The sequence below is a fragment of the Lactuca saligna genome, chromosome 2 (genome assembly GCF_052625555.1).
Source record: "Lactuca saligna cultivar CGN05327 chromosome 2, ASM5262555v1, whole genome shotgun sequence".
Lineage (NCBI taxonomy): Eukaryota > Viridiplantae > Streptophyta > Magnoliopsida > Asterales > Asteraceae > Lactuca > Lactuca saligna.
The window spans coordinates 191219529-191287725 of NC_136418.1; the positions used below are offsets into that span (position 1 = coordinate 191219529).

Below are 68197 nucleotides of genomic sequence, written 5' to 3' on the forward strand. Positions count from 1 at the left end.
CTCTTAAAGCCTCCTCTTGCATATTGGTGTTTGTGAACCATTAGAGGCATCACACTTGAGGTGCCCAAGCTTTCAAAGGTCAAGAACTCTACCCTACTCAAGAGCTATGCATCCAAACAAAGTTTTGTTATATAGCTTCAACTGTATGCTAGCTAGGGTGAATGTTTTGGAAAAACAAAATGCATGTATAATTAGAGAAAAGATAGATCCAAATCATTTAGGGTTGCATGTGCACCATAGGAGTGTTATAGTGCTCAAAACCCAATAGTGGTATTAGAGCCTAGGATTGTTTTCTATTATATTTGATGCTTACTAGTTTTTCAAAGCTGAAAAAGGTCAAAATTTTGCCTCTGACTGGTGAACTCGCCGAGTACATAAACAGACTCGACGAGTCCACTCAGTAAACAGGGCAACTCAGCGATTTGAAGGCCATGTTTGCAGAATTTTGATTTTGTTGGCCTGGTTTTGATTAGGAACACTACCACAAACTGTCTTGGATCATTAAAAATGTTTTTTTATGATATAGTAGTGCTTGTACTCATTCAACCACAAGATAATTGTCAAAGTTTTTAAAATGATTGTTATTTTATATGATAAACCAAACTGGTTTTGAAATTGTTGATTTAGAATTGTATTTGTTTATGTGTTTAGTTAGATCATGAATTATGTGATAATTTAGTTGTTAAAAATGATCTAATTAACATTTAATGACCTCCTTAACATTTCCTCAAGGCTCAAGTTATAGAAAATGAAAGGTCTCATCATTAAAATCAAATTAAACTCATAGGTTATGAATGTGAAGATTTTTGACAAGTTTCAAAATTTCCCTCAAGTTTTGGAATTTGCGAAGTCTCATTAAATGAAACTTTAATTCCAAACCCTAGAGTTTTAAAAGTTAAAATTCAACCCTTATACTTTATAGTATTATAAGTTTAATAATATATATATATATATATATATATATATATATATATATATATATATATATGTGTGTGTGTGTGTAAGGCAAGTCAGTCTTACCGTTAGTAGGCCTTATTCACGAACTCGTTCTATATGGGGAATATAAGGTTATTGCATATAAAATTGTGGTTTAATGGGTGTCCACTCTCACCTACCGCTTCCTTGACTGGTGGAGGGTGGTTAGTCAAACGGTTATGAAAGGACATTAATTCTCACTCATTAAAATTATAATGATAAATATAAAGTAACTAAAATTTTATTAAATTCCCTATCTTAGTTACTTTAGGAAAAATGTGAAAATGGTGCTAATCCATGAAATTGCACCTTACACATTGTTAAGTTGTTAGTGGAGCGTGTGTGGTTAACCGACACACTAATCTGGGAGTGAAAATGTGTGGCAAAGGGTAACTTGATGTTAATCATAGATCAATGGAGCGTGTGTGGTTAACCGGCACATTGATTAGGTGATTTGTAACATTGGGTAGCACATTAATTTGCCAGGTTATTTACACCTTTTTTGTGATCCTCGGCATCCCAGTCACAAACTTGAAGGACACAATCGAGATTTAAACATACCATTGAAAATTTCAATGAATCTCAAAGATCTAGGAATTTCAAACCAATTAAAACTTAATAAACTATTTCATTTTTCATGGTGGAAATTGGTAAATCGTCATTTACCTACCTTCAAATATTTTACAATTGGATTACGAAATCCTTCTTCGTAATTGTAGAATATTGTGTTGGGTCCTAGCCTTAATATTTCATGTTGGGTGTAATATTAAGGATTCTCATCTAATCTAAACTTTGTTCTTCTTCTTTTTCAGATGTCTATCCCAAACAATGCTTCAACACCAATTCCTTCAGGCTCTTTCTCCCTCATGAACATATGTGGGAGGGTCATTTTTGATGGGTCGAATTTCAATGACTGGATTCGTAACAACAGAATGGCTATTCATTATGAGGACAAAGAATATGTCCTTAATAAAGAGCTAAAGGAGATTGATGTGACCACTGCTACTCCTGAACAAATCAATGAACACACTACTCATGAGAGGTATGCGACAAAGGTGTCGTGTCTTATGATTGCAACCATGACTGCAGAGCTACAGAAGTACTATGATGACTACTATCCTTATGAAATGTATCATGATTTGATTGAAAGATACCATAAAAGTGCTTGACAGTAGAGGTATGAGATCATTTCCTCCATGATCACAACCAAAATGAAGGATGGTGAACCCATCACGGCCTACTTGCAAAAGATGCAGAGATTCGTGGACCGCTTGCTTAAATTGAATGTCAATTTTGATGAAGAGTTGGTCATAGATATAATTCTACACTCTTTACCCTCTTGTTATGATCAGTTTTGTATGAATTATCATAGGAAAAAGGAGGAGGTCACTCATAGCAAGCTTCAAGGCCTTTTAAGGACCGCAGAAAGCAACCTTAAAGGCAAGTCAGTTGTGTCTACTCCTCCTACTACTTCTGCCCCTGTTCTAGAAATCGGACATGGAAAGGGAAAGAAGATTAATGCTACCTTCAAGAGTCGCGAGGGAAAGTCTCTTATGGATCTTCTTCTAGTGGGAACAAAGTTGGTTCTTCTAATCCCTCCTCCGATCTGAAGGATGTTGATTGCTTCCATTGCCATGAAAAAGGGCACTAGAAACGAAGCTGCCCCAAGTACTTGCAGGATATAAAGGATGGGAAGATCAAACCTTCCTTTTAAGGTATATACACTATTCAATCTAATAACTCACCACATGCTAATTCTTTGGTCCTTAATACAGGTTGTGGATTTCACATTTGTTCTGATTTGCAGGGACTAAATAGAAGTAAGGATGTACAGCATGGGAAGATAAACTGAATCATGGGAAATAGGAAAATGTCGCCTGTGACCAAGATTGGAGTTTACTCTTTATTTCTTATTAATGGTTTAGTTTTATATTTGAATAATTGTTGTTACTCGGACGATATGGCGAGAAATATTATTTCCTTTCATAGTTTGTACAAACAAGGTTTTACCTTTTCGTTTAATAATGAAGTTGGTACTATTAATGCTTACTGTAATGGTGTATTTTATTTTGAAGCATTACCTTGCAATCGTGTATATGAAACTGTGAATGTTGTAGAGAACCTAGGAAATAACGTGTTACACATTGATTATTCCAATGATTTGGATAAAGCATGCGTGTGGCATTGTTGTCTTGGACATGTCAACAAGAAGTGCCTAGCCTAACTCTAAAAGGACAGAGTTTTGGAGTCATTCGACTTAAAATCGGATGATACCTGTGAATCTTGCTTACTTGGAAGGATGACCAAGTCACCCTTCACTGGTACTTGTGAAAGGGGTGAAGGCTTATTGGACCTCATACACACTGATGTGTGTGGATCATTTAGAATTGCCACAAGGGATGCTAATCACTTCTATGTGACTTTTATTGATGATTACAACAGATATGGCTATATCTACTTAATCAAGCATAAGTTGGAAACCTTTGAAAAGTTCAAAGAATTCAAGAAAGAAGTGTAGAATCAATTGGGCAAGAAGATAAAGATTTTTCGATCCGATCGAGGAGGAGAGTATCTTAGTATCGAGTTCCTTGAATATCTTAAGGAATGTGGAATTTTTTCACAATTGACGCCACCTAGGACATCACAACTTAATGGTGTGGCCGAGAGGCGCAATAGAACCTTGCTAGACATGTTTCGTTCCATGATGAGTCAAGCTTCATTAACTATCTCACTCTAGGGGTATTCCTTAGAGACTGCCACCCATATCCTTAATCTAGTCCCTACCAAAAAGGTTTCCAAAACACCTCACGAGATTGGAAAAGGAAGGTTCCCTCGTTAGAACACATCATAGTTTGGGGTTGTGAGGCTTTCGTGAGACGCGAGACTCACGAAAAGCTCGAACCTAGGAGTGAGCAATGTATTTTAATCGGCTACTCACAGAAGTCCTTTAGATATCTCTTCTATAGACCAAGTGACAATGTTGTCTTCGTTGCAAGGAGAGGAGTCTTTCATGAGAGAGAACTCATATACCAAGAGGATAGTGGGAGGCAAATTGACCATGAAGAGCTTCAAGAGTTAAGTGATGAAGGAACCTCAAACACTAGCACTCAACCCGAAGGGGAAACTCTGGTTGAACCAATTGACAAGACCGTACCTCCGAGGCGTTCCAGTAGAGTTAGTGTTCCACCTGTATTATATGGATTTCATATAACATCCGAGGGTGACACATTTATCAGTGATAGCACACTGATAGATTTGGATGAACCTAATAACTACAAGGAAGCCATGGCAGGCCCCAAGTTTGCTAAATGGAAAGAGGCTATGGACAAAGAGATTCGTTCCATGTATGACAATCAAGTTTGGAACTTGGTTGACAATGTACCTGGTCGTAAGAAAGCAGGGTACAAATGGATCTACAAAAGAAGACCGACATGGATAGGAATGTACACACATATAAGGCGCGACTGGTTGCAAAGGGATTTACTCAAACTCTGGGAGTTGACTATGATGAGACCTTCTCACCAGTAGCGAAGATTAAATCTATAAGGGTTATGCTAGCCATAGTTGCATTTCATGATTATGAAATATGGCAAATGGATTTCAAAACCGCTTTCCTTAACAGAAAGTTGGCTAAAGATGTTTACATGAGTCAGCTAGAGGGTTTTGTCAATGCAAAGTGCCCTAATAGAGTGTGTAAGCTTGAGAAATCCATTTATGGATTGAAATAAGCATCTCGCAGATGGAATATTTGTTTCGATGACAAAGTCAAAGAGTTCAGATTTTCAAGAAGAGAGGATGAGTCCTGTGTATATGTCAAAGCTAGTGGGAGTATAGTTAGCTTTCAGTGTTGTATGTAAATGACATACTCCTCATAGGAAATGACATCCCAACCTTACAGGAAGTCAAGTCCTGGCTTGGGAAGTGTTTTGCTTTGAAGGACCTCGGAGTAGCTGCTTATATCCTAGGGATAAGGATATTAAGAAACAGAAGTGAAAGAATAATAGGACTTAATCAAAGTACCTACTTGGACAAGGTGTTGAAACGTTTCAGCATGGAGAACTCCAAGGAAGGTGACTTACCAATCCAAGGCAATACCAAGCTGAGTAAGACTCAAAGTCCGAGTACAGAGGCTGAGATAGCAGAAATGAGTTAAATACCATATGCTTCCGCAGTTGGTTCGATCATGTATGCTATGACTTGCACTCGCCTTGATGTGGCCTTTGCTTTGAGCATGGTCAGCAGATATCAAGGGAACCCTGGTAAAGCTCATTGGACGGCGGTTAAGAATATTCTTAAGTACTTGCGGAGGACTAAGGACTGGGTCCTTACCCTCGCTTGGAGTGATGACTTGAGAGTAACATGATATAGCGATGCGAGCTTTCAGATCAACAGAGATAATTTGCGCTCTCAGTCGAGCTGAATATTTACCCTGAATAGAGGAGCAGTGACATGGAAAAGTTCCAAGCAGGAGAATGTAGCTGATTCAACGTGTGAATCAGAATACATATCCGTAAGCAAATCAGCTAAAGAGGCAATATGGTTGGAAAAATTCATCGGAGACATTGGAGTTATTCCATCCACAAAGGAGCCTTTGGAAATTTTCTGCGATAATGAAGAGGCGATTGCCTTAACCAAGGAACCGAGAGATCATGGAAGATCCAGGATTATCGACAGAAAGTACCACTTTATAAGACATCAAGAAGAAGAAGAAGGGCATCTCGTTGTGAAGAGGATATCGGATAACCCAATAGATCCCCTTACAAAGGAACTAACTAGGGTTAAGCACTTGCAGCAGGCGATGGGCATTGGGCTAAAGGACGATATTAGATTTAGTGATTAGATCAATCGAAACTTGTAATTAACATTTGATATTTAATAATAGAAGTTTTAATTACAACTAAAGTTACCGTCTTGTGTCAATTATTTATTATGGTTTCACTTTGCATGTTTTGACTTCCAGAATATAAGATTTATTCAAACTATCCACAGTTGATCATACTTTAGAAGTTGGTATGAAAGAAGAATTTCATGAGTTGGGTTTTAGGATTGTCTAAGGAGTTAGGCATAGGAATAGGTTTGCTACACCATTCATGAGTACTCCCGAAATAAGATTTAAGTATTGGATCAACCCGCGCTCACTTGAATCACTTCATGGAATTTATCACGAGTGATCGTGAGACGATAATATCATATAAGTCTTCAAACCAAGATATATGAGTTGTTGACTATGAGTTAGTTGTGCATTAATGGCACAAAAACGCATCAGTAACTTGATGTTATAAAACGTGTCGTTATGCATGATTTAATGAGTAGTTAGTACAAGCATATAACGTCAAAGTTTATATGTTCCCTTTTATCCTAAGAGGATTAAAAGCGATATCTTGGGCCCCTCAATGATTCTGTTTTAACTTATGTGGCGGGCCCAGTCAAAACTATATTGATGTGTTCAGTTATGTTCTATGTCAGATGAATCCGAAATCTGGAAACAAACTGTTGTACAATAAGTATGACATTGTTCCATGTATTTATCCAGTTGATATCTTGAGAATAGAGGATTATATGATCCCTTATCTAAAGGATGCATCACTAACTGGGTAATAGTTGACAACGGCTTTTGAAAGCTTACAATTGCTAAGTCGGACCCTAAAGTCACATTGGCAGCTATAGTTATTAGACTTATCCAAGTGGTAGACTGTTGGATTTAGTGTCTAAACCCATAACTATAACTGGGATGTACTTGACCCGATAGTAGCATGGTCCTTTTAGGTTGCCTTCACCATTGCAATTTGATAAGATGGATTTTTTTAGAATAAGGCTATTTCTGATTTATTAATATATTAATAGTTTAAAATATTAATATTATTTAGTTAGTATTGATCAAGAATTAATTTGGAATTAATTTTGTGATTAAAAGAGACTAATTAAATATATGGGGATTGATTATGTAAATAAATGATTCTTGTAATGTGGGCTATTGATCCATGACTTTATAGTTGGGCTAAACTAATCCATGGATAGTCCATGGAGGTTAAACCCATGGAGCATGAGAATGTGGAAAGTCATAGGTTATTAAGGTTTACAAACTGTAACCCTAGCATTTGCCACATTATAAATAGAACACCCCTAAGCCAAAATCGGTTACACCCTCTTTGGATTCAAGTAACATATTCTCTTAAAGCCTCCTCATGCATATTGGTGTTTGTGAACCATTAGAGGCATCACACTTGAGGTGCTCAAGCTTTCAAAGGTCAAAAACTCTACCCTACTCAAGAGGTGTACATCCAAATTAAGTTTTCTTCTATAGCTTCAATTGTATGCTACCTAGGGTAAATGCTTTGGAAAAACAAAATGCATGTATAATTAGAGAAAACATAGATACAAAGCATTTAGGGTTGCATGTGCACCATAGGAGTGTTATAGTGCTCAAAACCCAACACTTAGCTCATCGGGTAAGCTTTTTCTTTGTCAGATTTTGGTACTCTGTTCTGGGCACCGAGGATGAGAGGGTTGACAATGAAAAAAAAGGCTATTTTCATGATTTTATTAACCCAAAATAGCCATGTCTTCATGTTTACCCTATGGAATCTTTCGTAAAGCGTGTGGGGATGATATGGAGTGTTAGGAAGGGTAAAATATGGTAGAGGAGGAAGGAGGGTGGAGAAGAGTTACAGTCGAGGAGGGGTATTGAGGAGTAAAGGTAGTCTGTGGGTTGAAAGAGGTAAGGAAGATGGCTACCGAGGAGTGGTACGGAGAGGGGTCTTCGAGTGAGAAGGTCTTTGGGTATGAGAGGTTTACGGGTATGAGAGGGTATCCGGGTGTGAGAGGTTTGCGGGTATGATAGGATTTTTGGGTATGATAGGTCTACGGGTATGAGATGTTTTGCAAGTATAAGAGGCTTGCGTGTATGAGAGGGTCTCCAGGCATGAGGATCTGCAGGTATGAGAGGGTTTTTGGGTATGAGAGGTTTGCGGGTATGAGAGGGTGTTCGGGTGTGAGAGGTCTACAAGTATGAGAGCTTTTCCCGGTATGAGAGTGTTGAGTTTTGAGCACTATAATGCTTCTATGGTGCACATGCATCCCTAAATGCTTTGGATCTATGTTTTCTCTAATTATACATGCATTTTCAGTTTTTTCAAAGCATTTTCCCTAACTAGCATATAATTATTAAATGAACAATACAACTAGTTAGATAACTTACCTCTTAGAAGGACTTGTAGTTTTTTTCCTTTGAAAGCTTGAGCACCCCAAGTGTGATGCCTCTAATGGTTCACAAAAACCAATATGCGAGAGGAGGCTTGAGATAATAAGTTAGTTAGCTCAAAATCAATTATGGCTCTCTTAGAATCAATGGTGCAACCGATTTTGGTCATGACGGGTTCTATTTATAGTGCTAGTGTTACCTCTTTGCAAACCCTAATGACCTTTCATATTACTTAGGCTCCATGGGTTAAAAACCTCCATGGACTATCCATGGACTATTACATTGGTTTAGCTCATCCTAAATAACCATGGATCATTGGCCCGCACTATAAGAATCTTTGATTTATATAATCAATCCCCATATATTTAATTAGTCTCTTTTGATCACAAAATTAATTCCAAATTAATTCTTGATCAATACTAATTAAATAATATGATTTCATATTAATATATTATACTTGTAATATATTAATAAATCATAAATAACCTTATTCTCAAAAGTCCATCCTATAAAATTACACTAGTGATGGCAACCCAAAAGGATCATGCTACAATCGGGTCAAGTACATCCGAGTTATAGTTATGGGCTTAGACACCAGATCCAACGATCTCCCACTTGGATAAGTCTAATAACTATAGCTGCCAATGTGAATTTAGGATCCGACTTAGCAATCATAAGCTTTCAAAAGCTGTTGTCGAACTCTGACCTAGTCAATGACATGTCCTTCAGATAAGGGATCATATATTCCTCTGTTCTCAAGATATCTATGCAGAAAAACACATGGAACATTGTCATACTTTTTGTTTCTTGATTTCTGATTTGTCTGACATTAACATAACTAAACACATCAATTTACTTTTGACTGAGCTCGGCACATAGTAAAAAAAGAATCATCGAGGAGCCCAAGATATCGATTTTAATCATTTTAGGATAAAAGGAACAGATAAACTTCGACGTTATATGCTTGAACTAACTACTCATTAATTCATGCACAACGATACGTTTTATAACATCAAGTTACTAATGCGTTTTTGTATAATCAACGCACAACCAACTTGGTGGTTGTCGAGGCCAAAACAAATACCCTAAATATTACACACTAAAATAGTGTATAGTGGTAAAGAGATCGAATCCACAGAGATTGGTTCAATTTGATAACTCTATGAAAAATCTCTTTGTAAAAATACTTGGAATATGACAATAAATAAAAAATGGGGATTTTGATGTTTTGAAATACTTGAAACAAACTAGAATTAACTATGATTTAAATAGACAATTGCAACAAAAATAAGAGTTTGATGTAAAATCAATTAGAGAAGGATGGTTGACTTAAGGTTTCCTCACTTTGACTTTTGGTGAACATATCATTAGAATTCAATGGTGCAATACTTGTTTTAAATCCTCAATTTGGCTATAGTAATCCAAGGAGCTTGAGATTACCTAGACTTTTCTTAATTGTTGAAATGGATAGAGAAGCTCATAACAATTTCCTTAGTCAAAGTCACTAATTCCAAATAGCATGTAATTAGTGAAAGTCAACTAGCATTAAGAACCAAAAAGTCACCAAATCCAAGAGGGGTCAAATGCTTTCACCACCATGTTGGAGGAAATGTTTTTATGATTGTGTGAAGCAAAAACAACACAAAAATCATTTGTTGCTTGCTAATCTGAGGATCCTTTACTTAATCAAGAAATTAGCCAACTAATCACCACAAACACATTTAAACTCATGAACTAAAACATACAAGTAATGATAAGATGTTAAAACACAAAACATTCCCATAAAGATTCAAGAACATGTTCATGGATTCTTCATCATTCAACAAAAGTTCAAAGGATTAACCAAAAGTCAACCAAGATTTGCTTAGCCAAGCATGGCTAAACCCAAAGAAACAAAGTTAGAGAAATTTGTACCAAACATTAAGCAAGAATCAAGAGGTAAAAATATGATGTTCTTCAAGGGTTCTTGGCCTTCAAAAGTCTTCAAAACTCCAGAGAGAATCTTCAAAAATCGGATGTCCAAGAGTCTGCAAAAGATGGGCACCAACCTTCCTCAAATAGCTCAAAAGAAGAATTTCCGAAATTGCCCCTGCAGGAGGTTGCGCGACCCGCGTGCTCTTGCGCGGGTGGGTTGCGCGGGTGGTCCCTGGATGTAGCATCTTTGAGGTTTTGGGCCTCCATAGCTTAGCCCACTTGGCCCAGATCGAATCCAATCACCTCCTAGCCCATTTTCTTCAAGTTTTTCTTCATTTTAAGCCCAATTTGACCTCTCCAAATCCTCCAAAGCTCGTGAACTCGCCCGATTAATAATTTACGTACACTTGAATATTCCCCCGCATCTTGCAAATTTAAAGTTTATTTCTCTCCAAGTCTTCAAATAATCATCAAGATCACTCCATGAATCATCTCCACTACCCATCAAGCCCAACGTCATTTTTGTCTACCAAATCTCATCGCCTCCTATACGTCCCGAACACTCCCGCTCCGCTAGACCCGAAAACCTGCAATTATGCTCACAAGATTCGAGAGTACCCGAAATAGTCATAAAATAACAAAAAGGAAAATATGCATGGAAATTATCTAAATTATGAATGAAATATGCTAAAATAAACTATAAAAAGAAGTAAACAAAACTAACTATCAAATCACCCCAAGCTTAAACCTTACTTGTCCTCAAGTAAGACAAGACTAAAATGAACTCGGGATGAACTATCCTAAGAAAATAAAAAGAATTGATAGAACCGTAGAACCTGATCCCCGCTAGTCAACATGGTCATAATTGATCTTGCTATTACCTCACGAATTTTTCATCCGATGACAATGGAACCATAAGCCACACCCAGGACAACTCCTTTAGGTGAGTAAGGAGGGATGAGCAGTCGCAGCCTCAATGGAACATACATACAATGAAGAATATCTGTAGTAGGGAGAAAGCAGCTGGATGGGCTCGGGTGGAGCTCTTCTTTAAGTGTACACTCTGATCTCACATTTTCCGGTTTCTCTCATGTGTAACTAGGTTTAATCGCTCGGGCACCGTTGTAGGAATCGATTCACTTGGTGTTGGCCCAAACCTCCCGTAGTATCCGGCTCGACAGTCTCCCTAACATCACCAATTTGCGAAAAACAACTCGATCTATATACAATAAAACATACCTAAATAAATGAATATCAAACGTCGGGTGACCAAAATGTTAGAAAATTTAGTTCAATAATTGAACCGGTCACCCTTCTCAGATTTCTGTGGCTGGGAATTTGTCAGCACACCATTTTTTTTTTTCATTTTTTTTAAATGTTACCATACTTGAAGGTAATGTAATAACAACCCTTTGACTCAACATTTGGTTCCTAAAGTGTGTAAGTGGAACCGAAAGGGTAGTAATATAATCCGAATGGTCTAAGCGAGAAAATGACCATGTGTGGAGCATAAAGATATAATGTAAGCTCCTCTTCCAATTTGTGAATATTTTTTTTTCTAAAATAATGAAATTGTCCACATGCGGACTAAAAGACTTCTCTAAAATCCTAAGAAAATCGCAAAAAGATATGGTGATGTAAAAAGACTGGATATGGATTCTACTCGGGGACAAGCACTAGTGCTTCATCCTAACGGTTCAAACATGATCAAGTGTGATCCTCTCGGCGGTAGTGACCGCAAGGCTAAGACATCCATTGCTATAGTATATCCTACAGTCATTAGTATTGTATGCATAATTCTTCATGAAAACTACCTGTCCATGATCACTTACCCCTTTAAGCTACCAGCATCTGATCCCAAGTATGAGGTCCCAAACTGCAGCTAATGGTCCCAGTTCGATGGGTGAGATAGCAACAAGATCCTGGACCAATAATGATACAATAACTATGAACCTGTTCTATGGCATCCAAGGAGGTGAGAATAAACAAACAATAAAAATGCATGAATGTTAATGCCCTAAGCAAAATGTTATGCAAAAATATAAAAGGTGAAAAAGAAGAAAATAAAATCTTTTTGGAATTAAAAAAAAATGAATGAAAATTAGCTTAAAACTAAAATGTTATGCAACCTAATTAAAAATGCATTAAAAAATAAAAGGAAAATGAAATGCCCCACCCCAAGCTTAAGAATAAGCATTGTCCTCAAAGCTTAAGGTAAGGGCAAAAATGACCAAAATCGGAGGATTGGATGACGGGAGATGTCTGTGGCGGTGGTTTCGTGAAATTACGACCAATAGAACTCCGACAATCTTGAATTTTCCGGCGAGGTGGGTGCTGGAAGGTTATATGAGAGGAATGGAGTGGGAGGTCAAGATGATTAAATGAAGAAGAAGGGCAGCTGAACATTTTACTGTATGGGTCAACAAGGGTCAATTTTGGTCAATGTTGGTCAAGAAAAGTCAAAAGGTCAACTCATTAAAACCTTTGGTCAACACCTGGTCAAATAATAGCCAAAAATAGCCCAAATTGCCCAGCACAGCGTGCGGGTCGCGCAGTGTAGCACGCGGGTCGCGTAGACCTTGCAATTAAGTCTTGGGCCAATGTTGCTTCATCACACCTGGCCGCGCAACCCACCCGCGCAACAGCACGCGGGTCGCGCAACCCCTGATCCTGATCTTCATTTTTGCTTCATTTTTCTTCGTTTTTCACCCATTCTTGCTTTGGAAGGCCCCAAACACCTAGAAACTCTTGATTTCTTCAAAAACAACTCTTTTGAATCCCAAAAATATCTTCCAAACTCATTTATTCAAATTAAAAACATGAAAATAGAGTATAGTGGTAAAATTTTGGTGGTTGTCGAGGCCAACACAAATAATAACCCTAAATATTACACACTAAAATGGTGTATAGTGGTAAAGGGATCAAATCCACGGAGATTGGTTCAATTTGATAACTCTATGAAAAATCTCTTTGTAAAAATACTTGGAATATGACAATAAATAAAAAATGGGGATTTTGATGTTTTGAAATACTTGAAACAAACTAGAATTAACTATGATTTAAATAGACAATTGCAACAAAAATAAGAGTTTGATGTAAAATCAATTAGAGAAGGATGGTTGACTTAAGGTTTCCTCACTTTGACTTTTGGTGAACATATCATTAAAATTCAATGGTGCAATACTTGTTTTAAATCCTCAATTTGGCTATAGTAATCCAAGGAGCTTGAGATTACCTAGACTTTTCTTAATTGTTAAAATGGCTAGAGAAGCTCATAACAATTTCCTTAGTCAAAGTCACTAATTCCAAATAGCATGTAATTAGTGAAAGTCAACTAGCATTAAGAACCAAAAAGTCACCAAATCCAAGAGGGGTCAAATGCTTTCACCACCATGTTGGAGGAAATGTTTTTATGATTGTGTGAAGCAAAAACAACACAAAAATCATTTGTTGCTTGCTAATCTGAGGATCCTTTACTTAATCAAGAAATTAGCCAACTAATCACCACAAACACATTTAAACTCATGAACTAAAACATACAAGTAATGATAAGATGTTAAAACACAAAACATTCCCATAAAGATTCAAGAACATGTTCATGGATTCTTCATCATTCAACAAAAGTTCAAAGGATTAACCAAAAGTCAACCAAGATTTGCTTAGCCAAGCATGGCTAAACCCAAAGAAACAAAGTTAGAGAAATTTGTACCAAACATTAAGCAAGAATCAAGAGGTAAAAATATGATGTTCTTCAAGGGTTCTTGGCCTTCAAAAGTCTTCAAAACTCCAGAGAGAATCTTCAAAAATCGGATGTCCAAGAGTCTGCAAAAGATGGGCACCAACCTTCCTCAAATAGCTCAAAAGAAGAATTTCCGAAATTGCCCCTGCAGGAGGTTGCGCGACCCGCGTGCTCTTGCGCGGGTGGGTTGCGCGGGTGGTCCCTGGATGTAGCATCTTTGAGGTTTTGGGCCTCCATAGCTTAGCCCACTTGGCCCAGATCGAATCCAATCACCTCCTAGCCCATTTTCTTCAAGTTTTTCTTCATTTTAAGCCCAATTTGACCTCTCCAAATCCTCCAAAGCTCGTGAACTCGCCCGATTAATAATTTACGTACACTTGAATATTCCCCCGCATCTTGCAAATTTAAAGTTTATTTCTCTCCAAGTCTTCAAATAATCATCAAGATCACTCCATGAATCATCTCCACTACCCATCAAGCCCAACGTCATTTTTGTCTACCAAATCTCATCGCCTCCTATACGTCCCGAACACTCCCGCTCCGCTAGACCCGAAAACCTGCAATTATGCTCACAAGATTCGAGAGTACCCGAAATAGTCATAAAATAACAAAAAGGAAAATATGCATGGAAATTATCTAAATTATGAATGAAATATGCTAAAATAAACTATAAAAAGAAGTAAACAAAACTAACTATCACAACTCGTAGTCAACAACTCATATATCTTAGTTTAAATATTATATTATATTATCGTCTTACAGTTACTCGTGATAAATTCCATGAAGTAATTCTGGTGAGCGCGGGTTGAATCCAATAGTCAAATCATATTTCAGGAGTACTCATGAATGGTGTAGCAAAAATTTTGCTATGTTTGACACCTTAGACAATCTACAAACCAACTCATGATAGTCTAGCTTCATACCTACTTCCAAAGTATGATCGATTGTGGATGGTTTGAATAATCTTATTATTCGTGAAGTCAAAACATGAAAAGTGAAACACAAGAATAATACTAATCCTAAATGGCCCCAAAACTTTTGAGTATAAATAAAATTCTTTTTATTTAGTCACCCTATTGATTACACATTATTCATTGTATATTGTTTCGATTTATCAACTAATAGTTGAATTAAAACAATAGCTATCCCATGATCCAAGCATGCACACTATGTTTAACTATGGTCCTTACTTTGTGAAATAGATCAATTATAAACATTTCCAACGATACTCATATCACAATTACAAATCCTTATCGTAAGTGTAAGAACACCAAGTTCTTGCCACTTACTTTAATTTGTTAGATTCTAAACTTATATGCAGTGATCCTTTTATAATGATTAAGTACACAAGTCACATAGACTTTGTCAATTAAAAAAATTTCCATTGGAGATTGTTATAAGACAATTCCATAGATCCAAATTCTCATATTCAAAGCACATTCCTTTGAACATCCTTCTTGCATAAAAGTTTCTAACTTTCTCATAGATTCCTGATATCCAACTCCCATTATGGAAACGTTTCCATATTTGTCATATGACAACTCGTTGTTAATAGAATCTTATCTATTCATAATAATGTCAATATGGTCCATCCATTACTATAATTCCAAAAATCCATAAGCAACCAATCTTTGGTGAACCTTGGATTGCTCTTAGAAGTTGTTTAATAACTTTAATCATATCCAGTTCTAGTCATTTTCCCCCTTAATGTCCTAGCCATTTGGAAAATTAGAACACATGAATAGTATAGCATATGCAATCGATCTGATCCTATACCCAAATCATATGGGATACGATTCGTAATGTCTTACATAAAGACCTGATACTTTACCAGCCTCTTGCTATAACATTTCCATATATAGAATTTGCATATGTCGAATATTTTCAACATAACATTCATATATTTCCTTGACTAAATTTGATTAAATTCTCAATCTAAACTTTTATAATTGAAATAATTATAAGTTCCTCTCCCTTAATTATAGAAAAACAACTTTTTCAAACCCTGCAACTTTGAAAATTGAAACCTTTGTTTTCTATAACTAACATTGCTAATTGGCAACAATTACCATAATTCTTATGCTCCCACTAGCATAACAATTAATATATTACTAGAATAACACTTATGCTCCCACTAGGTTTGACATGCACCCAGAAATAAGTTGGACTTCTAGAAATCAATACTTGTTGACTTCCTTACTAAAGTTCATATTTTGGATACAAGACGTTTCGATAAGACTTTATCTAGGCTTCTCAAACTCATACACCTTTCCTAAGATAGCTCACATGTGTATCCAAACAATTTTAGAACTTACAGAAATAAGTTGAAAATGTTTAGACCTTTTTCTATTTCTCACAATTCGAACTATAAATTGGGATACCGTAATCATAATCGAATTTGAGAATGCAAATATCACAAATGTTATCTCCTTAAAATCTACATAGTGAAAGCGTTTCCTCACAATCACTTTCATGAATTAGGGAGAAACCTTATGACACTTAGATTTCTTTGGTGTATGTGTTCCTATCCATGTGATTTTTTCATAACCAAAATCACAATACAAGGTTAGCAACAATCCCAAAATCATATGGACTAAGCTTGTTCAATCTTAATTTCTTGCCACCTTGTAGCTCAAAGGCCTACAATTGCTTCCAAGTTGTTATGTAAACAATTGAGCACTCATAGAACTCACATTCATAGTCAACTTTAATTGGAGTGGGCACAGAAACAAGAATATGTCAACACGATAGGTTAAAAACCTCAAGTCGTGGGCTAGTGATTAACAATAGATTTGTTCTTGATTAGTTCTTGAAGCTTTTCAAGATCTTTAAGACTCCCACTGACCACTTGACATATAAGATTCTCTTATCAAGAAACATCACCTGACAAACAAATATTCAAGAGTTAGTGCAGTTTCTTATTAAGACAAACACTTTTGACAATCGGTCTTAGTTAATCTTTGTTTTATCCAAAACATTACAACTTACCAGTTTCAAATGTACAATAGTAGAAAACATTTTACTCTACATTTGCTAATATATCACTCAATATACAATCTTGGAACATGACTCTAAGATTTGATTTTGGAACGAAGCATGACTTTAAGAAGAGGTTCTTAGCCAAACAAATGCACTAAGGCATCCTTAGATGATCAAATTATGATATGGTTTTCATAATCATTAAGATGATCATAAAACATGATACTCAAGTACTCTCCCATCTTTTCAGATTGGAGAAACTTTTATCTTTCTATCGACTTTGATTATTCTTATTCGTTCTGCTATACATTGAGACTTTTCAATGACTCAGAATTATACTTAATCTTGTAAGTATAACCATATTTACTAACTTTAATAAACCATAACGAATAGTCTTATCGTTCTTTGTGGTGGACCTGACCAGCACACAACCAAGTGTACCCGACCCCCTCGTCTATCACTTAACTCAGCTCTGTATGTGAACAAGAAATTAGTCATAATTTCCCAAAGATGAAGGTTCTCATTCATCATACAATACAAGTTGCATGATCCCAAGTTTCTGTCCAATTGAAACTTGGGTTATGAGAATCTGTCCTTATTTGGTAAATTTATACACTACCACAAAAGAAAGAATCAAATCCATATTGCTAAAAAAATACAAACATCAATTTTCACATATGTCAATCCAACGAAATATAAAACAATATAAAATCAAAAATTTTCTTTATTTATGAAAAATGAGTGGAAAAACTTTTCCTTACAATGCAATTACAAATGAAAACTATGTTAACACAAATTTCTAAGCAATCTATCATAACTTGTAACACCTGGTTCCTGGTATGTATTTAATCTATGTATTTTTAGCATTTTAGTTGGGACTCGGCGAGTTGTAGGCCCGACTCGCCAAGTAGAGACGAGATTGTGAGCACATTTAATTTGGCAACTCGGCGAGTCCATACCCTGGACTAGGCGAGTCCGCCAGTCTGGAAGAAACCCTAGATCCACGGGTTTTGTGTAACGACCAAAAATTTCAACAAAATTTTAAACTTTTCAAAGCATCCCAATTTCTTTAAGTTTTTACAAAAAGGTTTTCAATACATTTATTATCAGAGTATTCCTAGAACCATAACATAAATCATAAACACGAGGAGCGGTATGATCACGCCTTTGCCTTGCCACGGTCTGCAGGTATGGAGAGGGTAAAGAGGCTGGGGAGAGGTTATAATGTCCTTTATATAGGGATCATCCCCCCGAAATTAGGGTTTTCTTCATTCAGCGCCTACTCGCCGAGTTAGCCACTTAACACGCGACCTGAGTCGCAACCCTACTCGCCGAGTCCACCCATGGACTCGCCGATTGCCCTTTCATATTTACACTTTGAGCCCTGAACTTGCACTCCTGGACTCGGGATGTTACAATTCTCCCCCACTTAAATTAGGCTTCGTCCTCGAAGCCTGCGGCAACACAACTTCAGAACTACTCTCGCAATGCACCTCCGAGAATTAACCAGACCAGATTCCTCAAAACACAGCCATCGAAACCCGAAACCCAACTTTCTCTCTTCTTGCGGTATTCTGACCCCCGCTTCAAGCCGGCCACCGGCCTCATCCTCTGATAACCACACCTAACCACCGATTACCACTCCCTGATACTTCGCTCGCTTCAAATCACAAAAATCATTTGGCTCATATGAGCTAGAAATAATTCCCCAAACCACCAGAATCTCGATCTGAGTCCAACTTTATCCACTCCAGGTTGACAGAAGCACACGTCCTTCAGTCTTAGAGCAACTCCCATGAGTTCTCCTCCGCAATCTCTTACCTATGCTGAACTGGCTCTAACATCCTCGGGTTGGGAAAACCCGATACACTGACGACACCTCCAAACATCCCCTAGGATGAATTACCACTACATACCCAAATCCTTGGTCAAAATCAAGCTGAGAATCTAAGACTCCATCCCCGCATCCCTTCCGAGCCTCTTGGTTCTAAACCCTCGGAATTCCTTTCGTGACCTCGACAGACATCCAAACCGGATGTGATTCCATATCACCGCCGCACACACTGTGCAATAACCATAATTGAAACACTCCAATCATAACTTCACACTACTGTTTTCAATTCCATGAACTTACACTCCCTCTCGGAGCTACATTCCTTTCCTTTTTCCTTACCAAGGAGATCCACTTGGCTGCCTTGACACTACCACAAGTGCCACGGTGCTCACCCAATACTACACCATTTCCTTATGGCATAACCACTATCCCATGCACCACTCATACTCTGAATCCACTCGCAGGGACTCTCGAGTCCATGCACTACCTCTACTAATCGTGATCAATATCCTGAGCCAAACCTTCTAACGCTAACATATCACGACATACTCAATCCATTTCCTCGCACCAATCTAACGACGCATGCAAAGTCTTCAACATGACTGGACCGCCTTACCAGGCCTTCATCTAAACTGGACCACTCTCAGAACCTTCAACAGACCTGGACCGCCCTCCAGGGCCTTCAGTCTGGCTGGACCATTCTCCGAGCCTTCGGCCTGACTGATATGCCTACCGGCCTTCAGTCTATCCGGACCGTTGAACTAGCAATCAACATTCCGAGTTACTCCTTTGGGAAACTCCTCCCATGCATATTGTTCTAGCCATCTAGGGGTTCCGAACTCTACTTCCATCCTACATGCTCAGTCCCGGCCCGATCCCAGGCCTTCCTCAATCAATCACCCTTGGTCTGTATCCCGCTCCACACAACTGCCACTTACTCATACCAGCCTACGCTTATGGCTGACCGAAACACTGCTGAGTCCCAACAGCTAAACAATCTCTCATGCTTATCGATCTTCCGGGGGATTTTCCAATTCTCCCCCACTTAGAACACTGACTATCAACCACCGGTCGCCATCACCGACCTCCATCAACAACCCTTCACGACACAAACACTTACACGCGAACTGATTTCCACTGATACAAGCCACCTCCGCAATCACATATCAACGTTGATCATCTCGGGCTCGAAAGAAACTCGATCTTCAGCTAACCACTCCTCAGACTGCAGATGCTACCCGATATTCAGACCAAACACCCGATTCCCACTATTAACCCTCATGAATGATAACCAACGAAATTACCAACACTAAACCCATAACCATGCCATAACCCTCAAAATCAACGAAACTAGCAGATAAACAATACTCCACAATAATCATAAAATAATAAGACATCAAGAAGAAACATACCCGCAGCTACATTCAGCACTGCCCTGACCTCCTCCGCTGTAAGCTGAAAGGCACGACCCTGAGCCCTTGGGGGATCTGCTCCACCCTGACCTCTACCCGTGATACTCAATGTGGCCGGTGCTGGAGCCTGCACCGGTCCCGCAGCAAGCTGTGGACAATTGAGCCTCAAGTGCCCAACTTGATGACAATAATAACAGATCCTCAAATCCTGACCAGGGGCTGCCTGCCGACAATCCCTCACGTAGTGCCCCTCCTTTCTGCACTTTCGGCATGCACCATCGGTCCTACAAACTCCGGTGTGACCCTTCCCACACTTCCCACAATTGTGGCTGCTCTGATCTCCCAATCTAGAATCGACGGTCTTAGGCCGTTTCGACGCCGGCTCCGACTGCACCGGAGCCTGCCTCTGCTCTCGTAACTGCAACTCAATCTCCAACTCATGCCGCCTGGCAGCCTCCTGTAATTCTAACAAGGTCTCACACCTCTGCGTAGACATGAACTGCTTGATATCCCTCTTGAGCATACTCAGATATCGGGACGTCTGAGCCTATTCCGAAGCAAATTCGGGGCAAAACATCGCCCTCTCAGTGAACATCTTGGTGATCTCCGTCACCGACTCCGAATCCTGCTTTAGCTCAAGGAACTCCTGAGCCAATCTCTCCTTCTCAACCCGCGGAACATAACGGGTGCTAAACATATCTCGGAACTGATCCCATGAAACCGCAGCCCTCTGTGCATCCGAATATGACCCCGTGGTCAATCTCCACCAATCCTTCTCCCCAATCCTCAACAGGTTTAGAGCACACCTCACCCTCTGATCAGCAGGGCATGAACACGTGAAGAAACACCCTTCCACGTCTGACAACCATCTCATAGCAACAATCGGGTCCTGAACTCCATCAAAAGTAAGGGGCTTCGTATTATCGAAGTCCCGATACTAGAAACCTCTACCAGCTCCTCCTCTTGCTGCTGCTACAGCCGCTGTAGCTGCCACGACAGTCGTCTCTGTGAGATCCGCATAACGCTCATCAAAATACTCAACCATGGCGGTCTTGATCGACCCAAACAGTTCCGGCAGCTCGGCTCGGAACAACGCAACAACCTCATCATGCAGGATCTCACGAATCCTAGCATCCAACTCGCCTGTGCTCATCTGACCAACAACCTCGGGCGGTACTGACCCGCCCTGACCTCCCTCTCCTGCTCCCGATCCCGACCCGGATCCGCTCCCAGCATGCGTCGTGACCACCATACTGAAAAACACCACAAAATCTCAGATACTTCCCACTAACCTGGTAAGCAACTCCCAACTCAACCCTAGAGGTCATGGTTTCCCTGATACGCGTATGGGTCTTGTGCTTTCGGTAGTACGGGCCCATACTACCTTCCACACCTACCCATATTTGTATGAAGTACTACCACAACACCCTAGTGACAAATATACACAACAAGCGCTCAATCCTCACTCCTAGAGGAACACTGGATATCTCATACAGAGGGAAACCCTAGGCTAGCAGGCATCATAAAACAGGCAACATTATCATGAAATCCTAAAGATCCCTAGCGTAGTACTAGCATGCTGTTCTATCAAAGCTCGAAAACAAATATCATGTATGGTATTTTGGGGTTACTTACTAGCTCCGGCTAATCGTACCTCCGCGTCCTCCTTTTACTTAATTTGAAAACCATTTTAAATTCTCTTTTAAAAACTCTCCCTGATTTGAGACTGGATTCACACGAATGTTTCTCCAATTCACTCAAACCAAGGCTCTGATACCAACTTGTAACGACCAAAAATTTCAACAAAATTTTAAACTTTTCAAAGCATCCCAATTTATTTAAGTTTTTACAAAAAGGTTTTCAATACATTTATTATCAGAGTATTCCCAGAACCATAACATAAATCATAAACACGAGGAGCGGTACGATCACGCCTTTGCCTTGCCACGGTCTCCTGAAGAACCTGAAAAACATTAAACCACAACTGTAAGCCCGAAAGCTTAGTGAGATACCCCTAAAATACCAACCACATATACCATACACATGTAACAAGCTATATCATAACAAATCACAGAACAACCATGCATATCGGGTCTACTGTGTGACTGGTCTGCCGTGACGGGCCTTCAGTCCACCTGGTCCACCCTCCAAGTCTAGTCATGTCCCTTGAGTCTACAGTCTGGTTGGTCCGCCCGCACCGGGCCTTCAACCCACCTGGTCCACTCTCTGAGTCTACAGTATGACTAGTCCGCCCGCATCGGGCCTTCAGTCGGCCTGGTCCACTCTCCGAGCCTCGGCACATTTGGTCCCCCTTCGTGGGGCCTACAGCCTATCCGGACCGCTCGCTGGGCCTTCGGAATAACCGGTCCGCCCTGGGTATGTTGGCCTACAACACAAAGCAGGTCCCGCCTCAACCCAACCCCATTCAAAAACCATGTGCACATAAACATACAATCATATAACCATTCACATTCAAACAAAACCGATCAAGCAGATCACGTAACATGACATACTCTAAGCAGGATACCGACCTAACCGATCACTAGCATAGCATCACCCTATATACCAGGATACCGACCTTAACCAGGTCTCTAACATATACCATCCTAACTACCAGGATGCAACATAGTAAAACAGCAACATAACAACAATACACGGATTACAATCCGATAAAGGGCCGGCCTTAGTGCCTTAGACCCTGTTGATATAGTGAGGATAACTCACCTTGCAACTGCTGACTAAAAAGATAAGATCACGCTGCTCCAACCTCCAACACAAACTCCACCCCTGATAAAGCCGAAAGACTAAACCCAATAAATACCACAAAATACCAAAATGCCCTTAGAAGTCAACTGATCAACTCTTGATCAAAGTCAAAGTCATAGTCAACCTTCTGGCTGACTCTACTCGCCGAGTCAGCCCGCTGACTCGCCGAGTCCCCCAACACTAAAAAGGTCCATCTCAACTCACTGAGTCATTCCTTGGCTCACCGATTCTTAGCTTAACCAAGAAAGGCTAAGACCTCAAGACCAGACTCACCGAGTCCAAGAACAGACTCGCTGAGTCCAAGTCTATCTTCAACCAACTCGTCGAGTTGTTCTTCCAACTCGTTGAGTTCCTGCCCACCTTCAAGCAACTCACCGAGTACACCCTTGTGACTCGCCGAGTACCACTAGCTCTTAACCCATTCAGAAGCCTTCCACGCCATGCAGTCGATCCAAAACGTAGATCTACCCTTCTATAACCCATCCATCACGTAAAGTGGCAAACTTTACGTGAATCCGAAGAGATCTAGGCATTTTACACTCTAAGGATAGGGTTTAGGACAAGATGGCTTCACCAAACACTCAATAACAGGGAGTTTAATGCACTCTAGACCTTCTCAATACCAGATATGAGGTAGCAACCTCAGATCTAACCTTCAAACTCAAAATACCACAAGCTAAACTTTCCACACATTCCAAGATGATGAATCTAGATGAATAACAGCCCAAGAAACGAAGTAATACCTCAAAAGGAAGCCCCAACAGGAGAGAAATCTGATTCTTAGCAAAGCCCCTTGCTCCAAGCCTCCTATCTCTCCAAGATCTCCTCCAAAATCTTTTCTCCAAGGTTCAAATGCCCTCAAATCACTCACAAACACACCTTAGGGTTTTCTAGACTTCAAGAGAGGGTAAAGAGGATGGGGATAGGGTATAATGTCCTTTATATAGGGCTCATCCCCCGAAATTAGGGTTTTCTTCACTCAGCGCCTACTCACCGAGTCCAGCCTCCAACTCACCGAGTTGGCCACTTAACACGCGACCTGATTCGTAACCCTACTCGCCGAGTCCACCCATGGACTCGCCGAGTTGCCCTTTCATATTTACACTTTGAACCCTGAACTTGCACTCCTGGACTCGGGATGTTAGATTTTGCATCTTATTTAACCATGTTATGAGCCCCAAACTCGCCACCTTCACTCTCAGAGCATCCTTTAACAAACCCTAACCCTCCCCTTTGTGATTTGAGTGTTTGTGTGCTTTTCCTTGAAGTTTGAAGAAGAGAAGGAAGGAAGGACCGAGGAGAAGGAGAAGAGCAAGGATCTAGAACTCAATCCAAAGTCCATTGAGGTATATTTTGGATCTTTTCTGTTGCCATGATGATTTCTCTTTTTGAAACCCCATTTAAGTCATATTTATCCATTTCCTAGCTTGATTGTAATATAGAGATCATATTGAATGGAATGGCCTTTGAATCTAGCTAGGTTTGAGCTTCAAGAGCCCAGATCTACTACCTTTATGGAGCCATTTTGCATGAAAGCCCTATATCTACTCTTTTAAGTGTCTTTTGAGCCTTTAAATCCCTTTTCATGCATATGTACACGTAAAGCTGGAAACTTTACGTGGTAAACAAGCCTTAGGAACCAAGATCTATAAATTGTATGTAGTGATTTTGAGCAGAATCGATTGTATAGAAGTTGCATGCAACCGACTTGGCGAGTCGTTCTTCAGACTCGACGATTCGGGTCGCGAGTCCTCGAGTTTTCCCCTTCTATGTATTATGCCGAGTGGAACTTGTGAGTTTTAGGGGGCTCAATGAGTCGGTGATCGGACTCATCCATGGAAGGACTCGACGAGTCAATGCCCTGACTCGGCGAGTCCAAGGCAATCTTCGTATCTCAAGAACAAACTCGATGAGTTGTTCATACAACTCGACGAGTCCTAGTTGGAGTGTTCAGATGATGAAGGAGCACTCGACGAGTTGTTCGTACAACTCGGCAAGTCGGATGCAGATGGACTAAGTGTTTGTATCAAAGAGGAACTCGTCGAGTCTATGCCAAACTCGGCGAGTAGTAGCGAGCAGAATTGAGAAATGAGAGTAAGGACTCCACGAGTTGGTGGCCCAACTCGACGAGTCAGGTCAACTATATGTTGACGTTAACCAGGGGTAAAATAGTCATTTTACCCTCAATATAGTTATTAGTATTTGATTGAGTGTACTTATGAAAATTGTAGTCGGGGTGAAACCGGAGCAGTAGCAGATAGATTCTGAGCAGTTCATTCAACAACTAGACTACGAGGTGAGTTTTTCTTCCAGTAGGAACGGGTGTACGGCCACAATGCCGACCCGTTTAGTTAGCAGTAGTTACGGACCGCGGTCCAATGTAGTAGTTAGATTGTTTGATGTCTTTGTGATTCAAGCATGTTTGTGTTATGTGTTCCGGACTTTGGTCCAATGCAGTATGCAGTATATGTGCTTATGCTAGTTGATATGTTTATGCTATGCTATGTTATGCTCAGTCAATTTCTGGAATTCGGTCCGATGTAGGGGACAAGGTCCTAGTCAGTTCCGGATTTCGATCCGATGCAGTAAGTTCCGGACTTTGGTCCGATGCAGGGGATAAGGTCCCAGTTAGTTTCGGACTTCGGTCCGATGTAGTTTCCGGACTTCGACCCGATGCAGAGGGCAAGGTCGTGGTTAGTTCCGGACTTCGGTCCAATACAGTTTTCGGACTTCGGTCAGATGCAGTGGGCAAGGCCAGTATGTGTTTATATGTTATTGTATGGTATGTGGTAGTTTGGGGAGCTCACTAAGCTTCGTGCTTACGGTTTTAGTTTTGGTTTCAGGTACTTCCACAAGTAAAGGGAAGAGCTCGGGATGATGGCATCGCACACACCACAACTTCAGTTTTTGTCCTGGGAGTTGATTTAGCTTTTCATAAGATATGATTGATACAGTCTTGATATAGTTTTCTCGTGATACTTTGTTATGGTTTTGAAATATTGATGTATGGGTTTTTATTTTATGGTATTGATCTAATGATTTTAGTAATGATTAAACAAAAAATTTTGGGTCATGTTTTGGGATTTTACATAACTCTTAAGCAACATCTCAAAAATCTGATCATCGAACCATGCGATCGAAATCCATCTCTTCGCGGTCAGACTCAACATGATTTTCCTTTAAGCTTCCTTTGATCCTACAAAACATAAAAATATAATCTTATCACATCATCTATTAAGAATCTACCAATAGGAACTTAATAAAGTTAGATAGTTAACTTACCTAAAGCAGAGTCAAGCTTTTTGACTTTACCATCCTTATGATCCTTCAGGTAGGTACGATAGTTTCACAACTAATGCCCTTTCTCTTGGCTATAGAAACATATGGACTCTTTGGGAATGATTCACGGGACAATCTCAAACTTAGCCTTAGCCCTTGGAAAGACAAATCTTTTCTATACTTCCAATGTTTCTATTTTCATTGTCCATGGAAGCTTGGGAAGTAGATCTTCCAATCAACTTTGCATTACCAGTTTGCCAAATCATTGCTGATTCAGCAGCAATTAGCAAATATGTAAGATCGATAAGGGAAATGTCGTGGTCTTTCATATAGTAGTCTTTAATGAAATGAATATACGACTCGGGAAGTGACTGAAGAACAAATTCAACATCCAATTTCCTTGACACAATGACTGCAAACATTCCCAGCCTGTCAATGTGTGACTTTATCTCCAAGATATGTGCACACACGAAGCTTCCTTCATGGTGTTTTCTAGCCAATAGGGATTAAGTGACCTTGAACTTTTCAATTCTTCGAACATCTGGATCAGAGAGAATAATTGGAGGAGGTGGAGGAAGTGAAGTATGATAGTATGGAATATCATCTTCGTGTGGAAAGCCTTTTCCAATAAATTCGGGAAGACCATACTTGTCTGACCTAGACATCTATAAAGGGAGAAATTCAAGTTAGTTGATTTAAGTCCTTTATATAACACCCAAAACGAAATATAAAGGCTAGGACCCAACACAATATGTTACAATTGCAAAGAGGGATATCGTAATCTAATTGTAAAATATTTGAAGGTAGGTAAATGATGATTTACCAATTCCCACCATCAAAAACTAAATGGATTATTAAGTTTTAATTGGATTGAAATTCCTAGATCCTTTGAGATTCATTAAACTTTTCAATGGAATGTTTTAAATCTCGATTGTTCCTTCAAGTTTGTGACTGGGATGACGAGGATCACAAACAAGGTGTAAATAACCATGCAAATTAGCTTGGTACACTCAATGTTACATATCACCTAATCAATGTGTCGGTTAACCGCACACGCTCCATTGAACTATGATTAACATCAAGCTACCTTTTTCCACATATTGTCAGTCCCAGATTAGTGTGCCGGTTAACCACACACACTCCACTAACGACTTAACAAGGGTGAAAAGTGTAATTTCATGGATTAGCACCATTTTCACATTTTCCTAAAGTAACTAAGATTGGGTATTTAATAAAAGTTTAGTTACTTTATATTTATCATTATACTTTTAATGAGGGAGAATTAATGTCCTATCCTACCCGTTCGGCTAACGACCCTCCACTAATCAAGGAAGCGGTGGGTGAGAGTGGACACCCATTAAACCACTATTTTACAGGTAGTAACCTTATACCCCCTTATACACCGGCTTCGTGAATGAGGCCTACTAACGGTAAGACTGACTTGCCTTATACATATATACATTATTAAACTTATAATATTATAAAGTATAAGGGTTGAATTTTAACTTTTAAAACTCTAGGGTTTGGAATTAAAGTTTCATTAGTTAGACTTTACAAATTCCAAAACTTGAGGGAAAGTTTTGAAACTTGTCAAAACTCTTCATATCCATAAATTATGAGTTAATGTTGGGTTTTATGAAAAGACTCTTGATTTCCCAGAACTTGAGAACAAGTTATTGAGTTCATAAAAAAAACATTTATGAAAAGACTTTTCATGTTCCATAACTTGAGGATAAGTTATGGAACTCATTAAGAACATTTAGATCAATTCTAACACAGAAAGTTATGACATAATTTTAATCATGATCTAAACTAACTCATAAGGCAAAATAGTTTCAAATCAAATGATACAAGTAATTGGCTAAACATATAAACTAACAATTATCATAAGAATTTTGACAACTATTTTTTCAAGGCTCTTGGAATTCATAACTTATGAGTTTAATGTTATTTTAATGGATGAGACTTTTCATTTTCAATAACTTGAAGACAAGTTATAGAAGTCAATAAAATCATTTAGATCAATTTCAACAAATAAATTAATCATATAATTCATGATTGATTTAACTAAATTCATAAACAAGATAATATCAAGTCAACAATTTTCAAGCAACTTTGTTTATGATATAAATCAACAATTTCTTTGACAATTATCTTGTGATTGGATGAACATAATCACTAGTATATCATAAAAACAGATTTAATGATGTAAAACAGTTTGTAGTAGTGATTGCAATCTAATCTAGGCCAAGAAAACTCAAAATTCTACACCCAGAGCCAGGGACTCGACGAGTGCATGAATTGACTCGTTGAGTTTCCCTTGTTAATAAGTGGACTCATCAAGTCAGTCAGAGGACTCTGCGAGTTCACCTGTCAGAGGCCAAAAAATTGAATTTTTTCAACTTTGAAAATGAACAAGCATCAAGTATAACAGAAAACGATCCTAGGATCTGATACTACTGTTGGGTTTTGAGCTCTATAACATTTCTATAATGCACATGCAACCCTAAATGCTTTGGATCTATGTTTTCTCTAATTATACATGCATATTTTCATGTTTCAAAGCATATATCCTAACTAGCGTACAAACTGTCAAATGAACAATACAACTAGTTAGACAACTTACCTCTTAGAAGTTCTTGTAGTTCTTGACCTTTGAAAGCTTAAGCACCCCAAGTGTGATGCCTCAAATGGTTCACAAACACCAATATGCAAGAGGAGGCTTGAGAGAAAAAGTTACTTATCAAAAAATCAATATCACTCTCTTAGAATGAATATGGTAACTGATTTTGCCATGAGGGGTTCCTTTTATAGTGTTGAAAATGCTAGGGTTACATCCATGCAAACCCTAATGCTCCATGACTTTTCACATTCTTATGTTGCATGGGTTAAACCTCCATGGACTATCCATGGATTATCTCATTGGTTTAGCATTAGCCCATACTATAAGAATCATTGATTTACATAATCAATCCCCATATATTAAATTAGTCTTTTTTTTATCAAAAAAATTAATTCCAAATTAATTCTTGACCAATACTAATTAAATAATATGATTTCATATTAATATATTATACTTGTAATACTAATATGTAAAGCCTACAGATTCGGGCTAGTTAATTTAGAGATAATAAGCATCAAAAATGACTTTTTAATAGAATATTATTTAGAATAAATAATCTTAACCAAGTTATAGTATATGTCACAAGGGTTCCGTACATATAAAGAACGCCGAAATCCGAGTTATAACGAAGAAGTTATGACCCGTCGAAGTTTTACGGAAAAACCGGCACGACACTGGGAATCATAAAAAGTGAATTTACGATTAAATACTTTCTAGCCTTTTTCTCACACACACTTTGACTTTTGGTAAGGAAAAGAATGACTAGTAGACAAAAAACAAAAGTAGCTTCCCACACATACCCTCGGATCTAATTGCCATTAAAAAAGTTTGTTTCAGTTGCCTATTTTCAATCGTTAAAATAAAGAACAAATTCTTTTCTTTAATCAGCATACAAAAAGTATCAATTATAAAGAGGTGATACATATAAACTTGACAAATAATGTTGTTTCACCTGCTAATGGTAATATATGAACATATTTAACAAGTTAATTTGTCAAATATGTACAAAAAAAAATTTATTTAAATGTGAACATTTTTTTACGAATTTCTTAAAATCTTTTATAATTTCTTACAATATTTTTATGATATTTTTTTCCTACAGGATTTTCTAATACAATATTTTTATTCTTTGTTTATAATTTTTTTTAACTTATTTTATTGTTTCATATAATTTTAATACAAGTGTTTTTAAACCAAATATTTTATAAATGTTTTAAATTTTTCTTACAAGTATTTAACTTGTTTTTTTTTTTTTTTTATATTTTCATATAATTTTTTTTATAACTTTCATACATGTATTTCTAAACTTTCTTTTACAACATTTTTAAAGTGTTTCATAGATTTTGTATGATAGTTTATTATTTTTTATACAATTTTAAAAATATTTTCGTTAAATATTAGTTTAAAAGTTGGACTAATTTTATAAAGCATTAAAAAGTTGTAATAATTAAAAGTTTATAAACTTCTAATTAAAAAACATTAAAAAGTTGGAATAATTTTAAAATATTTACATTATATACATTTTTTTGTTTTTATATTTGCTAAGTAATATTTTCTTCTTTTTTTTAAAAGACTTTCATACTTATTGTTATATATTTAATTTATTTAATTTTATTGTTAGATACTGTTTACTTTAAAAATATTGTATATGCTTAAAAACAAAAGAAAAAAAAAATATAAAAGGCTATATAAAATATTTCATAAAACAAAACCATATTTATTAATTAAAAAGTAATATTTAAAATTGAACAATATTTAATTAATATTTAGGAATTATGTATATTTTAAAAATAACGTTTGAAAATAATAATACAAACAATTATAAAAAATAAAATCATTATTAATAGTGGGGAAAATGATTTATCATAGTAATTTTTCATTTTGTTCACATTTAGATAACTTTCTTTTTGCGTACACATTTAACCAATTAATTTGTTACTTTGTTCACATATTACCACTATCACCTGCTATAACCGGTGACATTGACAATATATAAAAAGTTAAATTGTCAAATGTATACAAAAATAAAATAGTTATTTAAATGTGAACAAAACAATAAAAATTATTATCCTGATAAGTTTTTTTTTTTTAAATATCAAGTTTGTTTTTTTTTTTATAATTTTTATTTATTTATTTTTAATTAGTTTATTTCTTCACAAATCAAATTTAAGAAAACATATATAATATTAATAAGGTTATTATGTTTAGATTTCAACGAATAAATTTATGTTCGAGTCCATGTGAACATTTTAAAAATAATATATGGCTCGCATTTCTAAATCTGTTAACAAAAACAATATGTAAACTTTTTATATATAAAAAGTTCTAATGCATTTAGATCCGATAACTATACGTATTTGCTATTGGACAAATTCGGATATTATTTGTTTTACATTTTGTTAACTTCAACTAAAAAAAGACCGTATATTTGTTGATTCCTGAATATTGAAGAGAATTACAGAGAGAAAGATGAATTGTTTGAATGTTATTTCTGAATTCATTGAATGGAAAGATTACAACTATCAAACGTATATACATGAACAACTCTCTAAACAGAAAAACTAACCGACTAACTGTCTAACTGAATAACTAACTTAGGTGACGTGTACTAGTCTGATGTGGCAATCCGTGTGTAGCTTTCATAATTAACAACATCCCCCCTCAAGTTGGAGGGTGAGAAACTCCCAACTTGCTTAAAAGTCTGTAATGATCTTTACTTGACAAATTTTTAGTAAACAGATCAGCTAATTGCATTTGAGTTGGCACATATTGTAAAGAAATTAATCCATCTTGAAGCTTCTCCCTCACAAAATGACAATCTAACTCCACGTGTTTAGTTCGCTCATGAAAGACGGGATTTTTAGCAATGTAAATAGCCGCTTGGTTATCACATTTGATTGGAATTGGAGTGACATTGGGAACATTCATTTCATGCAGAATTCTTGATAACCATGCCAACTCAGCAGTAACCCTTCTCATACTTCGGTACTCTGCTTCAGCAGATGACAATGACACTGTAATTTGCTTCTTTGACTTCCAAGAGATTGGGCTTCCACCAAGTAAAATAAAAAAACCACTAATACTCCTTCTTGATTGGGGACAAGCAGCCCAATCAGAATCACAAAAAGCTTGTAGATTGAAATCGTCCTTATTATTAAAAAATAGACCTTGATTAGGATCATTGTTGATGTATTTGAGAGTATGCATTGCAGCCTCAAAATGTGGTAATCTGGGATTCGACATGAACTGACTAAGATGTTGCACAGTAAAGGCTAAATCAGGTCGTGTATGAGTGAGGAAATTGAGTTTACCCACAAGACGACGATAAACTTCAGGATTAGGTAAAGGTTCCCCCTCATTTATTAAGAGTTTGAGATTTGATGGAAGAGGACAAATAGATTTCCCAGAACATTTGAACTCCTTCAAAACATCACTAGCAAATTTTCTCTGTGTCAAAATTACTCCTGAAGAAGAATAAAGAACCTCAATTCCTAAAAAAAAATTAAGATGTCCCAAGTCTTTGATCTTGAATTGAGAATCAAGGAAAGCTTTTAAACGACTTATTTCTTCTTCGTTATTTCCTGTAACCATGATGTCGTCAACATATATAGCTACAAATGTGACATAGGATCCCATTGTTTTGTGAAACAAAGAATAATCGTCTTTGGAGTGTTGATACCCTTTATCTTTTAAAGCTGATGACAATTTAGAGTACCATTGACGTGAGGCTTGCTTGAGACCATATAACGACTTTTGCAACTTACAAACTTGATTTTTGTTCTGTAAAATAAGACCAGGTGGAGGTTTCATGTAAATTTCTTCTTCCAAATCCCCGTGCAGGAAGGCGTTATTAACATCCAATTGATGCATGTTCCAACCCTTTTTGACAGCAGTGGCAATAAGAGCACGAATTGTTGTCATTTTAACAACAGGTGAATATGTTTCTGTGTAGTCAATTCCAGCCTTTTGGGTATAACCCTTTACAACTAATCTCCCTTTGCATCGTTCCACTTGCCCATCTGCTTTATATTTGACCTTATAAACCCATTTACAACTAATGGGTTTCTTTCCTTTTGGTAAATCTGTGATGATCCAGGTATTATTTGCAATTAAAGCCTCAAATTCTTTATCCATGGCTTCTTTCCATTCTGGAATATTAACAGCCTCTTCATAAGATGAAGGTTCATGTAATTGATCAAGATTCTTCATTAACTGCTTACTTTGATCAGACAAGGTTGAAAAACAAACATGATTATTGGAGGGCATTGAAGTCATAGTATGCATACATGAGGATAAATTTGCACAATGATAATCTTGTAAATATGCAGGAGGTTTAGGAATTCTTGATGTTCTTCTAAGATTAGATTGCTGTTGTTGTGATGAAGTGGGCAATGGGACAAAATTTGGATCAGGGGCAAAATTGGTAAATGGGACAGAATTATGTGAAGTTGTACTTGGTGGTAAATGAGGTGAAGGATTATTTTGTGAAGAAGGAAAAGAAGAAGGGAAAGGTGAGGATTGATTATCATTGAAATCCAATATTTCTTGAACAGGAAACACTGGAATGGAATTGGGTTGCATAGATTGGAATGGAAAGATGTTTTCATGGAAATATACATCTCTGTAAATGACAACCTTTTTAGTGTCTAAATTGTAGAGTTTGTATGCCTTCTTTCCAAATGGGTAGCCTATAAAGACACAAGGAGAGGCACGAGGGGTAAATTTGTCCCGATTTTCTTTAAGGGTATTCATGAAGCATAAACACCCGAATGCTTTCAGATGAGAGTATGATAATTCCACACCATTTAATCGAAAAAATGGTGTTTCACCATTTAACAATTTTGTTGGGAATCTATTTATAAGGTATGTTGCTGTTAGAACACATTCTCCCCAGAAAATGATAGGAAGATTTGATTGAAACAACAAGGCTCGAGAAGTTTCCAGTAGATGTTTATGTTTGCGTTCAACCACCCCATTTTGTTGGGGTGTACTTCTACAGCTGGTTTGATGCATGATTCCCTTTTGTTGAAGAAAGATTGTTGCTTCTTTGCTGGATCCAAGTTCGAATGCATTATCAGACCGAATAGTTTGAATTCTTTTACCAAATTGAGTCTCAATCATGGCGATGAAACCTTTTAAGACTTGAAAGGCATTACTCTTTGTGCTTAGAAGATGTGTCCACGTGGAACGAGTAAAATCGTCAACGGTTGTTAGAAAATAAGAGTAACCATCATATGTTTTGGTGTTGTAAGGACCCCAAGTGTCAATGTGAATGAGCTCAAATGGAGATTTGGTATGAATACTACTTTGATGAAAAGGCAGCTTATGTTGTCTAGCTTTGGGACAAACTTCACAAAAGAAATCAAGATTAATATCATCGTTGTTCAACACATTCAAAGTTTTCAGTTTATACATTGGTAAGTGACCAAGCCTTTTATGCCACAAAGAAACAGATGTATCATTTGATACAGAGTTACAAAGAGAATTAGAAAAAACGACAAATGAATCTAAAGGAGTCTTAGTAGTTACAGACATAGTAAGACTCTTATTTGCTTCTTGTTTGGAATGAACAAAATACAAGCCAGCATGATGTTTACCAAGAATCAGAGGCCTCTTCAGAGAAGGGCCCTGCAACAAGAAACAATAATTTTCTGAGAAAAGAATGAAAGACTTAAGATCTCTGCAAATCTTACCAATGGAAAGAAGATTATATCGAAATAGAGGAACATATAGAACATCATGTAAGACAACATCTTTGGTAATGTGAGTGCTTCCAATTTCAAATGAAATTGTCTTTTCACCATTAGGAAGAGTAATATGATGTGGTACAGTGAGTTTACGAGTGTGAAATAAAATAGACTTATCAAAACACATATGATCACTTGCACCAGAATCAAGGATCCAAGTAGAAGTATCATTGGTAATGTAGTGACACTTTGTTGAATCAAAAGGAGAGTGAGTATTACCAGCAAAATTAACATTGGAATGATTTTGTCCCTGAATATGTTGACTATTGGGATCTTGAGGAATTTGATCAGCATGATTGGTTTCATTTGGCGATTTGAAACAGTTGAGCATTGAGATGAACTGTTGGTACTGATCATTAGTCAATTCAGGAAGAACTGCTCGTTTTGGTGATGAATAACCTTCATTTGTCTGTGGATGGTTAGTAACATTAGCAACAACACTTCGTCCCTTTGTAAACTTGAAATCCTTTGGGAATCCAACCAAACGATAGCATTTGTTGACCGTGTGCCCTGTTTTCTTACAGTGGGTGCAAACTATATTCTTCTTATTCTCATAATTTGTTTTGGATTGAAAATTTCCCATTCTTACATTCATTGAAGCAGAGTCGGTCATAAAAACAGATGAAGATTGAACTTCTCTCTGTTTTTCGTCTCGAATCAGTAATGCATAAGCTTGTGCAACAGAAGGAAGAGGTTTCATCATTAAGATGCTACCTCGAATTGAACTATAATCACTATTAAGTCCCATAAGAAACTTAATAAGTCTTTGATTTTGTTCTAATTCATGAAGTTTTTGTGCAGCTCCACAGGTACATGAAGGAATCGAAGATAGGGCACTTAACTCGTCCCAATTTTTCTTGAGTTTTGTAAAATAGGTAGCCAAATCACTAGTACCTTGAGATAAATCTGAGATCTCTTTTTGAAGTTGATAAAGTGTTGCTCCATTTGATTGACCAAAACGCTCATCTAAATTCTTCCAGATCTCGAGAGCAGAACAGGAATATAATACCGATTCAGCGATGTCACTTGTAAGAACATTGAGAATCCAAGAGGTCACCATATTCAGGGACAAAATCATTCCAATGTTAATTTGTTAGTTTTTATATACGATGTGAACACACTTTCATTATCGTAAATATCAAGGAACAAGAAACCGTGCAAGACACATTATTTAGTTTAATTACTAATATACTTAATCAATTAAATTTATATATGAAAGGATGTCGTACGGGTATTTCAATCCGGTCCTACTTTTTGTGTTTTTATATAACAATGACCAAACCAAACCTAAAAAAAGAAAATAAAAAAAAATAATAATAATAAAATAAAATTAAAAAATTAAAAAAAAAAAATTAAACAGAAAATTTAAACAGGTGATTTTTCATATACCCGTCTCTACATACATCATTATATTATCAATTATTGAATTCTAAAGAGATACGTTTTTTGTTTTTGTGATGGGTCCCGGTGGCAAATGCAAGGTGCTAGTAGTGGGGGCACAATACCCCCAAATGGCTAAAAGTTTTACATGTAGATACTTCAAATATTTAAAATTTTACATTAAAAACCTTAGTGTTTTTGGAAAAAAAAAAATTACCCAAAAAAAAGTGCTGGAATCACTTCTGGGCCCATCCTCTTGCTGTTTCCATTTCGTTGGGGCCTCTTCCCATCTCGAAGACCAAAACTTCGTTGCTGAATAACACTCAAGTGGAGTTTTGATCCTTGGTGTTTTTTTTTGTGATATTCATTTGTCTCCCTTGCTTTGTTTTACAATAATCCGGTGTGCGGTGTATTTATTTATCATTTTTGTACCCTAGTAAGCTACCCAACGGTAGCTTTTTAAAATTTATAAAGTTCCTCATCGTTTTAGAAATATTTTTAATAATATAAGCATTTCATTCTACCAATCTAATATTTGACAAAAGATTAAGAAATAATTTCTATAAATAACTTTTTACAATGATCTTATTCAAACATTTCTATTACGATTTGAATTTAAAATCTCAAACCGTAGTTGGATTTATTAAATAAAAGGTAAATTTGATATTATTAAGAATAAGACTCGATTAATATAGACTTGTATATTCTAAAAAATATATAATTCAAATTAAATGCAGCTTACAGTGTATTCTTAAAAAGAACCATATTCAGTGTGAGAAATCACATGTAATAATTGCAAAAAGAAATACGTTACATATTTTCAATATACCATAAATAAAATATATCTATAAAATTTTGTTTGTTTTAAAGAAGCATCGGGTTTAAATTTTGGGAATTATTGGGGTGTGGGGGCAGACACGGAGAAACCGTGGTGTGAAGGGGCATTGAAGCTTCTTTCCATTCATTTCATTTGCAGATTTGTTGTGATCAGACAAGTTGCAGACTACCCCTCAGTACATATGCCCACCCTCGTATTATATACTTTTGCCTATCAACTTAAAATCCACAGTTAATTTCTCTCTCTCTCTCTCTCACACACACACACACACACATATATATATATATATATATATATATATATATATATATATATATATATATATATATATATATATATATATAAAGATCATGTTATGATTTTCTTTTTCGGTGATAACTTGTGAGGACACCTTTAAAAAATTAAATAAAAACTACAAAATCATAAAATCGAGCATAATATTGTATTACAAACACAAAAAAATTTTAAAAAAAAAAATTTGGATCATTAAAATTGAATCATGAATCATTTTTATGATCCATGATTCAATTTTTATGATCTAAAAAAAATTCTAATTTTTTTTTCTCTACAATATAGTACCATGCTCGATTTTATTATTTGTATTTTTTTTTAAATGTTTACAATTTTTTAAGGTGTCCTCATTGGAACCGGATATATATATATATATATATATATATATATATATATATATATATATATATATATAATACTTAAAGTTCACAAATCGTTTTTTTAGATTATATTCATAAAAATTACAGGCTTTATTATAAATTCGTTGAAAAAAAATTAAATCAATTTTTTTTTTTGATTTTTAAATTTTTTTTAACGAATTTACAATAAAAATTGCGATTTTTAAGAATATAAAGTAAAAAAAAATGTGATCTCTAAATATTTTTTTATGCATTTTTATGATTTTTAGCATTTTTTTAGGATTTTTTTATTTTCCATATAACTTGTTAAAATGCGATTTTTGGTTTGATACAACTTGTTAAACGAATATGTTGTAAGGTTTGATACATTACAACTCATTAAAATGAATAATTTTTTGGTTTGATACGTTACAACTTGTAAAACTAAATTCGCTTCCGTTTCTTGTGCTATTTAGACCGGTCAAATTTTCATTATTTATATTTTATATCATTTATTTGAAAGATTGTAATTCATTGAATATAACACCAAAAACAATAAAATTATAATCTAAATTCATTTAGAAACTCTAAATTACACGTTGAAAAAACCGCATGTCAGTCCGAGTTAAAACGATTGAGATATATTTGTTTAAAGAATTTCACAAAATAAAAAAGTTTAAATTTTCTGCTGAATAGCTGGAATATTTCAACTTTGATATCTTATATTTGAAAGATTGTAGCTCATCGAATATAATACCAAAAACAAGAAAATTATAGTGTAAAATTATCTACAAATAGGAATTCTACCAGCCAAATATTCCATAATAAGCAGAAAAGATAGCATCAAATATCAACTTTTTCCTAGGATAATTTCCCCGTGAAGACGCATGATCAATAATATATGTGTGACATTGCAGAAATGTTTGTTTTGTATCCCAATCTATTTGATCACCCGATCGTGAGCCTTCTTTTTTTGAAATTGCATTGAACAAGAATGTGATCCACTAATTATGGTTTTTTGTTGCATAATGGACAGAATGGATTTTGGACTATTATACCCCTAGTTGCTAACAAGAATTCTACCCATTGATCTCGTCAGATAAAGCAACACACTTCATAATCAGGCCAATAAAGGTAGCGGCACAGGGTCCCGAAAAAAATAGGGCCCAAATTTTAATTAAATTACATATTTAATAAGAATTTATTCAATATATTGTACAAAGTTTGGGTAGCCAAGTTGGTAAAGGTGGCTCCTTTATTCAAAATCAACATGGGTTCAATGTTTTTTCACAACATTTTTGGATGTTTTAAATTTCAAGTTACAAATTTGGTCATTTTTTTATACTATATATTTCATAATCAACCATTTCTTCCAATATGTTTAACAAATCAGTTTTCAAAAGTTACAGAATTAGCTCTTGAACTTTTTATAAAATTTCATATGTTCATTTTTAATTAATTTATTTACTTTTAAGTTTCCCTTAACGATAGTTCAGTGTCTTAAATTTGTTTTCCTTATATATTAAAAAATGGTATTTATGGCCCTATTTTTTTTTCTTAGCACATAGCCCTTAAAATCAACGAACCGGTCCTACCCATCAGGATTTAGATTAAAGCGAAACCCGAAAGAAGTGGTAATATTAGGCTCCATGCTACCATTGGATGAGTATTATCGTAGCAGTTCATTTAGTAATCTTATAGCAGTCGGCTCTTGTTTCTAGACCTACAGGACGATACCACTGTCAAAAACTCGATATTCCAAAAAAAATCCTTGTATAAAATTGGACAACGAGATTAAAAGGAAGAGATACCACACTAGGCATCTTTCCAGAACATGATTGGAATGTCAAATCCACAAGACCAATGTAAAAATTTCATTACAGTCTATCTTGAGATTCGAGAGGCTGTTAACGACCTTTGACACGTTGCACCAAGCACCAAATGAAGCCTTTTTTTGCAATGTAGGTGGCTAGTTTCTTTCTTAGATCATGTATGCTCACAATTACACCCTTCCACAAACTATTTTGATCGTTTAATAGTCTAGTCTCCACCGCCTTTTTGTTAAAAGTGCCATATTTTGAGCTTTTAATGTTTGATCCCTAATCCACCGTCCTTTTTTTTTTAAATTGAAAATCTAATATACTGCTAAACTATCCCTGAATTTCACATATGTCTACGATGGGATTTGAACCCTCAATCTCAAAAAGAGATGACAATACCAGATATCATGGGTTAGAAGCCATTTGGTTCCACCGTTCATTTAGATACGATTACTTACACCAATCCACCCAATGTATTTTAGATTTTAGAACATCCCCACTCCATAAGAATTTTCATCTCATCCATTCTAGTGTATCAATAATGCCTTGTTGGGCTTTGAAAAAGGAACATATAATAGGTAGGAAGACTATCTTGATTAGAGTAAGCCGGCCTTCGAAAGATAAGGATTTGACTTTTCATACCGGGAGTTTAGACGGGAAATTCTTTATAATGGGTGACTAGTGTTTTTTTAATGCTTCAAACGTCTTGACTGCTACATTTAGCACCTCCATTAAAAAAATAAACTATTTTTTTAGTTAATTCGATATTTGAATCTAGGTTAACATTTACCATAATATTATTAATTTAATTATTTAAAAATATATTTTTTGGATATTTTTCTTAAATATAATCTTTTTGACATTTTGATTATGTTTTATAAAATGAGATAAATATATTAGTCTAAAAGAGTTAGATGAAATAAATTGAATAACATACCATAAAGATTCAAACAATATAATAAAACAATATCTTATTTTAGAAAAAAAAAATGAAATTAACAAAGATCTGGATATTTTTAAACACCAGTGTTATTAAATTATAAAAATAAATAGATTAAATAATTCGAATACCATATTTCTATTCCATGAATAAATTAAAAAAATCCACTCCACAATGAAATATATTAATGTCACCCGAAAAAAATCCCAATACGTAGCGCGTAACGAATACTGGATTCCATTTTGATTTGACAATGCAAACAAACAAAACTTTTTTACTCTATCATAATATACAATATTGTATTTTATATTAGTTACTACGTACGTACGTACCCAATTAAAATCTAGAAGCGTATCCGTTTACCCCCATCATCTATATCACGCGCTTTTCTTTTTGACGTTTAAATCAATCGCCCCTTTTTTTTTATTTCTTTCACATATAAAATAAAATCTTTATTTTACACTTTTGGTCCCTTTACTTTTGGAACTTTTCTTTTTGGCGTTTAAATCAATCGCCCCCTTTTTTTTTCATTCACATACAAAATCTATATTTTACACTTATAGTCCCTTTACTTTTGAAACTTATAGCATTTAAACTTGTGTTTGTATGGGAAATAATTATTTTTTAATGATTAAATATGTATAATAATAATAATTTTTTTGGTTTTATTGTTTGACAATTTAATTGCAACATTGATTAATTATTTATAATAATATTTATTGAAAAATATGCTTATATAATTATATATTTAAAAAGGACTAAATGGAATTGGAAATTGAAGTTGTTGAGGTGGAATTGGAATTTAACCCAAGTTCAATAAAGGAATTGGGTTAAGTTGATGGACAATATTTATAATATATATATATATATATATATATATATATATATATATATATATATATATATATATATATATATTAAAAAATGTCAAATCTCATAAGGGGAGGGGATAAAAAAAGGTAGAGGGGTGGCTGATTACCTGTCCCCTATCCCTTTATAAGTAAATCAACATAAATGGTTATGTACGTATAAGTAGTCTGTAGCTACTTTTGCAGTAGCTGTAATTGGTAGTTGGTTTGGTACCATGTTATCTGCATGCATGGCGACTCCACTGTTACTTCAACTTTTTTGAATACTTACTGCTACTTTCATGCACAGAAATACATACAAAAAACTGTAGCAAAATCACCATCATCTCGCTATATATCCATCTTCTCTCAATTTATTACCTGATTTCGAACCCAAAACACCCACCAGGATCTGTCCGGCCGGCAATAGAACCATTAATGGGAATCAGGGGATGGGACCGCAGTGAACGGCCGGAGTCGGAAAGTAGAACCTAGAAGATGAGTAGTAGTAGCTGGGATGGAGTTAAAGAAGCCATGGACATTTATAAGCTAACAAACAAAACTTGTCTGAATTCCATGCATCCTTTTCACATACTTTTGGTTGATTCAGCTCTGAATCATTCATTATATTTTTGTTTCTTTTGGCATGTATTGTTGTTTTCTTCATTTCCCAGGATTGATACCCAACATCACAAAGTTTTGTATTTCAGTCCTTTATTACGACTTGACATACATCAATATTAATTACTTTATTATGTACATCGTCGTGTATATCTAGATCTGTTTATTCAAAAATAAAAAATAACATTGTTATATATATAATTTTAACGTTGTTTCGAAACATTTCATTTATATGCTAGCTCGTAGCGATTATATATATTAGGTTTTCAAATACCAAAAGGTAAGAACGACTCCCACCTCATCACAATCGATCTAGCACTTTTTTAGAAACACCAAATACTAAATGTGAAACGAGTTGTTAGTGACATTTAATTTCTTATTTTATACTCAACTAAATGTGAAACGAGTAGTTAGTCTTAAATATTGAAAATTAATTTAATTAATATATGAAATTTTATAATAATAATAATAATAATAATAATAATAATAATAATAATAATAAAAACCCTAAATTTTTTAAAGTCAACTCGGAAAGAGAATGCCCAAATAGCATCCAACGGTTAATACATGATTCATTGAATGCCCACAATAAATTCACAAAGACATTAATAGCAACAATTCAATAGATTTGAAAAAAGAGACATTTTTAAGATTGATTTTATCATGCGATATTAACTTTTATTGTAAAAAGATTTTATTTATTTATTTTATATATTTATTTAGTATTATTATTACTTTTTTTTTTTGTAAAATAGAGTTGCCTTACTCTTACAAGCTTATGAAATCCACAATACATGTTTAGTATAAATTAAAGTTGAATGATATGAAATTTCTACTTGTTTTAATGGATTAATCGTTAGATGACAGCTAAATGGATATGGAGTTTATTGAACTTTTCAATAAAAAAACTATTTAATACTTAAATAAATATTACAAATTAAGTTTTGTAATAAATGTTTTTTTTTAAATATGTTTTATTAAACTTAATAAAGTTTGATGTATTTGTTGGAAAAAATATATATATACAGGTAATGAAAAATATATAGAATGATGATAATGTGAATCCATTATACAATCTAGATGCCTTGGCCTAATGTTAATCAGTTAATCTATCAAAAATTTGTAATTGTTATTTAAATCAATCTTAGGAGAGGTAGCGGTAGAGAGAGAGCATATAGAGATGTCACTATCCATGATCTGAAAGATATGCCCATTAATATCTCATGTTTCTGCTATTTATCTTTTCTATACCTCACAAAACCAACATCTTAATTCGGGTCTCTTCCCTCAAGTACCTACATATTTGTTTGTTTATTGAAAGGAAAGCAAGCGCACACCAACTGTTTCCTCTTTCTTGTCTCTGATCAAAACCTCAAAATGGTTGGTGCCGGTATTTCTTTGACAGATTTCTTCGACAGTTATGCCGAACAGTTTGCAGAGACCAACTTGATCATGTCATCGGATGCAGCGTCTTCAGACGACATCTTCAGTATGCTTCAAGTTCTCGAGGGTGTTTCTCCTGAATTCACGTCCCTGAAACCTTTGGAGAGCGGCGGGTTTCATGAGAAAGAGGTTGATCATCATCATCCATTATTGGGGTCTCAGAAGTCGACCTCTTCCTGCAGTGCTTTCCAAGAACTCGTGGAGGCGGAGATGGAGATGGTTTCGCCCAAGAGTAAGAGACAGAAGCTGTCTTTAGTAGAAGAAGGCGGTGCAATCTCAGATGGACAGCAGAAAGTGTCGCATATCACGGTGGAGAGGAACCGAAGAAAGCAGATGAATGAACACCTAACAGTTCTTCGTTCACTAATGCCTTGCTTCTATGTCAAAAGGGTACACGTTTAATTAACTTCAGTTTTATATATAACCTCGATCCTGCTGGCTCCATCACAGTTCATGTACAACTTGGTTTCTTTAATTTTTTAAAGGTTTTTGTACATATATATATATATATATATATATATATATATATATATATATATATATATATATATATATATATATATATATATATATATATATATATATATATATATATATATATATATATATATATATATATATATATATATATATATATGTTGTGTTTTCGTCAACTGTAGGGTGATCAAGCATCAATAATAGGAGGAGTAGTTGATTACATCACCGAATTACAACAAGTTCTTCAATCACTTGAGGCAAAGAAGCAAAGAAAAGTTTACAGTGATGTTCTGAGCCCTAGACTTTCACCACTCAGCCCCCGAAAACCCCCTCTAAGCCCTAGGCCGATCTTGCCGATTAGCCCAAAAACCCCACAACCGGTAACCCCTTATAGAGCCTGCAGGTTGCGGCAACCTCATCTCGTCCCTATTAACGCATCTTACTCACTTGACCCTTCACCTTCTACTTCTTCCTCAACTTCTGATAATAATGTTAACAACGAGCTTGGTGCAAATTCCAAGTCATCTATTGCTGATGTTGAGGTGAAGTTTTCAGGCCCCAATCTTCTTCTAAAGACTATCTCACCTCGGTTGCCATGCCAAGCAACGAAGATAGTTTCGGTTCTTGAAGATCTCTCTCTTGAAATTCTCCAGGCTGGGATTAACATTGTTGATGAAACCCTGGTGAATTCCTTCACCATCAAGGTCAGCCATAGGCTTCATTAATTAGTATTGAAGGTTTTTATAATTATTAATTAAGAATTGCATGCATGCATACTTACACATGTCTTTCTTGTTTGAATCTCGATACCTACCAACATGTTTACTTTTTCTTTTTTGGGATCGATTATTACAAATTAAATTAATTAGAAACATAACATGACCTAGCTAGGTCACACAACTTTATTTTTTATTTCTAAATTTTAAATTAACATTTTTGTTCGACGCATGACCCTCTACATCTTCATATGCCCTTTGGTTTAACGACTTATTATATAATATCTTCTAATATCCATTCATCAACTATTCCAGCCTAGCTGGGAAGAGGTCCCGGGTTTAATATCCACGTAGGATCAGAGGTCGGACGTTCAATCCCTACAAAACCCAATTTGAGTGCCTTTTAAACTTGTGAACCTGGGGTGCTCGTTGAAATATACGAGTAGGCTTCCGATTAATCATTTTCCGTTTTCCAAAAAAAATATAATATCCAATCTATTTTTTGAAGTACAACTTATAATATTAATCACAACTGAAGAGTACAACTTACAATATTAATCACTTTGATTAAGACTATCACCCGACATCTAGGAATAGCTAAGGTGATTATCTAGGCTCATTTATATATATATATATATATATATATATATATATATATATATATATATATATATATATATATATATATATATATATATATATATATATATATATATATATACTAGTTTACAATCTGTAAGAACTATGGTTATCAAATTAATTAAACTTTCATAATAAAAACTCAAAATTATTAATCAATTATTTTAAATAAATTATTAATTAAGAGATATTTTTTTAGTTATAATAATTTATTTAAATAAATACATAAAATTATATCACCTTATAATATATTAATTTTATTTTACTTTTTATTCTAATACTATTAATTTAATATAATTAAAGTGTAAAATTTAAAATTTGAAATTTGAAATGAAGAATCAATTATTAATTTAGTGTAATTAGATTAAGAAATTTAAAATTTAGAATTAGAAATAGATAATTAATAGGTTGATATGTAGTATAATAGGTGACATATAATATTAATAAGGATTTATAATTTTATAACACTTGTCAATAAAAAATAAACTTATTCATTTCTTAGAATAAAAATATTATATACACCGATAATTGACGAAGAAAAGATAAATTTTTAATGTATTTCAACCATCTAATGAATTTTTATTCGATCTTGGGTTGTTTACATTAAGTTTATTCACCACACATTTTTCAAACAAAAATAAAATGATAGTTATAAAATAATCTTTTATGATAAGACCTCCTTACCTAATAAAAGAGTAACAAATTTATTACGTGTCAATCAATTAGAGCTTCATATTAATTAGTTGTTACTTGTCATTCTAAGATTTTTCCTCATTAATTAAATTTTCACTAATTCACTCCTCCATTTTACACATATCAGATACGTCAACAAAAATTTTATGTGTAATCTCTGTTGCCTAAGTTATTAAATTATTAATTTTTTTTATCATTGCTCAATAATTACCTTATAATTTAATTAAAATTATTTTTACCTTTATAATCCGTAATGACCACGGGTTATAAACTAGTTAAATTATATATATATATATATATATATATATATATATATATATATATATATATATATATATATATATATATATATATATATATATATTACATAACTGTGATCTAATTATATATATGGTAACCGTTGTTATTGTAATTTGATTCATTTGTTGTGTAGATTGGAATTGAATGTCAGCTAAGTGCAGAAGACCTCGTTCAATACATTCAACAAACATTTTGCTCGCCATTACATCATGCTAGTTAGGGATCGATCATATGCCTCCTTTTTCTCCTGTGCATTTTTCATGATAGTATTGTTGTTTTGAGATCATTCCCGATAAATTATGAACTATGCTTGTTGCATTGGGCATGATGTTAAAGCAAAACACAAACCAGTAATTAATCAAGAAGATAAAGGCAGTTCAAGTGATTAATTATATATGTTACAATCATAATTTCAAAAACTAACCTCCTATTCAGCTACAGTAATAAGAGGAATGGGAGAGGTTCAGTCGATTACTAGAGGTGTTTTTATGAGTATTTAACATATGTAATCTTAGTTTAGGCAAGTGTTCAATTGTATATCTGAGTTGATTATTTAGTTTAAGTCTAATATCTGTCATCATCCATCTTTAAGTTATATTAGTTTTATTTCATTTCCATTTTCGTGTTAGTGGCTTAAGTGGTCTCGTTTATATCCTATGAATTGTAATGAAGATTGTGATTACTTGTCCTTTTTGACTTGATTATCGATTTGAGGTAAGTTTCCATGTCATTTTTCAACTTAATTTTGCATATAGCATCAATTTATGGTATGTAGTGTTTTATTGTGGACTTCACATCAGAAAGATGATTACAAAGTAACAAGTTTTATCTGTTACATCGTTATGTTGACTTCATATCTACAACATATTGAAAATAAACAAATTAAGCAAATCGATATAGAAACAACCCATTTTGATTTAGATGTTTTTATATGCGCAATGGGTTAAATAATGGTGAAAATCAGTTGTGTGAGATTTTGGGTTCAACAAATCGGGCCGCTCATTATGTATTTAGTTACTTGAGCCCACATAGACCAATTAGGAGCTCTTCTATATATGAGCCATTACAAGTTACAATACATTGTGTAGTAATTGTATTAAACATGGTGTAATAATTATATTGTAATACAAGTATCTTACTCCCTTTGCACAGTAATATAATAATAGATTTAAAATAGTTGTGATAAAAAAATTTAAAAAATGGGTTAATAAAATCTAGTTAAAGCTTTAATTAAATTTTAGTTAAGTTACATTGTACTAATTCTTTAAATCTATATGGGAAAATGACATATATTTCCTATTAAGTTTTTAGGGTTTACCTATTTAGTCATTTAACTTATTCTGTAGCTTTATGAGGGAAAGAACTTGTGAGCAACCTGTCTATTTAGTCCCCTAGACTTGTTTTAACCAGTTTCGTTGCCACATATACATTATTTGCCACATCATTCAAGTCAACATTCAAACCTGGACCTTAATTTCGCTGGTTAACTACTTTGAAATTCAACACATGCTTGAATTCAACTTGCCACTGTACAAGCTCCTCCGACATCGGCAAATACATCATCTGCACACTTACCGGCTCCACTAAATACAGTTTGATCGCGATACACATTAGCTTTTAGAATGTCATCTTCTTTAAGCTTAAGGTTTCTCTTGTTTTATGACCTTTAGATAATAGAGTTTGAGAAATTCAAAAGGTGTAAACCCAAATGAGATATTGAAGAAATCATGCTTAAAACGAGAATCAAATCCTTGAGTGGTGTTGAAGATTGTAAAATTCAAAAGGGGTAAAAGTGCTTGACTTACTTAAAGCCAATGTCTGTTGTGAAATATGAAGAAAAAAATAGAGTAAACCGAACCCAGATTAGAGGATTGATTTTGCAACATCATTCCATGTTATCAAATCATTTATCAGGAATCTGATTTGATCGAAAGTGTACCCGTAATCCTCGTCGTTTCCTCTTGAAATAACAATACAATCAAGATGAGAAGTAAATCAATAGAACCCTAGATTAGAACCAGAAGTGAAGCAAGATAAATTTATTTATTCTTACTTGGGGATGGAATGAAACAGGAAGAAATTGATTTCTCCTTCTTCGATCTACCACTATGTCTCCTTTTCTTTTGTTTGTTGTTAACAACGATGTACTCATCAACAACAACCAGATCTTTATCCTATCGAATCCCTTTCATTCGCCACATGTGTCTTCTAGTGTTTCTGGGTGAACCGATATTAGAAAATCGGTTGTTGTAGCAGTGACGAGACCCATATAGGTCGCTGACCTCCTCAGAGACATCAAGTCTGGTTTTTTATCTCTTGGTAGGGGAAAGCGAAAGGACGAGGAGATCGTGAAGGGAGAGAGGGGTTTTAGGTTTAAAAGGAAGAGTGTTCTTGGGTTGCGGGGTCTGTATGGTGGTGGTGAGTCCATTGATTTGGTTGAGTGGAAGAATTAAAAGAAGGTGATGGTGTTGATAATGAGTTTTAACGTTGCAGGTATCTATTTGAGAAATAAGGAGGGGAAGAAGACGACAATGGGTGTGAGGTATAGTCAAGTGGCAATATTAATAAATGATGTGGCAAAATTATGACCGGTTTACCCCTTCAATACTTCAAAAATGATGTAATCGACCCGACAAAAAAGAGTTCGTTCCCTCATAAAGTCAAAAAATAAGTTAAGTGGCTAAATGGGTAAACCCTAGAAACTTAATAGGGAAATTGTGTCATTTTCCCAATCTATATTTATGTGTGAGTCGTTTAACTACTTTATCAACTCAATACTTGAATTGAAAAATACATCTATGCTTATAAATTTAAACAAAACATGTTTCTTATTATTTAACATTAATTTGAGATTCTACATATTGCTTCAAATATGTTGAAATGAAGTTTTAAAAATAATACCCTTTTACTAATTTAAGATTTCAATTTCATTTTTATAGCTTTTTCAAAATCAAGATGATCATATACTTCCTCTAACATGTATCTAACAATATAGTTAACAACTTTTAGCCATTGTACTTAGCTTTTTCATTTAAGATTATAATAACCACCATGCATGTTAAAGGCTATATTTTTTCCCCTCAAAGTAATTTAGGCACAAATGGTTGTTATAATGGAGTTGAATTTTTATCTCCTTTATTCATCGGTCTCGATTTTGCCGCAAACTTAGATGTTGATAGTGATAGTGTGATATTAAAATAAAAAAAAAAATTATATGTCGAAGGTTCATAATAAATCTTCTAAGCGGAAAAATCAAATATTTAAAAAATATATCCTAACTCGTGCAAATTTCAAAAAATATACAACTTTTAGTACATATACTTGTTTTATTTTTCCATTTAAGATTACAATAATCTCTTTAAATGGTTGTCGTAATGGAGTTGATCTTTTATCTATTTTATTCATCAGTCACCATTATGCCACAAACTTAAATATTGATGGTGATAATGAAATACTAAAATGAAAAATTATATGATAATTTTTGTTGTAGGAGAACTCGGCCAATGGAAGGTAAGTATCCTAACTCCCTCCAAAATCCAGTACACAAGTCTGGAGCATATCTTCGAGCATCTGAATCGTCCGCTCGCTTTGGCCGTCAGTCTAGGGATGGTTGGAGACTCACCTTCTGACCTTAACATAACTCACATACTCACGAAGAACGATTCATTGCTCCTGTTGACCTTAATTAATAAAGGACAACCACCACTACTCAACTCAAATCCAGGAATCTAATACCTTATCTGACTTCCCGCCATACAAAACCATTCTCAATCATAGCTAACCTGGCTCCACTTCGCAATCAAATCTGAACAAAATCCTTACGACCGTAAACTATCCTACTGACCAGCATTCCCATTTTCGATTTATCCAATATCTTTTGAGCTCCGAGATGATCTACCAAATATTTGAACCGCCAGATTTCTGACTGGTCACTGAAGCCAACATCCTTTCAAATGACTGAACCACGAGACTTTATCCAAGAGTCTGACTAGCAAAGCTACTATATCCTACTTGTATATAAAAATAGAAATTAGTGCTAATTTAGAACCGTTCCCTAGCAACGGCGCCAAAAACTTGATGTGTATAAACTCAACTAGTTTTAAACCTACTTTTAATTATAAAATAAACACACAAAGGCAGTGGACCTATCAATTGTGGTAAAGCTAAATAAGTAGGGTATCGATCACAGGGAACGGTAAATCAAAACTAAAAACTAATTTTATCTAAACTTAAATAATAAAAATGGGTTTTCTCTAGTTTTACAAGACTAGAAACTTACTAACTATTACTTAGAATAAAAACTAGAAAAGCAAAGATTCAACTAAATTCAATGACAAAGGGAACTTCTGTTTAGTTCAACTCAATTGATCTTGTGTTTGATATTATGGTAATAGTGCAATGGATTAATTCTTCTATTGGCTATCGATTCAAGCGATTAGATTCACGTTCGCTGCACTAATCCTTAGACAACAAACTAACTCAAACAGTGCCTAGTTGTCTAATTTAATTTAATTCACTAGGTTATTTGTTCAGGTTAATTTAGACTTGTAATAGCTAACTAATTTGGTCCTTTAGTTAACCTCTTGTTGATGGTCATCACACAAGCTCACACATGAATTTACCTATTTTTCTATTAATTCTAGTTTCACAGTCGCTAATCCTAGTCATATAATAAAGTGGTCACATAAATTATATGAGGAAACAATTAAGAGATGTTCATGCAGCTTAATTATCTTCCTATTAACATAAAAGTAGTTATCATTCACACATAAGGTTCTTTAACAAGCTAGAATTAACAAAATCACCAATATTAAATCAATCCTACCATATATCAAACCAAAGTATCAATTTTGTCTCCCCAAACAGCACAAAAACGAAATCTAAAAGTCTAAACATGATGAAGAACAATAGATTAAAGTAAGAATGATGTAGATTTGCCTCAAATCTTCTTCGGGATTAGGGTTAGGGTTGTATCTTCGTTCTCCAGATCTCTCTTGACTCTAATTCGCAGCTTGCTTCTCCCCAAGGGTTCCAAAAATTTTTGTGTCGATCTGAAAAGTTGTATTTATAGATTCGAACTGACTCGCCGAGTCCATGACCGACTCGTTGAGTCTATCACTTAATTCCTGTGCACAGTAAGTCATAGAGTCCTTAACTTCTCGATTCTTCAACGCGACTCGCCGAGTAGTTGACCCTACTCGCCGAGTACCTTATATTTTTAGCATTTTTCTTCTTTGTTCAACTCCCGAGCTCCCAATTGCTTCTCCTGCTTCCTTTTGCTTCCGAGCTTTGCTTTTGGACTGAAAACACAATTCAAACACTTTTAAGTATCTTTTGTCCATGATATGCAATAAATTAGCTAATAAATGATAAAAATCTATACTTAATATAAGACTAAATATGCAAATATCAAGGTATATACTTGCAATTGTAGTTATAGACTTATCTAGGTGGGAGACTATTGGATTAAGGTGTCTAAGTCAATATTTAAATTGGTATATCATTAAATTAGAAGCAAAGTCCTTTTGGGGTTGCCCTCATAACTAGTACCTGAATAGAATGACTTTTGGAAAAAGGGGTTGATTTGTTAAATTATTATGTGATTAACAAATTAATTAGAAATTGAAATAAATGATTTATTAACATTTTATATGATTAATATATTAATTAGAAATGATAATAATTAATTAAGAATTAACCAGACATTAAACAAAATTAATTTCGAGTTAATTAGAATTAACTAGAAGTGCAAGGACTTAAGTTGTAATTGTTTAATAGTTGAACAAGAGAGAATTTCAGAACCTTCCTAGCCCTAGATGGTTTTGAGAGGGATCTTTAGGTTTTCTTGAATATTCCTTATAGATAAATAAAGAGTTGAATAATTACCTGATTTAAGATATTATTATTATGTTTAAATTAAGGTTATATAAGGCTTCTTGTATCAGCTATAAATAGATCCTTTGGTCTATTGATTTTCGTCCACTTCACATACTCATAGAATTGAAATTTTGCTCTTACCTCCTCTCTCTCTCATCAAGTCTTCTAGTTGCTAGGGGTTTGGGTACAAGCCATTAGAGGCACTAAGCTTTCGGTGCTTGTTTTCCAAGGAACTTTAAGAAGATTTTGATGTGATTATTTGCTACAATAACCAAAAGGTATGTAACCTTAAACCTTTATGAATTTCGATTTTCATAGACTTCCCTTAGGGTTTCTTGATGTTCATAGATAATTGCTATTAATAGAGAAAACATAGATCTATTATAGGTTGCATGTGAATTTAAGGGTTAAGTGTTTTTCCCCTTACATGTATTTTTTATAACATATAAAGCCCAACATTTGCATCATTAAAATCATTTAAAATTGAGTCTCAACTAAAAAGTTTTGCGATATCTTTCTCGATGTAAAGAACCAAACTATCAGCAATAATATATATATATATATATATATATATATATATATATATATATATATAATACAATAGTACGTATAATACAATAATACAAATAGTTAATTCATAAGAAGAAATAATAACCTAATTTATTAAAAACCTATATAAAATCTATAATGAAAATAAAATCAATAATAAAGTAATCGAGTAATTAAAATAATTAATATATTAAGGCTCATGAATAGTGATTAACGAATGAAATATGGAACACTGAGCAAATTATTATTTAAAGGTTTTGCTATAAATACCTCCTAATCAATTTTACCCCCTTAAAATCAATCAAATCAACTTTTTACTTTTGATTTGACATATTTTTTTTTCTTTTTGTTTTTTGATTTTTTTCCTTTTATTTATTTATTTATTATTATTATTATTATTTTAAATTTGAATAATCAGAAAAATTCAGACAAAGTTTTAAAATTCGGATCACATTTTAAAATTTAAAAAACATTGTAAATTCGTATGACATAATAAAATTCGAACGATTTTTTTGTCCGTAATTAATATATATATATATATATAAACCGATTTTATATAGCTGTTGTAACAACTTATAATGTGGTCCGAATGTTAAAATTTATAATAATAATAATAATAATTAAAAAAGAATTTATAACAAAATAATAATAATAATAATAATAATAATAATAATAATAATAATAATAATAATAATAACAACAGACAAAAAAAAAATCAAATCACGGTGGAATTGGAAAAGAAACGGGTAGTTAAAAAAGAATTTATAACAAAAAAAAATTGAAAACCCTTATTTAAAAAAGCAAAGGGCAACGTTAATGTATTTAATCGTCAAAGTGAAAGTAGCAGTATTCTTTTATATTCTCATATGTTAATGTAAATTTATATGGGATGGGCTTGCGTCTATGTGGCTACGCAACTGGTTAAAGGTGATTTCCATTGAAGTGATGTCTTCTTCAATGGAACCAGAGTCTTCTTCCACATTTTTATGCTCACATAACAACTTGAGATTCACTCTCGTCTTTTATTATTAGAGCAAATACAAACTTTACAACATTTGATTGGATGGCTGGGTGGTGGTGGATGTGGGGGTGGGACCAGAGTTTGCTATTGAGTTTCCTGCAATGGATATGCACATCATCGATTTACGTTAACCAAATCAATTCTTTATTTTCTTGCAAAATAGATGTTGTTCTTGAGTTTTTACAACGGATCTACCTACGCACCACAGATACATCATCATCGCATAACCGATCTGCGTCGACCAAGTCAGTTATTGAGTTTCCTGCAACACATAGTTTCTTCTTAATTACTTCTTGAAAATCAGTATGTTTTTTTTTTTTTTTCAGAGGCTTCTAGGAAAGAAAAGTGCTTAAGGAGTTAAGGTGGGGTGAGGTGTGATGGGATGAGTTTAATTTATTGATATTTTAAAATAAAATTAATTAAAAATATATAAAATAAATAAATATAGATTTAATTATCGTTTTATATGTGTCTAACAATTAGGTTAATGTGCCCTAAAGACAATAATACACACGGTTGGTTTTGCCAAAGTAAAATTTTGTCCTTAAATATATTAGTTTAAAATTTAAATAATAGTATGAGTAATTTTGTTTACTGAAAAAGAGAAAAAGAGGAGTCCAAATAAAATTTTGGGTGAACATAGAAACAGGAAATAAATCAGGCAACTGCCACGTGTTATACGGCACAACTAGTAGGTATATGTTCATGCTGCAGGATGCCACGTAACCACACACACTGACTCTTTCACCATCTCACTCTACACTCTGGTTTCAGATCATCGATCTGTTGTCAGTTTCCAGAAAGGCATTCTAATTTTATTGTGATATATATCGAATTAAGGAATATGGTGAAGTTGGCGACGGCGCGTGAGGGGAGGCTGTACGGATCAGGGCGGACTCGAGAGAGATCGGAGTATACGAACGCAGGACTTTACGTGTTCTCGACGATTGTGTTGCTGTGTGGTTTCGTGGCGCAGTTTTCCAGGGAGGCGAAATCGGGACTGGTGGTTTTGATGATAGGATTAGGTTTAATAGTAGTTGTGAACATACATGATCTGTTCGCACATCTCGCCGCCATTGATTACCAGATGCGGCTGATGGAGCTGGATGCTCAGATTCTGTTCGTTGAAGTTATGGTGCCCGTCGTTCAGGCCGTCGGAGGACTTCTATTTTTTATCGCAATTCTTTTGCTCGTCCTCCAGGTTAGATAGTTACTTCCATCATTCCCTTTTTTAATATATAATTACATATGAAAGTCATTGAATTCAGCTTATGATCACGTCACATAGAATGTATGTAAACCAATATTCCTTGGGGACGTGTTCTCCTCGATATATATATATATATATATATATATATATATATATATATATATATATATATATATATATATATATATATAATGGGACAATGAGAATCAAGAAATAAAGAGAATGAAGCAGTTTTCCAGATTATTCGTGATTAATTAAATTAATTGTAATTTGTAGGCGGATAGAGGATTTGGTTATGAGGGGATTGAGGGACATGCTCTAAACATGGTTATTGCGGGGAATTCATTATGGGTTGTTGGGTCCATCCATAATTCATGCCAGTTTTACGAGCACGTAGACGCCCACATTCAAATACTGCAACACGCTGTCCAGATCCCCTTCTTGATGGGTAGCTTCTTGTTCTTGGTGGGAGCCCTTCTCAACTTCAGAGACCAACTTGGACATACTCATCATGGTCTGCATTTGTTGGTATGTACCTTACCTTCCATTTTCATTTTCTAATTTAAAGGGTTAATCAGATTAGATATGCAACAACTAGCTAGCTAGCAATGTACTTTCATCAATTTGTTTATTGTTACAGCATCCTAGTTTAGTTAATAAAGGTTGTTGCCTAATTGTACTATATATATATATATATATATATATATATATATATATATATATATATATATATATATATATATATATATATATATATATATATATATATATGATATGGTGTACATGCAGACACATACATGGGTGTGGATTGGTATCATTGCAAGTTCGTTGTTGGTTATTGGGGGGTTAACAAATGTTGTTAAAGTGGTGAAGATGATAAACATGGAGATGGAGGGATTAAGTTTGGAGAAACTACGTGGCGGAGCACAAGAACAACTGTTTCATGATGAAGATGGGCAAATACCATTTCTTGTACAAGGACGAAGGAGGAGACCAAAAATCTAATCTAGATTCTAGAAGAAGATGGTTGGTCAGTCTGATTAATCTAAATCATTTTTGCCTAATTGGCCATTCAAGTAGGGTGGATGTCCTTTTTCATCTTTCCTCTTTTGGGGTCCCTGTTACAAGTAGCTTAGCTATAACGTGGGATGTCAATTGAAGAGAATGTGTAATCAAGGACTCAATTTTTTTATTTTTTAGAGAAGCATTATGTTTCTGTCGGTTGATTGTTTTGTTTGTTTCCGGTTTAATTAAATTCAACATGATGAATGCGCAAGTCGTGAGTGAGGCTTTCGTAATAAATAGCAACAACAAGCATAATAATTGTTGACTCTGTTCCTTGAAAAAAACAAACCGGTACAAGGTATTAATAAAACTATGTTCAAAAGCGGGACAATAATATTCTTGGAAAACTTTTCTCAATTTACTCACACCATATAAAGCAACAAAAGTCTAATGAAAACACCTAGCTCCTATAATAGATAATACGGTAATTTTTTTATTTTTGAAATCAAGAAACAGCATATGATGTAGGCGTCGAGTTGAGTTCAGGTGAAGAAAACCAAAACGAATAAGATAATGAAGAGGACAATCAAGAATAAGATCATCATCATCTGTCCCTTGGCACTGGCCTTCTTCATAACCATGCCCACTTTTTTCTGCATGCAGCAAAATATATAAATGGAATACGTAACATGTGATGGTTTAAGCATTTTTAGGACTATTTTCAACGAGAAGGGCTTTTGCACGTGTACCTTTGCCACACACACACACACACACACACACCTTTTTGGGTTGGACAGATGAAAAGATTGCAAACTTTTTGTCTGGTCTCAATGCACGTCAAAGTAGTACAAGTAAAGCAGCTTCTGTTAATTATTATTTATTAGGTGAGGGCCAGTCTTGTCCCATCTATCACCTATTATGTATGTAGTAACAAACACAAACACATCTTGAGATGAGAGAAGAAGAGTAACCTGAACAAAATCAAGACGATTAGATGTACTTTCCATTTCTGAACCCAAATCCTCTATAATTTTCTCCTGCAATGGGAATTAAACAACTAAGCTTATTTTTGGTGATCAAATAAATAATCTATCTATGTATGTGAAGTGTGAAGAAGAAGAAGAAGAAGAAGAAGAAGAAGATGTCCATGCATAAAGCACATGTGCACCTGTGAAAGGAGTTCGTCATGTATGGTGAGCCCAACAGATCCGATCCTTTCCACACTTGCACTTAGTTCATCTAACTCTTCATCTTGTTGTCTGTTGTACCATACATACAACAACTACATATTATTCACAAATACAGATTTATATATATTTCATTTTTATTATCATTAAAACAATCTACTTTGAGCCTTTTTTTTCTTATTCATGCATTCTACTTTGAAAATCTATCCATTTATTTATAGCATTGTACATTCAACTTCTTATTTTTAAGACCTTATCCTTTAGCCGTGTACGAAAATTGTTTTCCATTTGGATAAATAAAAATTTACAACACAAAGGAACGAAAGTAGGATGCTATAATAAAAATAGATCATCATCCCTTGTGATAACGGTCGTTTATTATTTGGGTTCAAAAAGCAATTTAAGAGGTTATAAACACCAGGTAAAGGTATGCTAGATCAACCCATTCGACCTGTTTTTGTAGGTATATCTACCAATAAAATATGAGTCTAATGCTTTGTATATGTGGACACGAGTACAAAAAAAACAATTCATTTGGGGCTAATAAACAAGACAAGACATGATTTGTTTTGATTTATCTAAACAAATTATAAAAGCAAAAGCTTACCTGATGAGAAGCATCTGTGTGTCTGATTCTGAAGAAATAAAATCATCATTATCTACAGCAGCATATGATCCGGTTCTGGTCCCAACCTTATCCTGCTGATGATGAGACTTTGGCATCCGCATTAATTCTTGGCGCATCCCACTCCCACCAAAGTTTGAACTCACTGTCACTGCTTTCTTAATATTTCCCACCTAATTATATATGACACACACACACACACGTACACGTACAAAATAAGACTCATATGCATATTTACCAAAGTAATAGTATGAAAAGATTTGTACCTGAATCCGAGCTGTAGTGGTCCACTTCCTTCGCTTTTCAAGCTCCGCTTGGTTTATACCATACAAAGAAGGGTCTCTAGCTGCTACAGAAATAGCCTTTTCCAGCTCATCCACCTTCCCTATCACAAAAATTCATTTTCAGAACTCAAACAGATTTCATCTTTCTTAATTTGTCTGTATTTCAGATACATACCTGCCATTCAATGCTCTCGCAATTCGAAAGGAGTTCCTTTGTCAACCGAGATTGTTCCCCACTGCCAACAGGGACGCGTTCCCATTCATGAAAGCTGCCCTGGAGGCTATCAATCTAATAATACCCCCAAAAAAAACCAACTTATTTATTAAGAGCTCGAGGAGAAGCAACAATAAAACTTCAATCGAGAAGCCAACTTACAGAATCTTGAATCTCGTCTTTTACAATGTAAAATGGGTCTTGAGCTGAAGACATTTTTATTGCTATTTAAGCTACAGTGAGGTCGTCAATTTTGTTGTTTGCTTCAAGAAGATGTGATCATATATTCACAGATCTGAAACAAAAATACAAAAATTACGACGGCTCAAATTTTGAATAAAAACACATGAAATACACACGTTCAAATTCCAGTAAAAATATGAATCAAACCAACTGTTTTTTTGATATGTTTGGTATATAACCAAAAAGTTTGGTGACCTGTGCATGTGTTAGAGCTAATGAATAGTGAATAATTATATTTCTTACATAATAATAAGACTTCCATCAACAATTTGTATGATCCTTGCTTTTAGACTTACTTACTAATCCATCATGCCTCATATTGATAGGAACTAGAAAAATAGCAATGAAGATAAAAGAAGAATTGTAAACAGAAAGATTGAATGATTAACGAAAATCAAATGATTCTTCCAGGGAAACTCCCTCTCTCAAATACAAACTGTATCAAAATATCTAAAATCAGCACACCTAACAATGGATTATGGAATCATCTCCCCCTTTTATTCTCCTCTGACCGACTTCAGCTCCACTTTTCCCAAATTGCCCTTTTGGGCCTTCTAGAATAAACTTGTACAAATCTAGGTTTGGAGGTGTTTGGCCTAGTCATTCCACATTCATATCACATATCATTAATACCCCATCTATAAAACGTTCATCTTAGGTTTCTATCAAGTGGTAATCATCACAAACACTGAATTGGGAGGTTCAAGTCTCACACCAAGATATTTGATATTTGTAGGTGTGCGAATACTCAACTTGCCATATTGAAAAGAGAGGTAGGACTAGGACAAAGATCTGACTGTGTATCATATTTGTGTGTCTTTTCATCACATCAAGTCCATAACACTAACAGGTAGGCAAGTAAGTAGATATTTGTTATAGAGACACTTATTTATGTGTAGCCATCAACAAAGAGATTATTGTGTTCTGGAGTCAGAAGACTGTAGGTGTGTTTCTGTTGGTTTTGTGTGTGATAACATATTCCATAGCTAGGAAAGTAGTGAATTTTATCATATGTTTGATTGGTGACCAATCAGAAGAAACTTCCAAGTTTCAATGTAGTGATGAATCCTACAACTATCTGGGAACCATATGAACCGTTTGCATATCCTTTTTTTGGTTTTGTCCCCAAACAGCACTACAGTTGTGCAGACTTATGAATGCGGCTGTAACAGCTTCCACTTTAATACAATTATACAAGTCTAAGAATTATTGAATTAAGAATAGATAGCATATTATAGTTGTCAATAGCAAATACAATCAAATAGCAACAAGCTACCTATATGCTACATAGCGATAGCGATCCTATTTCATATTTAGCGATGGGCATGAAAAAAACTAATGCATATTTATTATGTTCAACAATTATAGCTACTATAGTCAATAAATAAGCAAACAATCCATTCATGATTCAACGAGCTAAATAACTTAAACATTTTAGTTTGCAATTATAATCAACTACTTCACCACAGCTCTTCTACCTGTCGAATTTCTTACAAGTTTAACATGGCCATCTATTATTTCAAGAAAGTTTACAAACCAGATAAATTGCAGAAGTGTATAGAATGTTTTGCTTGAGAGTTTCAAAAGTACCAGTAATTTTGGAGCAGAGGTGGCACTGGCATATCCAGTCAGCCTCTATCAAACTTCAATTCTACCAGTCCAAATTAACAGTGAATAAACATAATTAACCTACGATTCATATAAGATTTTTGAGCTTCAAGCATAAAGACTGACAGTAGCAGGATTACTGGTACAACAAAGTTTCTACTTCCCTTCACAGCAGTCATCTTAATCAAGACATACTCTCCAATAGCAACGTGATAATAATTGATCGTTTGTTGAGATAAGATTGATATGTAGAACAAGTATAAGATCTAGAATCATTCATGATTTCGCACTATCTAGAAAGACTTTCACTACGTAAACTGATAGCTGAAAGACAATTAAGATTCAAGATAATCCTACGCAATAAAAACCTAATTTAAAAATTAAGTACCGCATGATGAACATCGGGTGTTAGGGTGGTAAGACCAAATAGCAAACGCACCAGATCTATACCGGTGGATAGGGTCGGATTAACGAAGCCGGATTCCTCCTTCTATGATCTACTTCTGAGTTCTGACCGGTGAAGTTGCATACAACTGCTGCTCAGCCGATCCTTTCCTTTGTTGCAGATGCTGAAGGAAGTAAAAAAAATTACAATATCGTCCCTAGACTTTTTTGGCTGAGGGCGGCAACAACCCAAAAAATACAGAATCATCCATAGAGTTTTCTTGAATGTAAAAACCTTAAGTTTTCATTTTTTTTTTATCGATTTTGCCTAAAGTTGAATATTATGTTCATTTTAACTCTCATATTTTTCAAAAAAAATATATTCATATTTTTTGGTTACCATTATATTAGTTTTGCAAAAATCCTTTAAGTTTACAGATTTTTACGTTTTTATCCTTAAGTTTATAATTGTTTTACGCTTATACTCTATTTTTTTTATATTACACGTACTCATGCAGAAAAATCGTATTTATATATGAAAAAAATGTTTAAGTAAATATTGTATTTATGTTCTTTTTAAATGTTATATATATATATAAACCGTTTAAAAAAACAAATTAATATGTTTTTAGAACTACAAATACGTATTTTTATGTATTTAGAAGTGTGTGTGTGTATATATATATATATATATATATATATATATATATATATATATATAAGATCCGTTGAGAACTCATAGTTTTTCGAGAACCCGATAACTAAAGATGAAACGTTAGATTAAAATTAACTCATTAAGGGCATGATCGTTATCATACCAATCTCATTTAATCTTTTGTATTATTGGAAATATTAATAAAAAGTTCTCAAATTAACATTATAAAATAAATTAACGGATTTTTTTATCAAAAGATCGTTTTTTTTAATTGCATATTTTTTTATTTTTGTAGAAAACATAAATTTTAAAAAAAAATTTGAAAAGAAAATATTTTTTTTAAACTGCATTTTTTAAAAAAATAGAAAATTTATAAAACTTAGTAGAAAAACTATAATTTATTTAACCAAAAAAACCGATGTTTTAGGAGCATATATGCATATTTTTTCAAGTGCATGTATACATATTTCTTATACTATAATACTCATAAATAAATCTTAAAAACCTAATTTTTATTTACTAATCTATAAACACACTAGTACAAGTATTTTTTTTCCATACAAAATAAAATATAAAAAACAAAAAATGCTTCAAAATTTCAAAGCACTTTCATGTCTTTGTGTCAAGATTTCTATATTTTCTTCAATTTATCACGTTTCACTTCTTCAATTTTTTTCCAATATTCTTCCAAATCTACAAGAAATTAAAAAAAAAATAATTAATGCAAGAACATTCACAAAAAAAAAAAAAAAAAAAAAAAAAAAAAAAACATATGTATAAATTATGTAAGATTCACATGTGATTATTTCATGTAAGATTCACATGTGATTGTATCTTTTAAGATTTACTTGTGATTTACATTTGAATCAATTGTAATTCATATGTGATTCACTTGTGATTTACATGTGAATTACATATGACTTACATGTGAATCATGTAATTCATATATGATTTACATGTGAATCACATGTGATTTACATGTGAAACATGTAATTCACATGTGAATCACATGTATTTCATATATGATTCACTTGTGCTTTACATGTAATTCACATGTAATTCATATGTGATTCACTTGTGATTTACATGTGAATTACATATGACTTACATGTGAATCATGTAATTCATATATGATTTACATGTGAATCACATATAAATCACATGTGATTTACATGTGAAACATGTAATTCATATGTGATTCACATGTGATTTACATGTGAATCACATGTATTTCATATATGATTCACTTGTGCTTTACATGTGAATCGCATATGATTTACATGTGAATCACATGTAATTCATATGTGATTCACTTGTGATTTACATGTAATCAGAATGCTAAAATATTCCCTTATATGTATTGAAACAAAAAAAAAACATTTACATATATTTACAATAAAGAAAAATAAAACTTATTTGATTATTGAAATTGTATTCTAATTCTTTCACTTGATGTTGTTAATTGTTATCACGTTTGGTGTAAGTTAAATGTGTTGAAGTTTTCAGAGGATTTTATCAAACAAAAACAAAGCACATTTTGAAGATACTTGAGCATTTTATTTCAATAGATAAGTGACACCCAATGACCCAACTAACCTGAGCTAAATGAACCCATGCCTCAAGAAACTTTTGATCAATTTGAATGGCTTTCATGTGTGCTTCCTCGACTTTTTTGTGTTCGCTAAGTGATGAAAATGTCATACCCTGTATAACCAATCACGTGTTATCAGTCTGCTTTTTTTAGTACAAAAAGCAAAATGTAAAAAGTAATGATTTTGAAATGTGAATGTTGTGTTATGCACTGATGGATAACTAACCAAGTATGTGTAAGTAGTAATCAAAGCATATTGAGATGTTGTATGGCCTGATTCATGTGCGCTACACATTTAAAGTGACATTAAAAGAAGTCCATATTTGGAAGACTGTTGGTGAACGAATTGGGAAAGAAAATGAGGTGGAGCTAGGAGCTAGAGAGACCATTCCAAAGTGGTTATTTGAGGAAGCCTGGTTAGATAAAAAGGATTCCCTAGTGTTGAGGATCAGCCCTTGTAGTTGAATTATGGAAGCAATAGTGGTGTTTGATAATAAACCATGGAACCTCTCTCTCTCTTCTTTCTTTGAAGCTTTTTTAGGGTTTGTTGTAGGGTTTTTATGTGGTTTACAGCCTCATCAACTACTGCAGACTTGTCTGCCTGGAATATATAGTCAAATAAAAAAGAGTGAGATCAGTAAATTTAAGCTTTTATGCACTCATCAATAAATAGTTCCATTGCATGTTAATTTATATATCATATTTAAAATTTTGTATTAGTTAAATGATGTAAGTAACACTTTAAAACATTAATTACAAAAATGCCATTTTGATGGCATACCCCATGAATCTTTGGGGAAGACCATTCTCCAGTTATTGTCAACTCAGTAACCTCGTTACATGACGATAAACAAGTAATCATAAGACTACCATCTTGATAATTTTCTTCTTCTGAAACAGGGTCAATCATAAGATTTTTCCCCAAGCAATACTTAAATAAATAAATAAATAAACAAGTGTCAAAAACCTTACACAGTTAATCAAAATAACAAGACTATGCATACATACCACAAAAACTGCAACAACCAAATCAAACATCATAATCCATGCATTTGCTAAAGCAAGATTGGCACATGAGAAACCCAATCTTCCCAAAGGAATAATAATTTTACCATTGCAGACAATCTCACGTAATCAAAGTTTTTAAATATGTTCATAACACCATTTGCATCTGCCAGTTCATCAAAACCAATAATCACATATAAATGGTAATAAATATGTAATATTGAAATTAAAAGACACAAGAAATAAGCATAGTGAGAGAAAAGATACTTGAGGTACCATACATCATTTTAGGGAAACGAAGCTTGTGGCTTCAACAGTAGACAATCCGGTAATATTTTAATGTATGTAGGAACCATATTCTTTTCATTTTGTAGCCCATCCTTTGCACAAACTTCTACTATCTTCCATTTAAGTATTTATGATAACTAGAGGAAACAATTGATTTATATTTTCAGGTCTTATATCGATTAATGAAAGCATCGTCCTTGATATTCATTTCAAAAATACATAAGTTGTACATCGCCAATTTAGACCAAAAACAATAGAAACTTTAAATTAACCCAAATCAGATCGCATAACAATCAAAATTCAGAATGGATGAACAAGAAACTAATTTTTAAACAAATAAACGATGTCGTTATCTGTAAACGAAAATAAATAAATAGAGTGAATAACAAAAGTGTGAGATCTAACCATTATCCTTCGAATTCGATAATCGAAAGACTTTACCAAACAAAATCACGATGGATAACTGTGACAATCGTCAATTTCTGGTCAAGTCAAAGTCAAATAAAGTCAACGGATCAAACCGGTCAACTCATCTAACCCTTGTATATCAGGGTTTTCTGTATGCTTAAAGTTGTTCAACTCGCTATTTTAATAAGAAGCTATCACTTGGAAAATTCGTATGTTCAAAAATTCTAAACCCTAATCAGGGCAAGTGATGGATCTATTCGATAAAACCTTATTCCTAACCCTCGGGAGCATATAACAATCATAACGAGACTTAACGGGATGTAAAAACCTTGCGTTACGAAGCCAAACACTTAAAAAGGATGCAAACGAAATCTTTCCTAAATCTCTCCAACCATGTGAAATCTCTCCCAAATCTCTCTCTGAATGAGAAATCTCTCCCAGATCTCTCTCTGAATGAGAAATGTAACGCCTGTGTGTTCTGGGCTTGTCATTAATAGCAATGTATTAGTTTACGTTAACCTTTGTAACCCATTCTGAAATAATAAGAGTGTATTATTTGAGGGGATAATGTCATAAAAAGTCTTAAGTTTGGCAGAAAATGTCGGTTTTACCCTTCGGCAGATTTTTGGTTCGTTTATACCACAAATTTGTCATTTTTTTGTTGGTTTTGCCCTTGTTACCTGCAATAGCAGGTTTCCAGGTTATTATGAATTATTTTTTTGCAAAAAAACCCTTAAGTTTACAAATATTTTGCAAAAAAACCCTTAAGATTATAAACATATAAAATATAAATATATATTCAAAATTTTATAAAACTAAATAGTTTTCTACTGAAATATATTTTTAGCTTTACATACGGTAACTTTTATATTTGTTTGATATAAGCTTTTTATATTTAAATTTTCAAAAACTTACCTAGTTTTAACAAAATTTGAATATATTTCTTAATTAATACTTCAACTTTTCAAAACAAAATTAAAAAACTTTTGTTAGTTAATAAGTAATTATGCTAAAATAGTTATTATGAATAATATGGTATCATGTACATTCAATTAATTTTTTTAAAAGGTAAATAAAAATATTTTATATGTTTAAAAGGTTTGTATTTCATAAATACTAACATATCGTATTTTTTATATGTTTAAATACATAATAATATTATCATATTTTTTTATAAAAATATCATAAACATGTTAAACATCAAAAATAAATATAAAAATTTTAAACATATAAAATATAAATATATTTGTCTAATTGATTATATAAATATATTTATTTTTATATAAAATATGATAGTTTATTATTTATGAAATTCAAACCTTTTAAACATATAAAATATTTTTATTTTTCTTTTAAAAAAAATTAATTGAATGTCATTAATGTTATATTATTATTAGCTAACAGACGTTTTTTAATGTTACTTTGAAAAGTTTAAGTGTTAATTAATAAATATTTAAATTTTGATAAAACTAGGTAAATTTTTTAAAATTTAAATATAAAAACTTTATATCAAACAAATATAAAATTTACCGTACATAAAGCTAAAAATATGTTTCAGTAAAAAACTATTTAGTTTTATAAAATTTTGAATATATATTTATATTTTATATGTTTATAATCTTAAGGGTTTTTTTGCAAATATTTGTAAACTTAAGGGTTTTTTCGCAAAAAATAATTCATAATAACCTAGAAACCTGCTATTGCAGGTAACAAGGGCAAAACCGACAAAAAAATGACAAGTTTGTGGTATAAATGAACCAAAAATCCGTCGAAGGGTAAAACCGATATTTTCTGTCAAACTTAAGGTTTTTTATGACATTATATGTTTTGTGTTTAGTTGTGTGGCTTAAATGAACTAAGAATAAAAAAATAAACGTCAAAATAAAATAGTAGATAAAGCCGATATATTTGGATAATGTTGTAGTAGTTGAAACGAGGTTTCCGAATATATAAAGAATGCCGAAATCCGAGTTATAACGAAGAAGTTATTATCTGTCGAAGTTTCGCGACAGAAACGGCACCACACCGAATGACGTAAAATACGAATTTAAGATAGAACGATATCTTGATTTAGTAATCTAAACGAAAGTTGAAGAGTTCGTTAAACTGAGAGCGTGCATAAAAAGAACGTCTCCTGGAGTCCCCCAGACGCAACTTGCGATGACGCATGCAGTGACGACCAAGCCCACGACGTGGAAAAAGGTGTCACGACGTGGCAAGGGCAAATTTTGCCCTATAAATAGATTTAAAGGGCCAACCGTTTAGGGTTGCTATTTTCTCTCCTCTCTCTCTCTCTTGTTCTACCTCTATTTACGTGCAAAGAAGTACCCCCAAAGCCCCGGTATCATCCCGAGACCCGAAGCAAGTCCCGAAGCTCGAAGATCCCGAGAAGAAAAGAGTTTCCGAGTCGAAGCTCTGCCTGCGAAAAGCCCGGTGTGTGAAGATATTCTAGATCTACCGAAGAATACTACTTCTGCAAGTCGTAGTGTTGTCCGATCATCTTTTGATCAAGTAAGTGTATATTCCTTTTCTTCTAACACATAGATATAAAGTATCTCCGAGTGAATACGTGTTATGTGTATATAGATATATATTATCTGTTACTTGGAATGAATCTGTATATTTGGAACGGGTATTAAATAATTATCTTATCAGTTTTTAAGTTGCATATGTATGCATATGTATATTGTTATCTACAAAATGTTAGGTAGAACTTGGGTAGATAGTTGAAGTGTGATAAACTGATGAGAGGCCTCGATGTTGTTGTTGTTGATCTAGTTATTCAGCGGAGTATGGATAACGACCACAGACTCTTTCTAGATAGTCATGTGGAACGCTAGTAGGTTCATAACCTGTAGGTGTTGTGAACGATGTGTTCACCGGTGTACTTTATCCCCCTCGTGGTTGCCTTTAGGACATCTATTGTTGAGGAAACCCCTTTACAGTAATGTCCGTCCTGATGAAAATCCTAGATTAGGTCCTTGGTAATAGATGTTGTCTTAGGGACGTAAAGTGAGGATAACGGGAATGGGTGATCGGGTTATTGTTGGTTGGTGAAAATTAAATATAATTATTTATTGTGGGTTGAAAAACATGTATGCTCACTAGGCTCCCAAGCCTGACCCACTCATTCTTATTTGTATTACACGAAGTGTCACGAGGGCATAAGATGGATGAATCATCAATTTGTTTTGTTTATGAGCCTGTATATGTATATAACTGTTGTATGGCTTGTAATATGTTGTTTATGCTTTTGGTTTGTTTATCAGAACATGACATCCCGAATATTGTTATATAATGAAAATGCATCTCTTAATCAAATGCTTTGATAAACTTTATTTTATCATATTTTGTTTTGGGAACAAATTCCGCAACTCTTTTAAATCAAAAGGATTTACTCTGAAATTATTTTAAAAGCATAAATGAAACCGGTCTTTTCTGGCCGAGATTTTGGTGATGTCATAGTTGGTATCAGAGCATTAGTTTAAGCGAATTATGAATTTGTAGGATTTCTAGACTTAAACTTAGAATGCTAAGTGAAGGTTGTTAGATGTGTGTCTATTATATTTCAGACACGAGCACTAGTTTATTTTAGGAAAGTTGCCTAAAATGCTTTTATGTGCTAAATGTTATATGTTGCCATATATGATATTATTTGTTCGGATCTATGGTCTATTGTCGACTGGATCTGGAAACCTTATGTGTGTAAGATTCTAAGCGTATGGTTACGATATTAGAACTAGCATGTAAACGTTTCGAAATGATAAGGATGATTTGAATATCTATCGTGCATGAGGATCTAATTTCACCTTATTCGGTGTATAGATAAAAAATGGTGAGAACAAGAAGTGGAGTTGGAAACTTGGATGAAAACATGAATCAAATACCTGTAATAGAGCAAGTAGCTATTGCAGCAGCAGCACCTGAGCCAATAACAATGGTCGGAGTGCAATTGATGATTCAGACGATGTTGGATCGTCAGATGGAGGAAACTAAACGTCTGCTTAGGCAGAATCGCGAAGAACTGTCAATTCGCGTCGAAGAGCCTGAAGTAAATGGAGCATAATCTGAATGAGGAAACTTTAGTGGGATCATTGGTCAAGACGACCCACCGATTGTTAGGCAGAATAACCAGGATAGAGGAAATGATGTGTGTAGGTTCAAGTATAAGGATTTCATGACATCCAAACCACCATGTCTATCCGGAAGCCCGACGCCAGTGGAAGTGAT

At 34.2% G+C, this 68197-nt stretch overlaps 3 protein-coding genes across 9 annotated transcripts; 2 read left to right on the forward strand and 1 right to left on the reverse strand.

The window, feature by feature from the left end:
• The first annotated feature begins 42806 nt into the window (after window positions 1-42806).
• On the forward strand, window positions 42807-46375 carry LOC145029464 (transcription factor SPEECHLESS-like). The gene is made up of 3 exons (XM_078977977.1): window positions 42807-43378; window positions 43648-44169; window positions 45947-46375. The coding sequence occupies exons 1-3, from the start codon at window positions 42923-42925 to the stop codon at window positions 46031-46033; spliced, it is 1065 nt and encodes a 354-aa protein (XP_078834103.1). The 5' UTR covers window positions 42807-42922; the 3' UTR covers window positions 46034-46375.
• A 7371-nt stretch (window positions 46376-53746) lies between these two features.
• On the forward strand, window positions 53747-55687 carry LOC145029465 (uncharacterized). The gene is made up of 3 exons (XM_078977978.1): window positions 53747-54461; window positions 54747-54998; window positions 55260-55687. Exons 1-3 carry the CDS (start codon window positions 54105-54107, stop codon window positions 55473-55475), a joined length of 825 nt encoding a protein of 274 aa, XP_078834104.1. The 5' UTR covers window positions 53747-54104; the 3' UTR covers window positions 55476-55687.
• Window positions 55688-55809: 122 nt separating this feature from the next.
• On the reverse strand, window positions 55810-60233 carry LOC145028642 (syntaxin-61-like). 7 transcript variants are annotated; one of them, XM_078977367.1, is made up of 9 exons: window positions 60076-60233; window positions 58494-58624; window positions 57948-58080; window positions 57747-57860; window positions 57554-57667; window positions 57270-57460; window positions 56644-56734; window positions 56447-56512; window positions 55810-56128 (listed from the first exon to the last, which is right to left on the reverse strand). In XM_078977367.1, the coding sequence occupies exons 3-9, from the start codon at window positions 57999-58001 to the stop codon at window positions 56018-56020; spliced, it is 741 nt and encodes a 246-aa protein (XP_078833493.1). In that variant the 5' UTR covers window positions 58002-58080; window positions 58494-58624; window positions 60076-60233; the 3' UTR covers window positions 55810-56017. The 7 variants fall into 7 exon arrangements, with proteins under 7 accessions (XP_078833493.1, XP_078833492.1, XP_078833494.1 ...); XM_078977366.1 differs by lacking the exon at window positions 58494-58624 and adding an exon at window positions 59619-59679; XM_078977368.1 differs by lacking the exon at window positions 58494-58624 and having other exon boundaries at window positions 60087-60233.
• Between the last annotated feature and the right edge of the window lie 7964 nt (window positions 60234-68197).

Bases quoted from the DNA above. Each gene is read 5' to 3' on its own strand.
- LOC145029465 (XM_078977978.1), top strand. From the start codon at position 54,105: ATGGTGAAGTTGGCGACGGCGCGTGAGGGGAGGCTGTACGGATCAGGG. The intron at 54,462-54,746 runs GTTAGATAGTTA...TGTAATTTGTAG, and splicing joins TTCTTTTGCTCGTCCTCCAG to GCGGATAGAGGATTTGGTTA. The intron at 54,999-55,259 runs GTATGTACCTTA...GTGTACATGCAG, and splicing joins ATCATGGTCTGCATTTGTTG to ACACATACATGGGTGTGGAT.
- LOC145028642 (XM_078977368.1), bottom strand. From the start codon at position 58,001: ATGTCTTCAGCTCAAGACCCATTTTACATTGTAAAAGACGAGATTCAA. The intron at 57,861-57,947 runs GTAAGTTGGCTT...GGGTATTATTAG, and splicing joins AAGACGAGATTCAAGATTCT to ATTGATAGCCTCCAGGGCAG. The intron at 56,735-57,269 runs GTAAGCTTTTGC...ATGGTACAACAG, and splicing joins ACACAGATGCTTCTCATCAG to ACAACAAGATGAAGAGTTAG.
- LOC145029464 (XM_078977977.1), top strand. From the start codon at position 42,923: ATGGTTGGTGCCGGTATTTCTTTGACAGATTTCTTCGACAGTTATGCC. The intron at 43,379-43,647 runs GTACACGTTTAA...CGTCAACTGTAG, and splicing joins CTTGCTTCTATGTCAAAAGG to GGTGATCAAGCATCAATAAT. The intron at 44,170-45,946 runs GTCAGCCATAGG...TTTGTTGTGTAG, and splicing joins TGAATTCCTTCACCATCAAG to ATTGGAATTGAATGTCAGCT.